This window comes from Leiobunum rupestre, chromosome 4 (assembly GCF_980474605.1).
Source record: "Leiobunum rupestre chromosome 4, qqLeiRupe1.1.hap1, whole genome shotgun sequence".
Classification (NCBI taxonomy): Eukaryota; Metazoa; Arthropoda; class Arachnida; order Opiliones; family Sclerosomatidae; genus Leiobunum; species Leiobunum rupestre.
The window spans coordinates 28494661-28565532 of record NC_143387.1 but is presented as its reverse complement, the minus strand read 5'-3'; the positions used below and the strand labels follow the sequence as shown (position 1 = coordinate 28565532).

General features: G+C 35.9%; 3 protein-coding genes across 9 annotated transcripts in view; 2 read left to right on the top strand and 1 right to left on the bottom strand.

Annotated features, from left to right (window-relative positions):
* Nucleotides 1-4935: 4935 nt before the first annotated feature.
* Nucleotides 4936-7681, top strand: LOC149947387 (venom peptide La1-like). The gene is made up of 3 exons (XM_090172256.1): nucleotides 4936-5349; nucleotides 6507-6618; nucleotides 7398-7681. The coding sequence occupies exons 1-3, from the start codon at nucleotides 5253-5255 to the stop codon at nucleotides 7489-7491; spliced, it is 303 nt and encodes a 100-aa protein (XP_090028382.1). The 5' UTR covers nucleotides 4936-5252; the 3' UTR covers nucleotides 7492-7681.
* Nucleotides 7682-13241: 5560 nt separating this feature from the next.
* Nucleotides 13242-40529, bottom strand: LOC149947386 (uncharacterized). 7 transcript variants are annotated; one of them, XM_090172219.1, is made up of 8 exons: nucleotides 39871-40529; nucleotides 39358-39463; nucleotides 16011-16269; nucleotides 15677-15945; nucleotides 15316-15603; nucleotides 15090-15250; nucleotides 14675-15017; nucleotides 13242-14599 (listed from the first exon to the last, which is right to left on the bottom strand). In XM_090172219.1, the coding sequence occupies exons 3-8, from the start codon at nucleotides 16217-16219 to the stop codon at nucleotides 13893-13895; spliced, it is 1977 nt and encodes a 658-aa protein (XP_090028345.1). In that variant the 5' UTR covers nucleotides 16220-16269; nucleotides 39358-39463; nucleotides 39871-40529; the 3' UTR covers nucleotides 13242-13892. The 7 variants fall into 7 exon arrangements, with proteins under 7 accessions (XP_090028345.1, XP_090028344.1, XP_090028347.1 ...); XM_090172218.1 differs by having other exon boundaries at nucleotides 40101-40529; XM_090172221.1 differs by lacking the exons at nucleotides 39358-39463; nucleotides 39871-40529 and adding an exon at nucleotides 21623-21687.
* Nucleotides 40530-65670: 25141 nt separating this feature from the next.
* LOC149947385 (sonic hedgehog protein-like) overlaps nucleotides 65671-70872 on the top strand; it is an 8790-nt gene continuing 3588 nt past the window's right edge. The window contains exons 1-3 of the mRNA XM_090170892.1: nucleotides 65671-65818; nucleotides 66138-66229; nucleotides 67255-67438. Of these exons, the coding sequence (XP_090027018.1) occupies nucleotides 65671-65818; nucleotides 66138-66229; nucleotides 67255-67438 (424 nt within the window). The remainder of the gene's footprint in view (nucleotides 65819-66137; nucleotides 66230-67254; nucleotides 67439-70872) is intronic.

Below are 70872 nucleotides of genomic sequence, written 5' to 3'. Positions count from 1 at the left end.
GTCCGACATTCGTACAAATCCCCGTACACTCTAGAAAAAAAATGAATTTAGAAACCTGAAAATCAATTTGAAAAACCCCAAATCTGGACGAAAATCAATTCTCGAAATCAGCCCAAGAAACAAGAAGAAGAAAACGCTGAAATCTCAAAATCAGTTTCTGATTTCTGAAATCACTTTGACATTCAAAATCCCCCGTACTCAAAATTCGCAAATGTCGAACCCCTCGGACTATGGGCAGTAGCGGCGCCACGATTTTTGGGGAGGTAGGCCAACCACTTGGAGCCCCCCCCCCCCCACACAAATTATGGAGCCCCCCCCACCACAATTTTTTCAAATCCGTTCAAGGATTTAATTTTTTTTAAGCAAGTGGTGCAATTTTTGGGTTAAATGGGTACGCGACGACAAATTTTGAACTAATAACACTTAACAAATGAGTGGTTATTTACTTATTTCTACAACTGAATTCAAGTCTATCAATATACATTCATTCCTTCGGTACTTCGCGTGTACATCCCTTACATCAGAACTTACAACTTTACGAAGATGAATGTACATAGGTACACTAAGTAAAGTAAGTTTAAGAACCATTTATTTGTAAAGATAAAATTAAAGATACAATTTGGATATAGTAGCGCTCGCCAAAAATTATAACTAAAAAAAAAACTACTGTCAAAGAAAAGTTACTCATGCCTTTGAAAGGAATAAAAACAGCAGTGTCGTTACGCGAATCACTCGCATTGAATATTGAAAAAATAATAAATAAATAAATAATTTCGCAAACAAATTACAGAATTTTCTGATATTAAAGTAATTTGGAGGCCCATATATTAAATTTTGGAGGCCCCTTAAGACGACTTTTGGAGGCTCCTACCTACCCCGGCCTGTTGCTGGAGTCACTTCTGACTATGGGGCCAGTGGGGATATGTTGGAGCCTATACAGATTCTACCATCGCGAAACATGAAGTTCTTTATGGTTGGGCCCGCTGTTTCTTTTAGCGTAAAAACGGGGAAAAACATACTGTCGAATAACATGAGATTTTACGGAAAGTTTACGGGCAATTATTACATAAAATACAATTTCCGCAAAGCGTGAAAATCATCTTTCATCTTGAACGATCACGATTCTTAGGAAATAACTCTTTCACTTGAAATAATATTTACAAATACGGTATTAAAACTATAATGGATGGCTCGAGTCGGTTATGGAAAAGTTTTATTGAAATGTATGAAGTAATAATGATAGTTGTTGACGTACGGAATGGGTAATAGTGGATAAGACGAACCGGAACTTTGAATATAGTGTGTCAGTATAAGAATTAAACGCTTGTCTACTAATAAAAGGGTTGAATTGGAAAATCAATTTTCCATTCGCGTTTAGGACTATTATTTAAAAATAGGTTTTATTATAATTCGCGCTTGTCAGAATGGAACTTTTTTCTTATGAAATACGTGTATCCCTCCGCTAAAAACGGGGTCAGTGAGGAACTTAACCCTCGAAATTTTAATCTCGAAGATAATATGTAGAGACGTGCCCTTAGAGGATGTGAGATTTCAATAATTTCAGTTTCTCAAAAACTAGATTCAGTTGGTAAAATGAAATTTTTAATAACCTTTTTCTTGAGAAAGTAATTATTTTAACATTTCGCTTCCCAAAGTTTGTATTTCTGCAACCGCCCAAGTCGTAGCGAGGGCTTTGAGTTTTCCAGTTTGAATGGGAGAAAATGAAAAAAATCACGGCTCGAATCACCGTATACAAAATAATTGTTCGAACTGTAATGATTAGGAACGATAGTAATAATTAAATCGTTGTATCGTGGTTAACGGTTATAAATAATGAATATTAAGCTATATATTACGGAATATTTGATCTTGATAGCGTGTTAATCATAACATTTCGATGTTTAACCTTGATTCTTAATGTTCTCATTCAAAGGACCAAACTCGCTGTCGGGCACGTTTCGCATATAATGTATTCCGAAATGAAACTTAATTGGGTATGGAATCCACGTTAAGAATCTTAGCCAACAATGACCCACGCGACGAAGCTCAATGTCATTTTACACCCAATAAAGTCTTAAATGTGCTGGAACCATTCCTTGAGAGCCATTTTTTCCGTATCATTGTAATAGATCATCGACTACTTTTCTAATATTAAATTAAATAAATAAAGACATACTAAACTAGCGTAGTTACAAGCTTTTTTCTATAGAAATCAGTGAATCAAGTAGTTTCAAAAAGGTAGTGTACACTTCGTGATCACACTTATTAATTGTAGTATTTGAATAAACCAGGACTCCTCGAGGTCCTATAATTCCTATAAAAGTTTTTTTTCCTTCAAAAATGTCCTATAACCCCCAAAAAGTTCTATAAAATCCTATAATTTTGATATTTGGCCCACTTCAAATTCTGCCACTCAGTTAAATTGCTAGATTTAGCTATAGTATAAATTCTTCTACAAAGTCGTTCTAGTATATACTTTAGTTATTGTTAGCTAATAGTATATTTTTGTGATAAAATGGTTAAAGAGTTTTAATTTTTAAGGGAAAATTAAAGATTTATTTCACTAAATGAATAAAGAACTTAGTAAATGAAATTACGTATATAGTCGTATAAAATCATATAAATTTGAAAAAATATTCCAATAAAATCGTTTAATTTTGAAAAAATAGTCTTATAAAATCCTATAATTTTGAATAAATAGTCCTATAAAATCCTATAATTTTGAAAAATTCTATAAAATCCTATAACTTTAAAAAAATAGTCCTATAAAATCCTGCAATTTCAAAAAAAATATCCTATAAAATCCGGTAATTTTGAAATAATAGTCCTTTAGAATCCTGTAATTTTTAAATAATAGTCCTATAAAATCCTGCAATTTCAAAAAAATGTCCTATAAAATCCTGTAATTTTGAAATAATAGTCCTTTAGAATCCTGTAATTTTGAAATAATAGTCCTTTACAATCCTGTAATTTTGAAAAAAATAGTCCTACAAAGTCCTACAGTTTTAGAAATATAATCCTATTTTTCCTATAAAAAACTGAAGATTTGATTGGGGGCTCTGATAAACATTAACAATTGTTCCATTAAAAATCCATATAACGAGAATAACATTTTTTTTTAAATTTTACTAAAAAAAGACCACTCTTGAATAGTAAAATTTAAAAATGTTTTATTAAAAGACACGACTAGTTTCACTGCCGTTCGGTCGCATCATCAGGTGCGATGTGCAAGAGTTGTCGTTTTTTTTTTATCTTTCTACATGTATTTATTAATGTTTTTATTAATTAATATTTGATATTTACTTTATTTTTATAAAATTGGTTTTCAAAAATATCTTTCGTACCGTTCGCTTTGAAACTGCATGTGCTGTGGTCGTAACGACCTAGAATGCCCCCTGGTGGTTGAATGTCAAGTCGGGCAGTCTTGAAACCATTTTTTTCGAACAAAGCGCAACATTTTGACTTAGAATTCACCTCAGAAAATTTTTCATTCGAAATTGGCGTTAAAACAAGGACTTTTTTAATTAGAAAACGAAGGGTGGGGTATCAGTTATTATTTAATATTAAAATAAATACTTAATCAATTTAATCCAATTAAACTTTGACCTTCTCCAGAGCAACAGGGCTACTTTGAAATATTATTAGAAGTTTTAATTAATAAGCAATATGTAAGAAATATACCGTTTTTCGTTATAATTTAAAGATATTTTAATTTTTTAGCTCATAACCTTTGACCTTTTGATAAAATCGACCTTTTAAGAGCTTATTAAGAAGAATAAGACAATTTGAAGAAGAATGACACCTCATATGTTGAGTTTGGGTAAATAATTTTTGAATTATAAGCGAATATAAAATGGCGGCCATTTTCCAAGATGGCGGTGAAAGTTGGCACTGCAGACTTTAGGACTTTGCGGAGGTTCTATAAGACCATAACCTCTTTCGATTGTGAAATTTTTAGGTATGGCATATTTTTTCCACAAAAAAAAACATGGAAGTCGTACTAAAAACATTGGCACTGCGATTGCGCAGAAACGACTGCTCAGACGCTAAATTCAAATAAGACCATTCTTGTCAAAAACGTGCTCAGCATTAATTTTATAATTGACAGTATAGCTGTAAAAGTAATAATAACGAAGATATTGGTGAAAAACCATTTTTGCCGGGCATTTTCCCGCCAAAACAAAAGTTCCATACACCCCAATGATGGGGACTTTTGACACCACGTTTATTGACACTAAATAAAGGTGTATGCAAAAATTCAGCCCGGGGGCATTTTTTCCGAAATGAAATCCTAAAGTTACTGGACTATCAGTGTGATATGACACAGCAATAGTCCGACGAAGCACACCAAGCAGCAGTGGCGTAGACAAGGAGATGGTCTCCTTGTCCAATCCCCCCCTCCCCCTTGGGTTTCACTTTGGCTGTATTAAAATGTCACTACCTTCTCCACCTGTCTCAGGTATTTAACATAGTTTGAACCCCTATTTTGAAGGATTTTGGTTGTGGGGATGCACACAATCGCAAAAAATTACCCCCCGGCTACGCCAAGTCTTCTTTTTCAGATTTAGCTGATACGTAAAATAAATACAAATTATGCAACATTTCAAAATTAGGCCCACGTCCGGTTCTTCGAAATTAAAAAAAAATAAAACATTGGTTGATGTAATAATTAAAATTCTGGAAAAAACGTTGAATTTCATCGTAACGTTAAACAAAAAAATCTGGGCGTCTGCCGTATGAGGCATATACCGAAGTAGCAATCTCCGCCGAAAAGAAAAAAAACCCGATTCTTATCAGACATTCCGAATTATATTTAAAGAAAAAGGGTTGCGCGTTAAGCGGTATTACGATGACGTAACGATACGCGACTACCAATTAAAAACCCGCTTTGCAACTCGGCTATGACGTATAGTTAACAAATGGGCCTTCAACTTCGACAGTAGAAAAAAGGGAAATTTTTGAAATTTTGGGGGTCGTTATCTTGTGCAAATGTTACAATCGTTCCCCAGACCAAACAAGCTGCTGATATTCATCACTGCCCCACTCCCCCCCGGATTACAAAATTTGTTGCCTTCCCTCTCCGTGTCACCGGCGAGCGTCGCTGCGATCGACTTATCAAATACGCGTATAAATACAAATTCCGACTAGCCGCAGATCTAGTTACGCCGATTACCTTCATCGTCGGAAGATCAGTGTACTCGCTATTGCAGATTCGATACTTCAAACCAATAAACCAGTAACCTAATTTCAAGATGAGGGCTGTACTGGTCGTAATTGTTACCGTACTTAGCTTGGCTGTTGTCGTCCATAGTTCGACTTTCAGGGGACGTATACGAGTTAACAGCAAAAGTAAGTTGTATTAATCACTTATTATATTACTTAATCGCGTAAATAGTTTTTTTTTATCCTTCGGATTTTGGAAATGGATTAAAATAATCGTTATAATTATTTTAATTTTAATTGACCAATTTCATTATTATGGAAGGAAATAATTTTTTAAATATTTAATACAAGGGGGCAAACGGGGTGAAAAATACACTAATAAAGGTCCTTAGACCATGTATTAATAATGCCTCCTCTTAAATGTCCGTTTAATTAATTATGGTCGATAATTATTCATAATTTCTTTTGATAATATTGTAAATAAGGCTCGTAACCAGCCGCCGAAACTCGGGGGCGCTCAAATAATTTTTGGGGGGTGCCAATGCCTTGTTCAGGGTGACAACAGTTCCAACATTTCCTATTTTTTCCAATAATTTAACGTCCTTCCTTTTTTCTCCTATAATTTCATTAAATTTCCTATAATACCCTATATTTTAACTCAAATTTCTGAAGAAATTAAAATATAGTTGATATTTTACCCTTAGAAGTCTTCATATTGTCCTGGTTTTTAAAGATGTTTATTTCCAACACTGTTTGCCGATAGTTTTTGACTATTTCTATCGGTTATCAACTTTATTTTGAATGTTTTTCCCTCTTTAAATAATTTTGACAACCGTTTTCTCTTATTGTATAAATAATTTTCTCCTATTTCTTCCTTTTTTCCCCAATTTTCTTCCTATATTTTCCTTTTGCCCCCCAATTTTCTTCATATATATTTTCCTATATTTAATTGATAAATTTCCTATAATTCCTTTAAAGGAATTAAAAATATTCTGTGGTCACCCTGCTTGAGACTAAAAATCGTCAATTTTAACTCGCTCTCCTGAAATTAGTAAATATACCAAAATTTAATTTATTTTTTAAATTATGAATTTCAACGTCGTTGAAAACCGAATATTTTATTAAAAATAGTACAGGTAACAGATGTTATATGATATTAGTTGGTAGTTGAGCAATCGTTTTTTTGGGTCGGTCGGGTTGGGGATGCTCAAGTATTAATTTGGGGGCGCTCAGCATCACCTGGCTCCCTCCCCCATATACGGTCCTGTTGTAAATACGTTTAATAAAAAATTAATACTAGTTAAAAGGAGAAAAAAAGTAATTGTTATCTTTATTCGAAATAGAGCAATGCATGACCGACAATGGACCCGTGAATAATGGCCAATCTTGGACGGATGAAGAAACCTGCACTCAGTACACCTGCGACTCGAAGAACAAAATGTTTTACGGAGCAACGTAAGTTTTGTTAATGTCTCAATCGGGCTATAATTGCCCAAATTAAAATGTCTGCGGGCTAAAGTATATTCACGATCTAACTTAGTAACGTATAATTAAGATTTTTATCTTAATTAGCTAATATCATTTTAAAACAAATTTAATATAAAGGCTAAGTATTATTTTAAAGACGTTGGGTTTAATTTGATGGTAGAGTTCCGGTTTATTTCCATTCATAAATTAGCAACCAACGCGGCTCGACTACTTCATACAAAGAAAATCATTCTTCAAGGTCATAATTTAATGTCATTTTCGTGTAATGGATTTTATTTGAGTTTGAACACTTTCGCGGCTAATTATTGAATTTCGCAGTTAAAAACTAACCGGATTTGAATTGTACGCATACATGCTGGTAGCCCTCGTCACTTAAAAAATATATTTAATCACGCTTTGAGTTCCGGAGATAATAATTGTCGCATTTGGTTTTGGCTATCAAGAAGAACATACATCCGATTTTTAGTAGTTACCGAAAGAGGTTTAATCCTTTAATTATCAGTAATGTCTGCCTATATTTGGGCATGATTTTATGCTTTTTCACAAATAACATACTGCAGAAACCTGTTTATTCAGGCTAGCCTTGCTTGAGTATTGAAAATAAAAATACCCTAAACTATCGTTGCATTTTTAAGATAATAATTTGTTTTAAATTTTGATTGTGTATATTTAAGAAAACTTCTTATACTATTATAAAAATAAACTTATACCCCGATTAAGAAATAACACTTCCTAATTCCACACAGATGCGGAATAATCTCTGGCCCACCAGGATGCAAGACGGTTGCGGGCCCTCGAGGTCGTCCTTACCCAGAATGCTGTCCTCAACTTGAGTGCTGAGATTTTGTCAATTTTACCGACGTGTCATACCGCGGACGCTTAAGACTAGTCACTTAAATAACTTTTATACCCGTTGATAAGATGTATGTATCTCACCGTAGTGGAGTTCCTATGGTTTTTATAAGCACTCTATGTAAATCTTCCTTTACATGTACGATGTAAAATTGTACAAATAAATTTTGGAAACTTAGTTTTGTATTATTATTGATAGACTCGCTTTGTCGAATCCGCCTTTCCAAAGTAAAACTTTCGTTAACAGGGTATGTGTTTGTTACGGTATAGTGACTTAAATGTGTTCCACAGATGTTCTGATCTAATCACTGTGATACAGAATTTTGGTAGGGCCTTCGAAAATATTTGTAGATATTAAGAGCCTCTCTATTAAAAGTAGTTCCTTGACTACGAAGGAGAAATTAACCTCTGGATTTTTCTGACCTTTCAGTTCAATAGCTTAGGTTAAGCCAAACCGCAAACGTGTAAGGGATATTTGGAGGCGTGTAGCGATATACGTTTTCAAGTTTTGGCTATATCTGTCTATTGACAATGCGTTAGAAGTACACGTTGAACCTACAGGGTTATGCCTAAATTCTTAAACTCTCGGTAAGTTTGTTCAATGATTGCCATTTTGAAGCACACTAACGTTCACGGAGTTAATTCTCAATTCGTTACAGCATCGAACTAAACAAGGCGTTGAATAGTGCCATGGTTAGAAATAAAACCGTTTCCTCATCCCTAATCGTACATTGCCATGTCCTGGAGCGCTTCTAGATTTAATGGATAAGTAGCCAGTGGAGACACTAGCTTTATGACAATTGTTACTATGGCCCTAAGCAGACTTGTTTATTCTGCTTAAACAACTGCTTCATCGTGTACATAAGTATAAATATCTTGGGCTACACTCCATCAGCAACATTTTTTCTATGCACGAGAGTTATTTTTGTTTGGATAAGTTATTTTATTCTACAAAAATAAAATGATATAAATTAAAATTTTTTGAATAATAATAATAATAGTAATAATAATATTAAAAATAATAATTATCAGCTAAGTCAACCAGTGACTTGTGAAGCCAATTACCGGTGGCCGGGTTATAATAATAATAATCAGCTAGACTAATACCCATCTAGCGACTTTTAATACCTTCCACAGATGGCCGGGTTACAATGCATAGTAGGGTGGTGGCAAGCCCTTCTTGCCACGCGATCCACCAGCTCCCAACACTAACTATTACCGTTAACCTCCACAAGTTTTATGGAAAGGGAAAACTCCTTTAACCAGAGGGGAGAGAACTAATTGTAAAGTCTACGCAGTTGTTCCGAGATTTTTAATTGGTCCATGGCCTCTACCATCTTCGGGTAAAATATCTTTTGTCTTACGAAGGAGGTGCCCTTTGACTTTGAGGAGCGAGTTCAAGTTTGCGCTCATTCTTGGAAGACTTTCTTTTGAGTTTGGTCCTCGGTTTTTATTAACTCCGAGCTTACGAAACAGCCTCGCTGTGGTTATTTTGTTTGCCAAGATTGTTTAGCCACATCGAACTTGGTGCTCTCGGCTCGGTTACTAGTCAGGCTAATTACAATCTTCGGTGCTTTTACCATCACTCTAGTAGCACACAATTCAGTTCTTGGTTCGCATTTTTGGTCCCAATGGCTACCACTGAAAACATCTCCATGGTTAGAGCGAAAACTATCGTGGTCACCTTCATGGTTTAGGACGTACTTCTTAAGAGCTGGAACTGACTTGTCAGTCGTGGCCTGATGAGTGATAACCAATTTAGACGCTTTAGCCAGCTCGTTAATATTTGGGTTCATTACTAGCAAGTTTTAGTTTATCCCTTACAAATTAGTTTCGCCCTATTTAGGGCTCATCAGTACTAACACGCCGAAAAGAGAAGGTAAGCCTACTCATTGAAAATTTAAAAACTGGTCTATCGTTGGAAATTCTGATAATTTTATTTAATTTTAAATTAGTTTTTAAATTGAAGATCTATTTGGTCTGAGTTTCAAGTCTTTTATTTATTCTCGAAGGCCTATTTGTCTGATTAATGCGCGTTTTTCCATTCTTTGCATTGCAGTTCATTATCAGTGCCGGATTTAGTGAAGGGGGGCCCTAGGCAAATTTTGGTGGGGACATATGTAAGGAAAGCATAAAAACGCAAAACTCGCGTGTCCCGAAGCTGAGCTATAGAGTATAATGATTTATCAAATAATAAAGCAACAAGCCTGATATGTTATTCTCTTAAACCGAATAAGTGAAATATCCATTGATTTCATCAGTGGTGGGGGCCTTCTGTTATTGGGGACCCATAGGCCTGTGTCTAGTAGGCCTAGTCCTTAATACGGCGCTGATTCTTATAGACGCATTCACATATTGCCTACAGGGAAATATGCAAAAAGGGGCGAAATCCACCCGAGGTACCTTCCTATTTAATAATGTTTGAGGTAGACGGCGACACTATAAAGTTTATGAAAAATAAACGTTTTTAAAAAGTTATTAATTAATTACTAAATTATAGTACATTAAATTCTTATTAAAAATATATAATTTTTGTAATTTAAATTAACAATTAATTTTAACAGTAGTTAACACTCTCCGCCATAGACGGCACTATAATACGATTTTAAACTATCCAATCAGGGAAGATAATTTTGTATTTTAAATCTCGACAAAACCTTTCTCCACTAAAAACTGAAAACTTTCAACCAATCGTTGAAATTCAAACATATGACGTCATGCTGCTATCAGAGCGCCATTTACTAACAAATAACGCCATCACCACTTTACCCCTTTAAAGTCGCCTTTGTCCGTTAAAAATTGTAAATCGATCTATTAACTTTTTTTAACTGAGTGTGGGATCCCCAATCATTATCATTGTGGATTCCAAGCTAGCACCACTCCCGTCGGCAATTAGCTTCTCTAACTTAAATAGGGAATGCTATTTGCTGTCTTAAATGAATTAGCCTCGTTGGAAAGCTTTCCATTACCAAACTTATTCTTGACTTAATTATAAGCATTCAATTTTTTGATGAAGTACCTTTCTTAGTCACTCCCTTTACGTATCAATCTAAAAATATATAAATGAAGGAATAGTGGGAAGTAATGCACGGAAAAAACAAAAAGTCATAAATATAGTAACTTTAAAAAATATCAAAAGTAGTAAACAACAAAATTGAGTCCGAAAGTCAAACGAAAAAACAATACAGTGGTGAAATTGGAGATCTAGTGTAATCAGAACAGCTCGTCAGGAAAACGACAAAAGAGAGCAGGGGTCAAATAAATATCAGTAAGACGTGGGAAATATGGAGAACAGGATAATGAAAGCTTAATCGCTAGGATTGGCTTGAAACAATTGTTATTTTTAATAAAATTAAAAAGCACTGATGAAAATGACTTTTAGTTATTGGCCTTGGCAGCTCTAGGAGGATGGAAATTATGGAGAGGAAATAAAGGGAAATTGATTAGGTAGGCTTGGCAACGTTAAACCATTGTACTTAATACAATAAAGACATCTAGCGGAAATAGTTTGAACTTAAGAAAATATTTTCGGCTGCTGGTTTTTGGCACGCCATGTGTTGTTGTAGTTTTCACGATGAAACAACGAAAAGCGTTCAATTTAATTTTCCAAGAACACAACAATACTGTTTTTTCCAAAGGTAAAAAATGTGACGAAATATCGAGTACACTCAATTATAGTTAGCATTTTTCAAAATCATATGGGACTAGACCAACTTGTTTGCGTTGGGTATCAATTGATGGGCGCCAGCTTGGTGGGGTCCGTCAACCTCCCCCCTTTTGTTTATATACCTAGAAATTAGTAGAAGGATCTCTAAAGATAGTTCTCTATTGTTGTAGTATATTTTTCTGTATTTTTTCAATAACTTTCCAAACTCTTGTTTACTGTATTAAAAGAGGCAAGTAATGGTAAATATATATTGTTGTAATTAGATGATCAGCTTCCTCCACTAATTAAAATCAGTGTCCACTACTTAACCAAAGAAAACCCGTTAATACTTCATATTTCGAACGTCTAGCAGACGAAATTATATATACACGCATATATGTTAATCTAGTAACACTGCCTGCCGTAAGATGGCACTACATGCTTAGGTTAAAGTTTTAGCTCGACCTATGTTACCACAGGTGCGACGGGGGGAATACAGTTTTCCATTCCAGGATACGGGTCATTATTATTATTATTTTTCCGCGGCTGCGGTACCGCCGTCTATCGCGGCAAATAGGAACTAAAAACATCAGCTTTTAAGTAATTTATATATCAATCGTTAAGCAAATGAACGAAATTAGTTGTTACATGTTTGAAAACTTTAAAGAGAGTAGGGAAAATCGTCTGGTAACACACGCTACGATTTGTTTTCAACGTAATTAGCGACAATTACCCTTAGCTTACGTTAAACCTGGTGCCTTAAATGTGAAATTCCCATATCCACCATAATTATGAAAGTTCATACTCTGCGAGTGTTAGAATCGAATTTATTTTACGATACAAACATAGGGGAATAATGGTTCCTGTTATTTTAAACCCCGAGATAAAATAGTTTTTACAAGTAATTAATGGTCTAAATAGGAAATTTACTTTAAGCAGCTTTTACTTTAAATATCTATTTCATTAAATAATAAAATCCGTATCCATTTATCGTACGCCATTCTCACAAAAATTGGGATTTTTTTGCGTTGGTTTGTCAAGTTGAAGATTTTAAAGGTTTAATCAGCCAAAAGCTCTAAGCAGTTTTGAGAATATACATATTAGAGTTTAAATTTAAATGTCATTCATAGGGTTTCCCCTTAAAGCCCTCACCCGCCGGTTAAATAACAACGTCCAAACGATCCACCGCGCTATATAAAACTAATAATAATAAGTTAATACCCGAGGCAGCACCTTAGGCCTAAGTCAGCTAGCGACGTTTAAGGTGATGAATTAAATTATCTTTGACCAGAGGCGAACAAGAACATGTACGCGTATAAAATTTTAACTATGAAATAATTCCTATCACCATCGTAAAGAAAGTAAATTAAAATATAATTAAGGGAACGTGTTTAGCAATGTCGAAAGGTTTATGGCTAATATATAAACATAACTTCTAAGGCTAACTTGCCCCTGTCTAAGTTAACAAAACCCCAATCTTCTAACTTAGACTAGTCTCTCGCAAAAATGTCCTTAAAATTAGCAAACATTGAGTTTTTTAGTATTTCAACCAAACTTATAGAATTAACCAAAAATTTACATTATCTGAAAAATTCGAGTGCACATTTTGTTTCACTTTACCCAAATCAAAACTATTCTATCCTTATTTAATTAATTTCATTGTTGCAGTGTTTCATCTTAAAGACTGAGAACATAGTGGATTTCCACCCCTCTCATATTGTACTAAATGTTTTGACGAGTGACAACTGATTGACGTCTCTGACAACTTACTTGATAGCTCTGACAACTTACTTAATAGCACTGACAACTTGATTGAAATCTCTGACAGTTTGAATGACCACTCGGACAATTCTGGATATAGTAGTTATTGATGTTCACTATGTATATTCTATTCAAAAACAGTCTGAGCCGTCGGTCAAGCTGTCCAGTGTCCACGCTGTCACTTCTCAAGAAATCGACAAGTTCAGTTTAAGCGGGGGCCAAAAATCGTGCATGAGAAAATATAATCTCTTATCTGTTCTGCGCCTTTAAATTGCTTTCTGTATCATTTGGAAATGAAAAATCTTTAAATCAAATTATTTAATATTTTTCCTTTGGTTACGCGATTGCTATCAAAGCCCATATGATTTTAATACAAGTTTAATACTTAATGGGGTATAAAAATTAATAAATTTTCAGCATTTTTTGATGGGTCTGTTGTTGAAGGGCAGCGAGGTACGAAGGCAGCTTCCACAAAATACAATGCAACAGACAAACATATCAAGAATATATGTCAAAAAATTTCTTCATATTAAACATTATTCGGTTTGAATAAATTTAAACGTAAAAACTAAAGAGTAATAGCTATTTGGTAGCTACGAAACATGAATTGAAAAATACGATATGAAACTCGAAATATTGGAAGCCAAAGCTGACCATAAAAATGCTACCACGTCAAGAAATATTTGATTAAAATTACAACGTACTTCAGTACCTCGCTTCGCTTCGGAAAAAAACTGTTTTTTAAACTGACAACGAATCCAATTTTTATCGTGTTTGGCGACTCGCAAAACATTGTTGCGTCGGTAAAAAACACGAACCACTTATTGGCTTTGATAGACACCTGACTGTCGCAAACATTGCATTCTTTTTAAATTGATACAACGCGAGATACATTCACCAAGTTGGAATGCTTAACATTAAATTAAAGGTTAATTATATTAAAATCTCTATAAACTGTCACTGTACAAATAGGTCGCGAACACTACGTTACCACTTGCTTTTTGCAGTAGCAAAATTTCCGTAGATGAGAATCGTCTAAGCAATCACCCTGCTTTCCGTAAACGTTAATGCGGCTGACATCACCGAGTACTTGCCGAAAGCCGCGGGCGTTGTCCACTCGAATAGTCCCCTCGAAAAGCCCCCCGCTGGGTTTGACCTTGATGATGATCAAGTAGTCGGCGGGCGCGTTCACTCTGGGCCCGTACTCAACGTGATTGTCTACTACGTCGTGGACATTACGTTGGTACATAAGGACTTCATCGTTAGGCTGACCCATGTGAGCGCTGCGGACTTGCTCGTAAGTCAATTTGGCACATTTGTCGCTAAAATTCGAGAGAAACTCGTTTAACGTGTCTACAAGCGCCGTTGCCGCCACTTGTACTTCCGGAGAATTAGCCAGAACCGGGGTTAGCCTCTGACAAGTACACCAGTGGGGCAAAATGGCGGCATCTTTGCACGTCCTCTCCGCGGGAATCTCGTCGAACAAACTCAGGCCCCTGTTGGCCATAGAAACGTTCACCTTAGTCGATCCCGTAAAGTTTATCAGATCCTTCAAAGTCGCGTGAATATCGAAAGGCGTAGTCAAACGCTTTTGATTGATTTGAAGATTTCGCGCCACGTGAGGATACTTCCGGTAAAACCAATCCGGAAAGACTAAGAACATAATAGGCCAGCGTTCCTCGAATTTGCCTGGACAAAGATAATTACGCTCGAATGAAAAACCACGCACGTATTTGCTAAATGTAATATTTAAGTCAACCTTACCAATGTAGGATTCTCGAATAGGGCCGAAACGTATACCGTGGTCGCTCATGAAAATGACGAGGCTATTGTTGGTGACGTTTCGGGAGTGCAAATAACTGAGGATCTTGAAGGAGGGAAAGTCAGCTCTTCCGGCTTTGTTAAGCACGTCGTGGGTCAAACGAGCGGCGAACGAGAAACTGAAGAACGGTCGCTTGTCCATGGTGTCCACGAAGCTCTTGACGTAATCGAAAATGACTTTCAACTCCATCCGATCGTCGAAACAGTCCTCTTTGCTGCGAGATCTCATCTGCGAGCCCTCAGTCGCCAACGCGAAGGGACGAATATAGTAGTCCGTCGGTGGTTTCTGCGTTCGATCGAAGTTTAAAAGTTAGCACCGACGCGGAACTGAACATTTCAACCGACAAAAGAAACTAGCCTTAAAACCCTTCCTCAAGTAGTTGAAAGTAGCGATTTTGGGGGCATCTTCGGCCAGGAGGGTTCTATATCCTTTCTCAGCGTACTCTTTCCATACAAAATCGAGATCGTCGAAGAACATGTCCTTTTTGGTTTCATTCCAATAGTACGATATGAATTCACCTATGATTGAAAAAACAACTTTAATAAATGGATCGAGATAGGCGTACGCGCATTCAAGTACCTACCGGTCAACATAGGAACTAAATTAGGAAAAGTATTGTCGGCCACTTTATTATAGCCGTGGAGCTCTACCGCTTTCAATTTTTTGAGAAGTTTTCTCGTTCGAGGGAAGTGCCTGATAAAATTAAGTTTCGAAATCGAATCAATACCCAATATTATCACATTCAGTTTCTCGGTAGGAATGTTGAGAGACGAATTGGAAATGGCGTTCCGCTCTTCGACCTCCGAACATCGTTTCTCCACCGCAGCTTTCAGAGGCGTCATGGCCAAATATTCTTCGTGGAAATCTTTGCCTATAAAGGTTAAATCAAAATAAATTGAAGAAAAGCGTTCGAGATCGAACGTTTGGAAGAATAAATAAATTACCCCCTTGGGAGCAGTGTACTAGCGCGAAGTCGACACCTAAAGGACGATCGAAGGTCACGTTTCTAACTGGTCCGTAAATGAACTCGTTGTCCGTTGGCCGGTCGATTTTACCAGGATCTCTGATAATTTCTTTGTAGCGACATTGAATGGAATCGGGCGTGTTCTGGTACAGCCTTTCCAAGATGTTACTGTCGATTCGCAACGTGGCGTTGCGATCCACGACGAGGAAGGACGCTTTAAGCGAACAGATATAGGCTCCTTGGTTTTGACTACGATAAATATTCGGATAAAACTTCGTGTTTTCTACGAAATTTAGTCGGATCAAAAAATATACCTGATAAGGGCGGCGATGCTAGGGTCCATAGGGTTCCAATTGGGCATTTGGCATCCTGGTGTGTCGACGAGGTAGCCTCTTCTGGGAAGAATCGGTTCGGGGCGGAACCAATTGAAACCGAAGCGGTGTTCGGAGTACGAGACAAAGAAAAGAAGGAAGCAAGAGGCGAAGCACACCACCAAGATAAAGGTCCGTCTCGTGAGCTCCATGGACCCGGGACGAGCATAACCTCAACCGTCTCCAAAGCCTCGTTCACAGTCTAAGTTGAAAAGAAACCGAAGAACAATTTATTACACAGACCGCTATCGTTACGTAAAACTACGTTAGCTTAGAAACAGATGTACAAATAAAACCTTTAAAGAAACTTTAAAGCTATTAAAATTAGAGATTTACGAATATTGCAATTTACATTAATTTATTGATAGCTTTGTAGTTATAACTTAAGCGATATCTTCATTAATTTTAAATGTATTACAAAAAAAGGCGATATCTATATGTACTGACAATAATTGTGAGTTTAAATCCTGCGACTGAACCGATTGCTTACGTCGACGGTAGAACAATGTTCAAAATATCCCGGGGAAAATAATTTATAATTACGAAAAGAATAAAACGCAGCAACGGAGCGTATTGTGGAAATATCAGTTCTACGTTATTAATTAGCGTTGGCAATTCGGAGGCGATAAGGGTTTATTATTTCTTCTAGGTGGATGTTTAAAAACGATAATGGAATTAATTTTTAAATTATCTGTTTAGTTACCCGAAGAATTTATGCTACGTTCACTTATAAATAATAAGTCTCATAATATATATAGTTCATACTCAAGGCAAATTTTCCTTAGAAACATTCGCGAGGATTTGTAAAACTACAATTCATTTAAGTCGTGCTCGAACCTTCGACTGAGGGATACTCTTTCGTTGAATAGTTTCACGCATTCGAAAACAAACAAAGGAGAACAAAATTAAAAAGCAGAATAGTCTTTGCTCGCGTATGGGTTGATAAATCTGTAAAGCTTAGTTTCCACTATAGTTCCTCATAATGGATTTTTCTTGACGCACGTAAAAGCTCTTGTACGTGCCCGAAGTTGAGAGTAGAAACTATTCGCGTAACGGTACAGAGTGGATTGGTATAACGTGATTCTTTGCATCACCATTTATCCTACGTATTACATGTAGCAACCAACAAACGACTAATATTCCATAGCATACACCAAAAGTAAATAGTGAAGAAAGTGTTGAGCTGACCGTATTTGTAATGTATTTAAATGAGCTTCGAAACACTTGACCCAAGGATTCAATAGAGTCGCTTCACATGATATTTCTTTTCGATTAAGCTATCTCTGGCCCTGCTAAGCCTAAAGCCCCGTTTTCAATCACGAATTTTTCTTAAAAAAATTACACTTTCGCGTCAAAACCAACCGCGAGAAGCTTCTCTGTCGGCTTTTTTGTCACGAGAAGCAGATTTCTAAATGGATTTGATATATGCTTATTTTTAAATAAAAGCGCGTCAAAAAAGCAAAAGCGAAAAGCCTGAAATTTATCGTAATTGAAAACGGGGCTTAATTCTTGGATAATTATGTGGAATACAGCGGTATCGGCTACACTGTATGTGAATCCAGTACACACATATCCCTTAGGACTGAGTGTAAAAACTAAAGAATTAATTATAAAACGTGCAATGTATTCTAAGTATTGGCGCCACTCCAACCCCATTCTCGTTATCACGATAGGCCGTCTATAACGCAACCTAGAGGACAGTACCTAGCCATTAATCCCATATTAATCCAACCTAACCTAACCCAACCTACCAAATCAGATATTACTTAATTCGATTGAATGGGACCCCGCAAACTTTCGTGCTATTTGTATAAATATATTGGCTATATATTGATTCGGTCGAATGGGAATTCGGTTGTATGGGAAATAACCGTTTAGTTTTTATAAAAATTAATAACAGCGCAAAAAGCTGTAACACTCACTTTAGAAGCCTCAAAAAGAAGCAGGCTACGTTTTACAGCGAAAGGGTACATGTTTTATAAAATTTCCGAATATGCGCTTTTGGGGTGACGGATCCAAAATGTTAACAAGTGTTTCAACAATAGTTCGTTGCTCTTCTATAAAATACGCTACGCTCGCTGAATTAGTTTTTACACACAATCCTAAGGATTTGTGTGTATTAGTCTCACGTACAGTTGCCGCCGATGCCGATGGCTCCATGTCGCGCATACCTCTTCAACGGTTATAACTAGAAGAGTCAATGATATCTCGTTCAAATGTACATACATTGCCATTGATAGCCTTTCATAAAGTTTTCAAATCGGAGCCCAAGAAGTTGGGCATTTGCCCAATTTACTATTTTCGGTGATTTCGCTGTGTGGTAGATATTTTCATTAAAATTAAGTCTGATAACGTTAAAAAAAAACATTTATTGGATAGGTTAGGATTCAGCGGACCTACAACTTCGGTTATATCAGTAAATATTAAATTTAAGTATATTTTTCAGGGTAATTTACGGGACCCCAACTTTCGTGTTTTTATATTTTCGCCTAAAAATCTACATACAGTTCCTTAATTTAAGTCCGATTTTCATGAAAGTTATATTTTTGAATAGCTGGGGTTTACATATAACCTAGAATTGCAAAAACGTTCCTTAAATTAATTTAAGTAAGTTTTTTTGGGCAGCGTATACGGACCCCCGCAATTTCCAACATTGTAAATCCGCGTGTTTATAGAGGTCTACGCGCCCGTTTCCCTCTCGCGTTTTTCAAGGCCGTTCAGAGTGGGCCGCGCTTTCAACGTATGACCAGAAGTAACAATTAAGTATGACACTGATCTACCTAGTCTTCGGCGTATGACCAGAAGTAATAAGTGTGACACTCAACGTAACAAATAAGTGTGATCAGAAGTAACAAATAAGTGTGATCCGAAGTAACAAATAAGTGTGATCCGAAGTAACAAATAAGTGTGAAACTGATCGAACTAGTCTTTGTCGTATAACCAGAAGAAATAAGTGTGACACTCAACGGCTGACTAGTAGTAACAAATAAGTGTTATCAGAATGACCGGCGTTGCAGGTTGCTGTGAATAGCTCAAACAAACTTAACACATTAGAAGGATTGTGTGTATTCTGACCGTCGTACGTCTTGTTATGTAGCTCATTCGTCATGAAATACGCAGAATTTCAGTTTATGCTTATGACCAGGGCTGTTCGTAGTAAAACGTCATCAAAATAAGAAAGTCAATGTTACTTGATACAAAAATTTGGTCGAGCTCATCAGGGTTGCCACAAAATTTTCAGATTTAAATTCCCTGCCTATTCCCAGTTTTATGTTATACATTACTTTTATCAGAAGTTAATAAATTTAAATGGACTTATATTTCAGTAAGAAGGTTATTGCAATGTCAGAAAAAATTAGGCAAATTTTTAAGGAAATAAATGATAATCATAGAATAAAGGCACATGCACACATAGCCTTCGCGCGAAATTTCGCTGGCAAATCGCGTCGCGTAACATAAATAGAATGGAAGTCGTGGCGCATGGGCGCGTGCGCGTAAATCGCTGGCGAAATCGCTTGCAAACCGAATGTGTGTTTGGGCCTTTAGTCATAGATCTAGAGTAATATTACCTTCAAAAAGTGTCAAGAGAAAATTGAATTCCCTCACTTTTCCCTGAATTTTTACAAATACTTAAAATTCCCTGACCTCTTAGGCCCATTTTTGAATTCTCTGACTTTTCCCTGAATTTTTACAAATATTTAAAATTCCCTGACCTCTTAGGCCCATTTTTAATTCTCTGACTTTTCCCTGACGTGTGGCAACCCTGTTCATATATATCTCCAGCGGTTTGGAGGGGCCCCATGCCCCCCCTCCTGAGCCACGCCTTATAGAAAGGCCTATTCTAAGACTTTCTCTCTCCAATTTATTTTTGGTCTTTCGTAATATGATTTTTCTATAGAATGCAATTCTTATTAAATTTCGAATCAAGACTTAAGAACTTATTTAGGTTACTGAGAACATACGGCTCGACTCGTTTATAGAAGGAAGACATACTACTTAGATTGAAAATCAGAACTCAAATTAAAACAGTAACGCCATCTGACGGGAACTTGGTTTAAGATATGTTTGGCGCTACTGCGTACTGTGCCTATTAGATAAAACCTGTGCCTTCTTTTATTTCTCGCGGATTTTTAACATCTGTTATTAAGCTTCAATTTTCATTTACATGTACTTTGCTGTTGATGGTGTGAAGGCCACGCTGCCATATACACCGAATAAAATTTTATTATATTTTGGAAAAAAAAGTGGTTTGGCATTATAATTATCTACCAACTATATTTCTATTTATGATTAATGAAGTTAATAAGTTTATAAATTCAGCTTTTATTAAAGTTCCACTTTCTAAAATGAGGGAAATGACAACGATTGTATCAAATTCCGCCCCCCCCCCCCCCTGTCCATGTTAGAGAAAATTCCACTTAAAATTTTTAATTTATCGGTGAACTCCGGTTCATTATCTTCTGATAAAAAGGTAATAGCCCTGCATTGTTTATTTCCGGACGCTGTTACAAAATCCATTTTCTATCTATAGTCACGAAGGGTCGGACATTTACCAAAATGCCGTACACTTTGTCGAAAATCGCCAAATCTTTTAACTCTCTCTATGGTAAATTAACATTGAAATCCCAAAATAACTTCAAAAAGTACTGATACAATCGCCAAAATCTCTACGAAATCCCGTACAAAATAATGGCAAGTGTCCGACCCCTCGTATAGTCAAGCTAATTATATAAAGATATAACTCATAATTAGCCCATTTTAGCATTCCGAACATTGGGTACGTACAGTAACGCTCATCAAAAACATCTATGAGTAATCGATGCCAACATTTACTTACTTTTCGCATTTTAGCTGGCGGAGGATAATTCCGTAGAAATGGCTGAGAATCCAGAATATTATACAACTGTAGTTTTAATCAATAATTATACTGGTTTGCTTTACGACATAATTTTAATAGGTATGCTTGTTCTATTTAAAAAATTTATATACAACGATATTTCAGGTGCACAAGGAATTTTATTTAAAAGAAATAAAAATATTTACATTACAATATTTTTATTTCTTTTAAATAAAATTCCTTGTGCACCTGAAATATCGTTGTATATAAATTTTTTAAATAGTATATTTGCGCAAGCTAAAGCTAAAAACCATTTTAATAGGTATGCTTGTTTTTAAAAAGTTTTGTAACCAGTTAATTGAACTTTTCAGTAAAAAAATATTAAGCCTTGGTTTACCGTGCTTTGCTTTAAGTAACCAACTCATTATTTATTGAATATAATTTTTCTCGCTTCCTTTGATTTTCGGGCCCAGTAACATTTATCGTCGCCATCTTTAAAAACAAAAATAACACCGTTCTGTAACTTCTTACGTGACTAAGACGACAAGCGCTCAATGACGACAAGCGCTCATTAAGTAAAAACCGATTTTTACCAGATTTGCGTTACTGAACGTACTCAAAAGGATTATTTAACCAACGGCCGCCCTTACATTCAGTAACACCAAAAGCGACATCAGGGTCTTATGTCCCTTTTGGTAACAGTCAACGGATTTCTTACCGCACGTTTATTTTTCGCATTTCCGGTTTCGACGTCACATTGCCCATCGACTGTCCAACGAAGTCCCCGGCTGTAAATTGTTTCGTTGAACATTCAAAGGTCTAGTGAGGTCACCGCAACCGAAGAATGGCGTTAACATTAATTTAATAGTCTTCAAACACAATGAACTGATTTATAAGTCTATTGTTTTATACATAAAAATGCAAAGTAATTTGCCAAAAATATAATTAAGAAAATTTTTATATTTAATCTTAATACGTGAGAATATTAGATAACCCTTTGTACACACGAGGAAGGCGCTCTTTCGAAAAATTGGCATTGGCCCCAAAAAGATTCTACGTCACGTTGTGCCACATTTTCGCTGTAGTTGTCGAGTTTCTCAGTTCGTTTCCTGGTTTGATTGAATTTCATAAATGATCGCATCCAAGAACCAAACAAGCTAATTATCCGACGCGTTGATGGAGATGGTCCAGACATTGACGTAGATTTTTTACATAAATTATCCATGCCCTAAGAAAATAGTATATGTTTACTCGCCGAAAAAAAAATGCGGTTGTTCGTTTCTGACGGATACGGCTCTGGTTCCTCTCTCTACATTATTTTCAAAGAGATATATACATGTAGCGTCACTTTCTCCCATTACAAAAATGGAGCAGCATCGGATATATAAGTAAAAGGCTGAGAAACGGGTAAAACCTATATTGGACATTCTCGAGATGGGACTAGGTCGCGTATGCAATATATGAAACGTTTTCTAGAATATCAAATGGGAGAGAGCCTTGAAAAACCTCTCTTCAATGAGTGTTACAAGCTCCTCTGAATTGATCAAAAAAATTAAGTGGCTAAGTTCGCATAAAGAAAAGTACTGTTGAATTCGTAAAAAAGACAATTTCGAATATAATGTGAACTAAAATATTACTAAGCCTAAATAAAATCATTAAAACTCTCGTGAAGGACGTGTAGATATTTTCTCGAGGCTTACACGCGTGTTTAATTTGGAAATTCCGAAGTTTTTTTATAATATGAACGGGAAAGTCAAACTTTTGACTGTCTCTACAAGCTATCGTAGCAGCGCGTTCAAAGCTATTCTGAGCTTCTCGCGAACACTAGTTGGGGCCTTTGCTTAACTCGAATAAGAGTTACGTAACAGAATTACGCGTCCTATATTCGTAGTATTTGAGTGGAATATTAAGAGCTACTTCTACAGCGCGCTTTGGAAAGCTATGGCAATGGAAAGAGAACATTTACATAATTTCCCAAATAATTATACAACTAAACATGGATTAAACACTAAAGGATGTTCCACGGGCGAAAAAACACACAAATGCCCTGTCACGTCGCCACCTAGCGGCGCGAGTCCGAAAAACCGGAAATTTATTTTTATCTCCGCTCTATCCAGGACCAGGGACAAACAAACCCACGTGCTTTTGAATGGTATCGAAAAAATAGCAGACTAATTCTAAAAATCACGGTATAAAAGTTCCAAAAAATAACAGATGGCGCTACAAATTCATATCCGGTGCCCCTGGATAGAAGAAAAACAAAAAATAACACCTAGCTAACGAGGACTTTGCCTTAGGAAGCTAGCCCGTGGAACTAAATATATCGGAATTCCGTATTTATGACCTTCATTATAAACCCAGAATCTATTTAAAATCTCCGTTTTTTGTTAATTTCCGTTTCTGGAGAATAGTAAGATCTCATTGGGTCACTCTCAACTAGTAAACATCAAGTTTTGATTTCACGCGGCCCGAATAAATAGCTCTCAACTTTGATTTATAAGCGCAGATATCGCGTTTCTTCACGGTGAAACCCGACAGAAGCGTGTAATCTAAAGCTGTTAAAAAATGAAAAATTATCCGAGTCACTTCCCAGAAAAAGAGAGTCATCTCCAATTTAAAACAATCTTCGTGGCATTTCGAATTTTTATATCACAAATCTAAAAAAAGCAAAGGAGCGGAGTATAAACTTTAGTTTCAATTCGCAGCCAAAAGTTTTATTAGCGCCAAGAAGTGCAATCTATAAAAACTAAGATCTGGGAGCAGATTGTAAAAAGAGCAGTTATTGGCGGAATTTAAGACGTACGAAAGAGGGACTTAGGATATTGTCAAACAAAAATGTGCACTCTTTCCTACGCTATGTTAGAAAGGAAGGCATGTCGGATGTACTGAGCACTAATAAATACCTTACAAGCGAAATTAAAGCTTAATACTTAGTTTTCGTTAGGTTTTGTAAAAGTTGCGCTCTGCATTTCCACAATAAATAAAACACGACTAAAGGATTACGAAAAGAAAATTAAAATCTAGGGTCTGATGACTGCCCACAATCGGTCTACAAGCCCGCAGCGTTTAGAGTGATTACCTAACTGATTACAGAACTATCATTACTAAAACCTGTACTCAATTTAGTATTCCTGTAATCGTTGTAGATTTTTAAGCGGTCATCCTCTAGCATTAAAATGATCAGTCTAAAGTCAGTTTCGTAAATAGATGCTTCCGTTCAGTACTCTTAAATAAAACTGAGTTTATGGTTCACGCTACTTGCCCGGGATCAGTAATTGCGGCCTCACAGTACGCATTCATTACTGAAAGTATTTACAAAAGAAACCAAATTGATTAGACCACCGGTTTAAATAAACATTTGTGGTAAAACGTTCATGGCGGCTAAAAAACCGGGAACTCACATTAGTAATAAATATAAAAAATTCGAAAGTTATAAACGAGGGTTTATTTTAGTCATTAATAACAAGTTTGTAAGATTAAATTTTTTTTAGTATTCATCATTTTAGGTTCTGCAATTTCCCCTCAAATTTCACATTAAAATTAAATTATTAAAAATATAAGTTGGTAATGTAAATTGTTTTTAAAGATGTACAATTTCAATATTATTTATTTGAAAGATGTACAATTTCAATATTATTTTTTTAAAGATGTACAATTTCAATATTATTTATTTAAAGATGTACAATTTCAATATTATTTATTTGGAAGATGTACAATTTCAATATTATTTATTTAAAGATGTACAATTTAAATATTATTAATTTGAAAGATGTACAATTTCAATATTATATATTTGAAAGATGTACAATTTCAATATTATTTTTTTAAAGATGCACAATTTCAATATTATTTATTTAAAGATGTACAATTTCAATATTATTTATTTAAAGATGTACAATTTCAATATTATTTATTTAAAGATGTACAATTTCAATATTATTTATTTAAAGATGTACAATTTCAATATTATTTATTTAAAGATGTACAATTTCAATATTATTTATTTGAAAGATACTTGAGTTGTAAGTTATCTGTTTATGTCATGATATAAACAACCGATGTTGTGTCGATATATTAACAACAGCTGCTCCCGCAGTAAATAGGTAGAGTAACAGATTGCAAGTGCTATATTTAAGTTTTAAATTTATTGTCCGGTGACAATACTCGGGTGATTGGCTTCTGTTTCTTCTCATGTAAAACGAAAGCTCATTATATATGGTTTAAATAAAGTATTTTAGTTTATCGTGTTTCCCTATCAGGGTGGGCTGGTTTGAACCACACTGGTTTCAGCCATGGTTTAAATCATGGTTTAAACCAAGTGATTTAAAAAACAATGGTTTTTTGGATAATTTGTTTTTTTAATTAACTAAAAATTATTCCAAAATGTGCGTACATTTTCTTACCGAAATGATTACATTTCTAAAACATTTACAAGGTGACCACATTTCCTATATTTTCAATACCTTCCTATAAAATCCTTAGGTTTTCTCATGACCAAAAAGAATGGTCTAAACCTTTTCTAGTTTTAGACCATTCTTTTTGGTCGACTTCGACTACGGAGTGACGTAGACATGAGCGATTTTCGAATCGCACATCATAATTATTTTTCCACTCTTTAATTTTGTATATAATCTCTTAACGTTTATAGAGTTTATTCTGGATAAACTTTGCGTACATTTTTTAGTTATGATGTTTCGTAAAAACATAAATTCTAAATTTATTTTAATGTCTGTCCTTTCTTAGCCGTAACACTTACAAGAATAAACACTGTTTTTTTCAGTTCGTAGAACTGGTTTTTGTATAATGTATGTCCCTTTTTCCGAAGGAGAAAAAGATTAAATGGATCGTAATAATATTTATTTAGGTGAAACCAAATTGGTTTCATATGAAAACACTGTTTAGAACAGCGAAGACTTAACGAAGTATTTTAGTTTTAAATTTGAAGCGTATTTAGTGTTTTTACTTGGCATAAATTTTATTACCTTGTTTAGTTGAACTGGGGTATCCTTTTAATGAAGTAAAACGAAAGCTAAGCGAATTACCGAATTTAAAACTAATTATTTCATTACAATGAAGCTACAGCTAAGCGTATGTGCAAGGACGGACAAAACTGAAACTAAAAAAACGACGTTACAAGATTTTTATGAATCGTGTACTTTAGTATAAGAGTCATTATAGGCTGGGGTCGTCCATGTGTGTGGGTGTGTGTGATCGGGTATGATTCGGAACGCGAAAAAACGTAGCCAAGCGGGGGAAATTCCTCTTCGTCTGCGTTGTGTAGATCATCAAGAGCGCTATACAACGGCAAATTGACGTGGCAAAACAGGTTGAAGTATATTCGTTTCACCAGTGCGCGCATGCGTTTTTCGGCTTCCCGGCTAGAAATGAAATATAAAAAATATGGCCGAACGACGTCGAGAAAATACGAGCATTCACGCAAAACGGCTTTAATTTCTAGTCAAATTTAAAGAAAATTCATAAATAATACAAAATCTAGTTGCAAATTGAGTTTGTGCAATAAAATAATTAGTGATTTGACCTGTATGTAATTGTTATTTTGTTATTTCTGGCTATTTCGTTCTCAATTAATCGTTAAGACTTACAAGTTTGTTAGATCCTTTTCTATACTTTTTGACTATTGCACACAGCGAAGAGGCCAGAGTAATGGTTAAGAACGGCATTATAACCTAACGGGCATGTGTTCGAATCTCGCTTCCACAATTATCTTTTATTAAATTTTTTCATTTTAATTTTACTTTCAGCTCGAACATTTTCTCTGCTTTATATATCAAATAATTTATATTACTTAAATTCCCCAAATGATATTACTTAAATTCCTCGAATTAATTATCTTGTTATTTTAATTCATTTCGAGCTCCCAACGACATCTCGTTACAAAAAAAAATAACTAAGAATTTTGGAATTGCTGTATTTGTTCTCTCCGCTGTGCCCCGGCGCCTTTCCCGTCTCGTATTCCCTTTCTCCCTTCTCTGAGAATGGACCGTCTCCGTTTCCCCCTTTACTCCGTTGTCGCTCCCCAAGTAGCCGGTACCGCGAAACGGGTATTTGCTAAGAGCGTCACCAAAAAAATCGAATTTCTTTAAACTAATGATTAAGCACTTAAAAAAACCCAATTAAATCGAAACAAATTAATGGCACAGGTTTCCGACGTCAGGAATCCAGTGGTTGGTTTTAGATTTCACCTAGGACAAATAGTTTTAGAGATATAAAATAACAAGCAAAGCATGTTAGAAAAGGATCTCAGTCGAAATTTCGGGGCTTACGATTTCAGCATAGACCAAAGAAAGGCGATTCGGAACAGATTGCGCTGTAGAACGGGGGGCTTGTAGAAGGCAGGAGTCGAGGGTAAGAATAAACAGTAAAACTATCGCTTTACTTTAATAGAACCTTACCCATATGGTTATAATAGGTGAAAACTATTCAAAGCTACCCCACGAGCAACGGTTGTCATTCATTCATTCAGCGCCAGCACCCTAGCTGGAGCGTGGAAGTGGGGCACTTGCCCATGGTAAATATTATGAGGAGCACCAAATCTGCTTGAAAGAATTCTTAGCTCAAATTTCGTGGAACTTCGTACAGTCAAACACTGTTGAAGAGAAAATGGCGCCTCAATTTCAGAAACAAAAATAATCGAACAGTCCTCAAAAGTCCTCATTTTATTAAGCAATAATAATAAAATAACCCTTAAAAAACGCTGCAACTGAAGCGTAGTGAATTATCGATACTGGTGAATTATTTAAAGAAAAAGTCACTTTTGAGCTAAAGCATGACTCATGACTAGCGAAATAAAATTGTAGACTATACTATACCAATGCGTTCAACAACCCAAAAAAAGTCTCAGCGCTGAGCATCGGATTTGAAAAAAGTTGTGGTACGGGGTTTTCCAATTTCCGGTTTTGACGTCACGCTTCCAATCTGATTGCCATCGAATCCATCTGCTCGCCGAGCCCATGGATCCGATGCCCATCGGATAAAGTGCATTCTTTTTCGAGCACGTGCGAGCGCAGGTTGTAATTTATGGCGATTTAGTATGTAAATATTACAATGCAGGACGGTAATGACGATAATTACACCATTCAAGCTAGGAGCAACAAACACAACAACCCACACAAGGAGAACGCAACCCGTCAAAAGTCGTGGATTTTCTTGTGTACATTTTTCATTGGCTAGACGCTTTAGCGCCTGCTGCCGTCGGAAGGAGAAAATTCGGAAATTTTCTTCCCCCCCCCCCCGCCCGTAAAACGTTCAGCGTAAAGGCTCGTGACGCTCGTCCAATGAAATACGTACACAACCCGGCGTTAGCGTGTTTAAAGGCTAGCTGCGTTCTCCTTGTATTTGTTGCTCCTAGATTCAAGTAACGCTAGAAGATTACCAAAGAATTTTAAATGGTAGTTGGATTCTGAATTGTAAATTGCGTATTAACAATTCTTTATTTATATTTAAATAATCAGCATTGTATTACAAACAAAGATAATTTTTGATGTTTCTTTTAATCTTGAGTTTATTATTAATTAGTCATCTTCAATCTCGTCATCATTACATAGTTCATTTATATGCAAAATTGCAATTTTTCTTTTTTTGATTTTCAGCTTCCGCCATCTTAAAATCTATCGCTGAAATAACAATCGCGATAATAAAACCGTACAAAAAATATAGGACGTCCCGATTGCAATCGCTGATTCGCTGGAATCGAAAACAGAAAAAATAAACCGTACAACAACCTCTTACGTCACGATGGGAATCGATAAAAATATTTATTTTAAAATGTCGTACAACAACCTCTGACGTCACGCTGCTCGGCGCTTAAACATCGCTGAAATTGGAATCGCTTTTTCGAAAAAGCGTATTTTGGTTATTGAACGCACCCTATAAAACAGAAATAGCTCAATAAACGACGAACGACATGATGCGAAACCCAAAGCACGCTGCAGACGCAAACTTAACGCCATATTGCTGAGCTATTCATCTCGCGAGATTCTACTCATTCTAGACCAGCTAGAGGATCTTGAGATGACGGTATTGTAATTATACCCTAGAAATGTGCTATAAAAGGGGATAATCGTTTTCTTCATGTTATAGCACCTTGTTTTATTTCCATCACATTCCCAGGGGCGTATTAACCATTAGGCAAAGTAGGCACGTGCCTAGGGCGGCATTTGTCTAGGGGCGCCAAAACTCTGATAAAGCCCCATGGTCCATGTACTTGGCTTGCCCCTACTCAAAACAACGCCGAAAAGGTTTGGGGAAACTAAAATATATTTATTTATTTATTAAAAACCGATACGCCCCTCCTTAGCTGACCAATGCCAAGGGACGCCAAATTTTTCTGTGCCTAAAGGCGCCGAAAGGGTTAATCCGAACCTGCACATTCCACGATTTTGTTGCGACGGCAGCTCCACCTTTCGAAACATTTTGTTGCGGGTATGCGCAAAAATGTATTAAGGTGCTATATGTTAAATATCATAATTAAATGTTTAATATCGCACTTAAACTTATATATTTTTAAACACATTATTTCTGTAATTATTGAGTACAGTAAACGACTTTTGTAGCAGTCTATGAAAGCGTCTAAAAGCGAGTCTCCATCGCTAGAACGAGGACCCCAGACTTTCTGCAGCTAGAGGCCTTGACCGAACTTTCGGTGGTTTTAGAAGCAGACGGCGCGTGTTTTTAAAACGAAAAACACGCGTCGTCAATGAAATAAATACTTGCTGTCCAGACTGTCAATTAATTTTAATCAGAGGACTTCTAGCTCCGTCACATCACTATAGTGAGTTGCAGGCTAAGAAAGACAAAATATATAGTACAGTCGGCGCAAGGATACCTCAGATTGTTTCCGGTTAGTGGACCGCGCGAAATTTAAATTTGGCCTTTTTACGGTCAAATTCGAATTTTGCTATTATCGTCGGCTTTTTGCGCCATCTAGAAACTGAAATTGTAATCTTTATTTTTAAATTTCAAGTTGTGGGGGCGAGCAAATTTAAAAGATAAGACTTTCCTATCATTCTTAAATTTAAAATAGTATGCATAATTATTTGTTTTTTTTTGTAAACAAACGAGCAATAATAAGTAAACAGACTAAGACTTTATTTGATAAGACTAGAGAAAACTTATTAACTGAAACAAATTATTGGATAATGTCAATTTATTATAACAAAATCAATGAATTCTAAACAAATAAAACAATAAGAAATCAATTATCACATTCCTCGGGACCACTATTATCAGTGTCCCTTTCGCTTTCCGAACTGCTTTCTTCGGTGCTACTAAAAGTAATCTGGAATACATATTGCTTTTGCAAACTTTCTCGTAAATTATCAGCCTCCCACATCATTCGTTCAACCACTTGATGATACCATCTTTTCTTGTAGCCATGGTTGGTATAACTTCTAATTTCTTACTGTGGTAAGACGCGTTATCCATTACCACAACGCTTCTTGGTGGAATGTTAGGAAGAAGTTTCTTTTCAATTTAAATTGCAATATGTGGCCAGTTCAGCTAATTTAAATTTATTTGTACGTCTTACCAGTTAAATCGGCAGTTAAAATATTTGGAGCTTCCATTATCGAACTTTCTATAGCAAAATATTTCAGCTGTATTCAGTAATTAAACTAACGACCACATGAAATTTAAAAATAAAGATTCCAATTTCGGTGTCTAGATGGCGCTAAAAGACGACAAAAATAGGCAAATTTGAATTTGACCGTTAAGGGGCTAAATTTAAATTTCGCGCGGTCTACTGACCGGAAAGATCCGAGATATCCTTGCGCCGACTGTACTATATATTTTGTCTTTCTTAGCCTGCAACTCACTATAGTGAAAACGCTTCTTTGCTTTTATCTTACATCCCCAGAATCACGTGATCTATTATCCTGGTGTGACGTAGAAGAAGACAAGAACAAATGTAAGTATTACATTAGGTAAAGGTTAAATAGTTGGCGATATTCGATCTATTAAATTTGAAAGCATAATTTTAGATAAATGTTTCGAAATGTTGCAAATATTCGTATGACTACCTGAAATATAATTATGCAAATATTCGTATGACTAACTGAAATGCAAATATTCGTATGACTAACTAAAATATAATTATTCAAATATTCTTATGACTAATCTAAAATATAATTATGCAAATATTCGTATGACTAACTGAAAAATCACTATGAAAACAATCGTATGACTAACTGAAATATCATTATGCAAATATTCGTATGACTAACTAAAATATAATAGCATTATGCGAATATTCGTATGACTAACTAAAATATAATAGCATTATGCGAATATTCGTATGACTAACTAAAATATAATATCATGTTGCAAATATTCATATACCTAACTAAAATATCATGTTGCAAATATTAGAACGACGAACTAAAATATCACGTCGCAAATATTCGTATGACTAACTAAAATATCATGTTTCAAATATTCTTATGACTTTGTAACTAACTAAGATATCAATATATTAAACGTCACCAAAAGCCACATCTTTAGGATTAGTGGACTACCACAAAAAATACATCGCAAAGGAAATTTTAAAATGCTTTTTAATTTGAGTTAATCTTTATTAAGCTATAATACTATTTCTCTATGAAATTCATAAATTAGGTTTAGACTGTTAAAATTATTTATGTCTGCTCATTCCTTTTTTTATTTATTTATTTATTTTCATGCGATTATAACGTGTGGGACATGATTTACTCCGATCGTCCATATGTTTAATCAGGGCGAGATGTGTGTAACGGCCACGCCAAGTTCCAACGGGGGTTACGTGGGGACAGGGGTAGGGACACCCGTGGCGGAAGTACTCCGACCACCCGTTGGGGGATTGGTGGTCTTCCTCAAACGGCCATCCACAAACTCTGCCTCACAGACGCTTGGGATTACAGGAGTACGCCACTACTCCCGGCCTGCTCAGTCCTTATTACTTTTTCAATAATAATAATATTTTATAGTAATTAGACGATGGGTCAAAGGTTTAAAGTTTGCATTTTGAGTAATGGAGAAAGTATTTGGCATTTTACATTTAGCATTTTGAGTTATGGAGATAGTATTTCGTATTTTGTATTTTGAAAAAAAAAATAATTTTGAACTACCCTGTCAATTTCATTGGATAATTTTAGAACAGTTTGATATCTCAAAAACAATTTACATCCAAAAATCGGTCACCAACCCTAAATAAGTGTACGAACCTTAGCTTTTCACATTCATTATTTTATTCCCAATTAGTAAGATAAACTAATTATTGACCTTTAAAAGTTGTATAAATTTTCTGAACATTTAAAAACAAATTCACAAAATCTTTCAAAGTTGGAAGCGGTATTCCAAGCTACAACACCGAGATTCTCACTCAGCAACCTTTTCAACCAATCTCGTCTCCCCTGGGTAATGCCCGACGGTACACTCTTCCAAGGACGGGCCCGAGTGACGCTCACTCGTTTTCTTTTCTAACTGACCCGTCGTCTCCAAGGCCACCACACTGACCATCAAGCATTAGAATTCATTCAAAGACTATATAAATTCTTACATAGACTGGTTTGTGCTTCGGAGCTTTGGTTGACGATTTTTTTCCGAACATCAGCGCCATCGAGTGTCGGCGGGAGTAACTTTTCATAAAGAACTCGCGTCGTTGGATCTGGCGGTCATTATTTTCTGATAAAAACCGCACCGTGGGAGCCACGTGTTTATATTTTTTTCAATCATGTTTTTTTATCATTTGTTTAAATAATTTTTATTTCCAATGGATAAAAAAATAAAATTAAAAGCCAAAAGCAGCTCATTCTGTTCTTTTGTTAATTGTTATAACGAAAGGAAGATAACGAAAGAAATATATTTTTTTAGATTTCCTAAAGATGAACAAAGGTAGGCCTGTTACCTGTTTAGTATAATATATCTTTGTTGGGGTATGATTCAAACTAATATTTATCTTGCAAATTTTTAGGAGTAAACTTTGGGTTTCCAATTCAGGTCGCAGGGACTTAGAAACAAAATCTTCGGATTTACTCTACAAGTCCTACACTGTTTGTGCGGCACATTTTGAAGCTGAGTGCTTCATGAATAAATGTAAACCAAATAAGTTAGTTTGGAATGCAACTCCAACCTTGAAAACTGAGGAATTGTCTTTAAACAGTAAATTATAAAATTAATTTTTATCTGTATATATATATGTATTATTTAAATGCTTTATTTACCTATTTAAAGGGCCAATAATTCAAGATGACATTCCAATCTTAGATCACGTTTCATCTATTGTCAATTTAACTGGTATTTTTAAAAGCTACATAAAGAATAATAATAAAGAAACTTAAATATTATTTTTCATTTCAACCTGACTCTTATTTAGATAAAACTCTGGAACCTATAGAAACTATAAATTCTTCAATGGAATTTAGTGGAATAGTAATTTCTTCACCAGTTCTGAAAAATTCAATTGACTTAACAGGTGAATTTGCAAAATATGAAAATTAAACTAATTTAATAGTAACAAAATCTATTTCTGTCTAATATTTGTAGGTTTAGTAAATGACATATTTAATGTCAGCAGTGTTATACCCTATGAGTCGTGTAATCCTCATAGTAACAATGGTAAAGGCATTTAAATTTAAACATGATGGCTTATTGAAGTTATTGGTAAAATTAATTTCAATTTGTCTGTTATTTAGATAAAACTCTGGAAACTAAAGGACTTATAAATTCCTCTCTAGAATCTAGAGGATCTATGTGTTTTTCAGTGGAATCTAAAGAATCTGTACTCTCTTCAACACCTTTAAAAAGTTCAATTGACTTAACAGGTGACTTAGATAAATATGAAAAACAAACTAAATAGTAACAAAAACTATTTTTGTAGGTTCAATAAATAACAGTTTTATACCCTATAAGTCACGTGATACTCCTAGTAGCGATGGTAAAAGGCGTTTAAAACCTGATTGCTTGACAGTGTTTTCGCCATCTTGTACAACTAAACTTGGTAATATAAAAAGTGTAGTGTTTTAAATACCACTATTAATATTTTATAAATTCTATTTTTAAATAGACAAAAGAAGCCCCACGTACCTACTTAACTTATCCAAAAGTCTGATTAAAGATTATTTGCTAATGAATGGTCTTGCTACAACAGCAAACGTGTTAATGGATGAAGATCCAGTAAAAACAAAAGAAAACATATTTCGGAATATATTATTTATCTACTTTTTTATATTTCATCGAATAAGGATTATCAGTCTTGGATAGAAGTTGATGAAGTGGAGCCTCGACCACCAACACTTTTGGAAATAATTGGATACTATTTTGAAAATAGTAATACAGACACGGAGAATTGTAATCTCATTAAACTCATTAATATTGAAATAAAAGTGATTAAATTTAATTTGTTTAACAGTTTTGAGAAAGCCGAGAATATCACAATGGAAATGTAGTAATATTCTATCAAGAATTGAAAATTCAGTTTCTCCTGTTAAGAAAATTAATCATTTTTCTGCTGGTAAGAAAAACCTAATATTTAAAGTTGCTTAACTTTTTAAATTAATTTAGTTAACATTTAATTATTAGATTCGAATACTCCAAGCAGTTTAAACAAAAAGCAGCTATTAATGTCACTGGTAGGTACTTAAATACATATAGGTATATTTTAATTTTATAAGTTTTATTTTAATTTTTAAAATATTTTAGATGAAATGTTTATTGATGAACCCATCGTAACAAAACCTCTGAAATTTAAGTCTCCATCTCTAACTTTCATTGCTTCTGGTGAGTTTATAATACAGGGTAATTTGTTGAAATTTATAGTCAATAAAAAAACCTTACATGTAAATTAGATAAAATTGGAACTCCAAGTAGAAAAAAAGGGAAAATTCCAAATGACACTCCTCGCAAAATAAAATTGAAAAAGAAGCTGAAAGTAAAATCCACATTGCTCAGCCGAAGTAGAAAGCGAATTGCCAATTTGAAATCCAAAATTCCCCAGAGAAGAGGTGACAAAATTCGTTGCTTAAGTTTGGCTGCTGAGGAGTTTCTCACAGAAGACCAGATAATCTTCTTTCGGTCTCAGCTTCTTAACAACAGTCGTTGGACTGATATGGATAAGCAAATTGCATTATCCATATTTTATCAGAGTCCAAAAACATACCGTCTTTTGACGAAAGTTTTTGCATTGCCAAATCCAAGGACCTTGCGAAAATGGCTTGAAGATGTCGTAATTGAGCCTGGGTTCAATGAAAATATTTTTGAGTCTTTGAGCAAGAAAGTGAAGAAAATGAGGCCAAGAAACAGAAACTGTGTGCTCCTTCTCGATGAAGTAGTTTTGATGGCAAGCCTCTCTTACAACCCATCCCAAGATCAGGTTGAAGGATTTATAGACAATGGTGATGGGGATAGGGAGAAAGTTTTGGCGAATGAAGCTTTTGTGGCTATGCTTCATGGAATTTTTCAGCCATGGAAACAAGTAATCAGTTTTTCATTTGCCCGAGGCACTACGAATTCTGGAAAGATGGAAATATATCTTAGGGAATGTCTCTCAAGATTGCAAGTTATTGGCATCAATGTACGAGCAATAATAGCAGATCAAGGTCCAGCAAATAGGTCCCTTTACAACCGATTGCAGTTGTCTGAAGGACATCCATTTTTTTACCATAATGATCAAAAGATATACGGAATGTTTGATCCTCCCCATCTTCTAAAAAGCCTCAGGAACAACTTTAGGACTTACTTAATGGAAGTATTTGGTAAACCTGTGAGGTTTCACTATGTTGAACAGTTCTTCCAATATGATCGGACAAGACCACTTCGTCTTGCTCCTAAACTAAAAAAACGGCATATCCATCTCCAAGATGAGGGTTAAAGATGCGGCACAGATATGTTCCCACACCGTATCAGCTGGAATGTCGACTTGTGTCACATTTGGTATGTCAAATTGGAAATGTTTTTTTCAGTTATAACATTTGTTTTTGTTAAAACTTTAGGAGTACTTGATGCAGAAGCTGTTTATACAGCAGACTTCATTGCAAGAGTTGACAGAATGTTTGATTCTGTAAATTGCTCTAAATATGACTCCACAAAAGAACTTCGGAGAATGATGACCAAAAATTCAGCGCATCATCAAACTCTTGAAGATTCGATTCAGATGTTGAAATCCATAAAGCTCGAATTGCCGAATAAAAATACCCGTATTTTTTGTGTTAATGGATGGCTGCTCACAATAGAGTCTATTAAAGGGTTGTGGAAGGATTTGCATGCCGAAGGAGCCAATTACATTTTCACAAGGCGATTCACGCAGGACCCACTGGAAAATTTTTTCTGTACCATTAGACAAAAAGGAGGGAATAGACAGAATCCGAACGCAGCCCAGTTTCGTGATTCTTTCAAGCAACTGCTTACTCAAGCGTTCCTTATAAACAGTGAAGGTCAAAATTGCGAATCTGACTTGGGAGAAATATTGCTCACCTTAAAATCCCTTAAAAATAAACCACCCGCAGAAAATTCAAATGCTGTTATTGAGGAAGCATCCCTAAATTCTACTAAAAAACAAAGAGTTTCTGGTCTAAAAGAAATCGACGAAAAAGCAGTTGCCGAGGCCTTTGGAACTACCTTAGATATGAACGCTTTGACCTATGTCATTGGTAGTGTCATAAAAAAGGTCAGGGATTCGCATAAATGTGAAAGCGATAAAACAATTTGTAGTTTTTTTACGGAATCGGAGTATTTAGAAGACCAAAATCAAACCTTCACACATTTGAAGGCATTTAGTTACAAAAAAGGTGACTTTGGGGGCTTAACATCCCCTTCTGATGTAATAACAGCTTTCATGCTTCAAATTGAAAAAGTTTTCATAAAAATCTTTAATGAAAAGATGCACGAACCAAAAATTTTATGTAAACTCATAAAAGAAGCAGAAACTATTGACGGGGCTGATATGTGCCCAGGTTTTAAAACCAAAATAGTCCGTACATATTTAAAAATGCGCGTATACTATTCAGTTATTTTTATTAATTGGGATATAGTGGAAGAACGGGAAAAAAATAAAAAGAAGAAAAAAGGAAAGAAACCCGATAAGAAAATGTTGAAAGTTACTCATCTAGGGTGTTAGGCACTATGTGTAGGAAGACAGTTTTGAACCAAAAATCCACTTTCACTAAATACTCCTCGGCTTGAACACATACAAATGTTTTCCAGGATATAGTGATCTTCAATCGAAAATTTTGGCCAGAGGGAACTTTCACTAAACATTCCTTTTCACGCTGATTTCTATCAATCATTTCAAGGATATACTGATCCTTCAGATGTCTTCGGTCTTACATTGTTCGGATATAATCCTATCTTGATTATTAATAATTTGCCTTGAAGCTGTGATAAATCCCTATCAAGTGGAACAAATAGGTGACCCTACTATGAAAACACCCAAAAATCTTGAGACATTCATACAACTCGTATGAACTTTTAATAGTATTGAATTAATTTTAATAGTGTTAACGATGTTCCGACTGATATAATTTCATTCTCTATAATATACACTATGTGCAAGGCAAATAGTTTCAAACATATTTTAAACCCAGGCTAGTAGTAATCGTGTTTGTCTCAGTAACTCTTATATGAATTTGAATGTCTTACAATAATAACAAAATAAATGACCAGTGTATTGCTATTATCCAATTATTTTGGAAATACATCATCTGGTTCAACTTAAAAAGTTTGTCTGCTATTTTATTACATTATATTGCCCTAAAATAAAACTAGAATTTAAAGAGTTGATATTAGATATATTGTAGTGAATATTTGAAAAAAGGCAGAAATTTCATGGATTTAAAAGACTGATATTGTACTGAAACTAAAAATCGAATGATTTTTAACACTTAAACTTATTTGATTCATAACCATAAAAATTGCTATAATGCTTGAGACATAAATAAAAATCAGTAGAAACATCCAATAAATTCAAATTTCGTCGCCCTTTTTTTTCAAAATAACATATGCTTTATTTTTGGTGCTTTTTCAATTCCCAAAACGAAGATAGATGGCAGGGATGTGCACCTTTTTTAGTTCATTCCGCCAATACTACGTGGCGCTAGGTGTTAAATTGCCAACCTTTCTATAATACAGAGACGCCAGTCTATGTAGCGATAGCTTATATAGTCTTTGAATTCATTCAAGGATTTAGAAATTGCTATTTCCCTGGAAAATTTATTGATATTTCCCCCCTCGTCAAAGCATTAAGCTTTATTTCATTCAATACGCTCTATTTTCGCCCCCGGCATTACCTCCGACCCACGGCGGGGAGTCTAAGCTACGTCCTTCAGAAGGAGGATATGGGGGATATGGAGAATGGGGCCAGGGGGTTAAGGGTGGTACGCTAAACATGGACGAGCCCGCCAAAATGTCGCGTAAAAGAGCGTTCTTATCATTTCTACTATTTCAAAAAATACGTGGTTTTATATTTATTTTAACACGTTTATAACACTTTATCGAGTTGCGGTTAAAATAGAAACTAAATATACTCATTATATTAATCTTAAATCAAAGAAAACGAGTAAGCCTTTGCATTCTTTCGTGGCTTTGTAAAAACTTTCATCAACCACTTTTTGCAGAAATCAGCTCAACTTAAGTTGATTAACACTTTTGCTATTTAGAAACACGTGCATTCCCCCTTTTCGTCTGGAGTCCACCTGACATCACCGCGTTATATTTCTGGAAGTATGTAGGGAATCTTACGAAAACAAAAGTAAACCGGTTAGCCTAGACACAATCTCGTTTCTTTTCAGGTTACTAATCGAAGAAATTGTTTTTTTATTATAAATTTAAAAATTTATTTTCCCGACCAGATCTTGATATTTACCAAGGCCTTTCTACCACAAACAGTGAATAAAATACTTGATATTATTATTACTATTTGAGTATAGAGCGCGTAGAAATCGTATTTTATCAGGAGTAGTCGAGCGTGTCTGCGATGAGATTGAATTATTTCTTGGCTACGAGAGATATCTCGTAAATTTGGGAATATCTCTCATCGATTTCCCAATCCATTCGTAATAAATACAAATTTACATGTTCAAATATTAAGCTCTTCGCCCTAAACCCCCCCATAGATTAATCGAAAAAACGTTCATTATATAAATTATTCTTTACCCTTACTTAACCAAGGACTTAACCGTAATATTTAACCTTGGCTTTATTAAAATTTAAAAACCATATACGCGGGATCAAGCTAAATTTAGACAGAAACATAGCCGCGGTAATTCGTAGCGGTCTTTCGGGGGAATAAGAAGAAAAATCCCTATAAAAACAAATTCTATGACGTCACTATGACGTAGCCGAAACAGGGACTTTCTTTAACGAGCATAACGTTCAGTTGGGCACGTTCGCATTAGCGATGTAAAAGTAGAGCGACCCTTACGTGAACGTTTAGAAAGAAATAAAAAATACGAGATTATATCGACTTACCTTAATTTAGAGCCGGGGATCATCCGCGCTGTTAACGGGACTCGTATGCCAAGTCTCCAGCCATTCCTGGCGCCTCTCGTTCGCGCAGAGCTGCGTTTCGAGACGACTAAGAAAAAATAAAAGTGGAAAAAAATAGGAGCCGTATTTCATGAATTATAAATAGGGTACAAAACGTTTCGTTTGGCTGAATGATTAAGGAAAGAGGTTCGCCGATAACCAAATACATATATACATATATATATATATATATATACATATATATATATATATATATATATATAGATATATATATATAAAATTCGATTACCAAGATCATCCAAATAATATATGTGGAAATGTAAATAATTGTAATCGATTGTATGACAATATACTGCCAAAATTTGGTATAGTAGTCGTTATATAACTATAAATCCGAAATTATTATTACAAATAAAAACTAACAGACTAAGTTTCGGAATTACTGTTCATTTCAATATAAACTAACCCTTTTGGAACGTTCTAAATGGCACTTACGTTTTGATACGATCGCTCAGAAACCCCCGTCAAGAGTCATAAGCGTCGTTTGACGCAAATACGAGCGTAGCGAAATAACCAATCGAACCCTTACGTATCCTAGGTTACGTCGACGACCAGCCTTTACCATTAAGCGAACGGGGTACCGCGGGATTCTTCAAGATGGCCAGGCGAACTTCGCAATTGTCATATGGTGGCCAAGTTAAAAATATGAATATCGTAACACTCACCTAAAACATAACCGGAAACCGAATGATACGGCGGTGGTAGGGGAGCCACCAACGATACTGGCTGCTTCGAAAGTTCGAAGAGAAAAAGCTTGCCAAGGGAAATTTGCTACAGTCTGGTAGCGGCAAGTCAGCTAGCGTTAGCGGAGGAACCCATTACGACATCTCGCGAAAGGAGAGGAAGAGCTCGGGGGGGGGGGACCCGGGGGGGGGGACGCGTCATCCTGGCACAGAGAGCGGGATGCCTCGTTGCCATGGCCACCCCCGAATTATAGAGCTTGCGCACAAATGAGATGAGCCGAAGCGTTCGGCGACGACGGTTCCCCGAGATTTCGGGGCTGAACCGGGACCCGCGCCTCAACTGACCCAGTCGTTGCGATCGCGAAAGCGCGCGGGGTACTGGCGAAAAAGTCGATTCCCGACTGACACGGCGCGTGTGGTAGACGAAATGGCCTCCGCAACCGCTCTTCGGATCAGAGAGCAAACTTTACCTCCGACCGACTCGGGCCGCCGTCTCTAGTGGCGCTCCGCGTCTGGTCGCTATTGAGCCCGTTACAACCCTTATCTATCTTCGCTTTTGGGTGTTGTCCGAAAACGAGAAGCGCGCGCTGTGGGCACGCTCGCAATCTCGCTAAGTGTGTCGCCCATTTCGGAAATTCTACTCATAAATTCAGGTTTTAGCCCGTTCTCGAACTTCTCGTATTTAACACGCGCGTTTTTTTTTCAAGCCCCGGCGATCAACCGTCATTTAAATTCCAAATCAATGATATCGACTATTATCATATTATTCAGAACGACTGAATGATTTCATTTTCGTTACATTCGTCTATTGTTTAGTTATGCCAAAAGTAATTAATTGTTTTTGGCTCGGTTTTTGGTTATACATGCATTTGTCTAGTTACACCACTGCGTATATTGAAACGCGAGGGTTTAGTTGAATCTATTCTAGAGGGTTTGGGCTAGAGATGTTCAAAGGGATCCCTCACTCACAACAGGGGAAGGCATAGGGGTCACAAAAAAACTGGTTTTGAAGCACACTGCAAGTCTGGATTTTACGTTACCCCTATGCCTCCCCCTGTTGTGAGTGATGGAACCCTTTAACAGCTAACACCAAAATATACTTCATTTTGCTCTTGGAAATTAAATTGCAAAAGAATTTTTCTACACGAAGTAATCTAGTCGGTTGATGCCAAAAATACTACACTTTGATCTTAGCTAAGCCTATCAAGTGAGAAGCAAATTGTGAATCGAAACAAAATTAATAACGAGAGGTAAAATCCGTTTAAAATTCACGAAATCAATTTATTTCCAAATTCAATGTTTTGGAGAAACAGTTACTTCTTTTTCAAGGATATTTACGGTTTAGTTTTGTAACCTATTATTAAATTACAAATATAATTGTTTTATTTAAAGTCATCGATTTTGGAATTGATGTTTTTAAGTTTTTCGATACGTATTGTGTAACATTCAGAAAAAAGCAAAATAAAATTCTACAATCTACAAAATTCTCGAACAAATCAACAAATCTGGTTTGAAAACCAAAACGTTTTTTTTCTAAAATAACCAAATCCAAATTTTTTTGGTTTAAACCATTTTTTTTTAAATTAACCCATTCGCAATTATAAAAAAAAACCGTAAAAAAATTAAACTAAATTCAACTGTACTTTGGAAAATAAAATTTTTAATTTTTTGGCAGGTTAGGAAAAAACTTTTATCCCATCAAAAGTTTTCAAATCCCATGGTTTTTACAAAACTTGAGGATTAAAAGAAAACCACACGGGTTAAGCCAGCATGAAAATTTAAAGGTCAAATCTTGTTTTTGCGCAGTCAGCAGATAAGATGATTAAAGGGTAGAACCCGTTAGTTTTTTGTAATTTATTTCGTTTTTTCAGTCGTATATTTCTATCAATTGTGTGTTTAGCGTATTAGTTTTCAAGCGTAATAGTTCATTTATGAAGAAAATATCGAGTTGTTTAAATCGTGCCCTTACACTTATGTTGGTCTGGTTTTTAACTGGGTCGTCAATACTTCGTAATTTATTTTAAACGTTTTCTCGACTGATTAAGATGTTTAATGCAGTTCATCAATTGGGTTCGTTCGTTTTTATTTATAAAGAGCCCTAACTATTCCGTCTACGGTCATTTATGGATATACGAGCTGTCGTTTAGTCAAGTGGGTTTCTGTGCTTTGTGAATGGTAAGTTTTTCGCTTCTTGTTAATACATTTTTTATTGGTGTGGATATTTGGACATCTACGATTCCTAATGCAGTCATTGATTTCCTGGGTGTGCGAGTCATTATATAATATTGGAAATTGGACGGTATTGATCTTTTTCATGCGGGATGTGTCACAACGTCAACAGGAAGTCTACGAGTCGTCCACTACCAGATGTCGAATATAGCTATTCTACGGTATCTTCATCAAGGGAGAGTGCTGAAATAAAATGAGCGTTAAAGATGCGGCAAGTATTTCGTAAGCGAGAAAAATACAAATACCCTCTGTAGATATTTCTTTCATTAAAATTGGCTTCGTATTATACTTAACTGATAAACTTGTTCTGTAAATAGGGTTAAATTCAATTGTGCATTGTTTTAGTACCTCTAACTCGCTGTTGTAATTACTTCATTTATATTATTCTGAATAAATTAAACTTGGTTGTTTCGTCTCAATTATTTTAATTAAAATTAAAATTTTATACCGGGCGGGATTGAACCGGGATTACGTTTTTAGTAAATAACTCTGAATTGCGGAGATATCTTTCAGGGTCGTCTCGAGAAATTAATACCACTAGGGACAATTCTTCCGAGGAGAGGTATATTTTGGCTTGCCAACTTGTTTATTACACAAAAATTACCAAAGAGACTCATCTGGCAAGCGCTTGATTTTATAGAGTCAGAAGTGTTCAGCTGTGTGACTTTAAATTGATTTAGCAGTCTTCAAGAAATTGTATACCCACGGCTTTTGTTTCTCATTTAGAGACAACGAAGCACCCAACTTCTCTCCAGGCCCGTACACGGGGGGGGGGGGGCGCCAGGGGATGCTCAGCGCCCCCAAATGAGTACTTGAGCATCCCCAATCCGACTGACCCAAAAAAAATCGATTGCTCAATTACCGAATGATATGATTTAAAATATTTGTATATTAATCAAAAAGGAAAATTACTTTTACTAGAGAGCTAGTATCAATAAATATTTGAAACCATTTTACTAAAGTTTTTGAAAATTGCTTTCGCGCGTCTTACTGCACCAGAAAAACTTTTCAATTGTAGAAATATTGAACCAGCTTATCAAAAATGTTTGACGGATATTTTAGGGCTACAACCGGATTAGTATATTTACTAATTACATAGGTGGGGAGATAAAAATTACTCAAGGTATTGGCACCCCCTAAAAGAATTTGAGCGCCCCCGAGTTTTGGCGGCTGTGTACGGGCCTGCTTCTCTCTAACAAATCTAACAACACACTCCCCTCTTACAACACATTTTTAACTTCCCCTTTTAGGGTCCCAAAAAACTCCGGATATTGGCCGGGCTGCACTTCTTAGGTGTTTCTCGTGACTTAGATAAGTTGGAAATTTTCCACCTTGCCTCTTTATTTTACAGCTGGCCCCTGCTGTATTTTTGGTTATTTCCGTTTTCAATATAATTATTGTTTTTTCAGTAATTTTTAATTTTTTTTATAATAATTCAATACATATTAAATAAAAATTAATACACTGAACCTATAATAGTACCATTAGTAAATTATAACACACTTAACTTAATCATACACTACGAGATTATTATTGAATCAATTCTCGAAGGGGTTATCGTTCGTTTCCGAGAAACCACTTCCTGATCGTTTCCAGTTGCTTCATGACCTTGAAGATTTCTACCGTCGTTTACGCATTACGTCCCATTTTGCTGACCAAGGCTCCTTCTACTATCTTCGAGCAAATACACAACCAAAAACCAAATTTCTTCAACCTCCAAGGAAAGAACAAGACTCTCGACTTGTTCATCACCGCCTGCAAGAGTGAAATTGATAATATGCAGTTCACCGCTAAAAATAGATAAATTTAACTTTTGATGAACGTGCTGCAATACGTTCTCTTCGAGGTAAGTGTGATATCGTCATTAAACCTGCTGATAAGGGGGGTGCTATTGTAGTTTGGAAGAAGAACCTTGACGTCACCGAAGCCTTACGTCAGCTTTCTGACCCTGTCTTCTATGAGGAGCTTCAAATTGATCCGACAACCGAGTATCAAAAGCTGATCATTTCTGAAGTCAGTGAAATGATCGAGGAAACAGATCTTCATCCCATGGCGATTTGTCTTATAGTAGAAAACCACCAGACCCCTCTGTGTTTTATTTTCTGCCTAAAATCCACAAGCCTAATAATCTTGGTCGTCCCATTGTCTCTGCCTGCTCCTGTCCTACAGAGTACATTTCGAGTTTTCTGGACGGTGAAATGCAGCTTTTTGTGACTTCTCTTCCAAGCTACATTAAAGATATTAGTGGTGCTCTCCGCCGTCTCTCTTCTTTCAGGCTAACAGGTGGCTTATTTCAGTGGAAATCAAATCTTCATACACGGTGGTTCCCCACGCGGAGCTGGTGTTGACATTAAACGCTTTCTCTTTTGCTGGCAAGTTCTACAGACAGGTTAGCGGGGTTGCTATGGGAACTAAGATGGGTCCAAATTTTGCGAATTTATTTGTTGTATGGGTCGAGGAGCGCTTCTTTTTATGTAATGTTGGTCCCATTCTGGAGTTTTATGATCGTTTCATCTATAACGTCACCCAGTTTAGCTCTTGTAGTTGTCATGACCTTGACACGTTCCTTACTGCCTATTGTGCCATGAATCCTGCTTTGGAATTCACTGTTGATATCTCTGAAACTACGATTGTCTTTTTGGATTTAACTATTTCGGTTTCTGGTGATGGCGTTTCAACCACGCGGTATCGCGAGCCAACTGATTCACGTTCTTATCTTTTGCCGACTTCTTCCCATCCTCGGCACACCACTAATGCTATTCTTTATTCCCAGTTTCTCCGTTTACGTAGAATTTGCTCTTCAGATGACGACTTTAATAAAATGGCTGCCGAGATGCGGTTCTCTTTCTCGGCAAGGGGTTTCTCTGATACTGTCTTGCAGTCGGCCCTTAACAGGGTGTCCACTGTCTCCCAGAATGAGGCCCTTGTCATGAACCCAAAAATGTCTAGAGGCCATATGTAGTTCTAACGTACCATCCTCAAATGTGTTGGATCGAGACTGTCATTCGGAAGCATTACCGCCTTCTACAACTGGACCCTGTCACGAGCAATATTTTTACTGAACCTCCAAGATTAAGCTAACTACGTGATAATAACTGCGTTATCTCCTCATCTCTAGCTCGATGCCGGGCCAAGATTCTCGAGTGACTGATGAGTGTACTAAAGAATGCAATCGTCCCCAGTGCAACACTTGCGCGTTTGTGTCGTCTGACCTTACCGTCCGTGGTCCGAGGTGTGATTTCACCATCAAGGGGTCTTTCAGCTGCCCGACTGTCAATCTAATCTAAGCTCTCAGCTGCAAGGTTTGCGATATTCTTTTCATTGGTGAGACTCAGAGGCAGCTCGCTGATCGATTCAGAGTACATCTCAACGACATTAGAAAGTCTGCAGCTAAGAACTACATCACTGATCACTTTAACAACACAAACAATATCACGCGCAGTCGCATGCAATATTTCTCACGCCGTTTTTCAATTTCGTTATTGAAATCCATAGATATAAGAAATGTATATAAAGGTCTAGATAAATTTCGGGGCGTCTAAGCCTAACATAAAATACGGAATTGACAGCTAGCAGACACCGAGGAAGGCACGTGACCAAGAGCGCGAGCTCTCTTAGCATTTTAGTACTAAGTGCTTGACTTTTCCGCCGGCAGTAGTCTTTAGACACCATCTGTTGGTGATTTTTAGTATAATTTTTAAGCAGGAGACAATGGCTCTCGCGACGATAGCTCGAGCTTTCTTACCGATAGATAGCGCCTTATAAGGATAGCCTGCAGAAATTACGCGTGTCTGCTAGCTGTCACCTCCGTATTCACTCCCTTTGAAATATTTTATCTAGACCTTTATATATACGTTTCCTATATCTATGTTGAAATCTTTGTTATTAAGAATTAGGCTTAGGGAATTATTTTTATGTGGAAAGTATATATTTTTAGGAGTAGCGAAGTTATTTCAGTGTAGCTTTACTGCTGTTCCTATATTATGCCCATCGATCGCAACATCTGCTGCAAGTGTCATCAATGTGATCCGCAGAAAAGTGTAGCTATCGGGAAAACTACCCTTTGGATTTCCTGTACATTCTGCAAGCCTGAACGTTGGTTTCATGTTGATTGTCTTGGCATCTCACACAGTGATCTTTCTAAGTGTAAAACAAATAGGCGTTGCTCTCTCTGTGCATCTCGAAATACTGGCGAAAATTGTACAACTTATGCTCTTCGTAATACTTTCATCCTGCGTTCTAATTCTACCACTAATGCTTCTAGGAACTTTAAAAGAAAATGCGAACATGATCTTACAAAGCTGATTGCGACCAATAATAAGCATTTCTTTGGCCACGTAAATAAATTGCGCACCACTAAATTCGTTTTTGCAGAAATAATGGGCATGTATGGTATAATAAGCGATAATCCTACTTCAATGGCCACTACCTTAAATGAACACTTTAACGTGGTCTCCTCTCCGATACCTGATTTTCCCTAATGTGGTGATGTTAGTCATATTCCACCTAACCCTGGTTTAACACATTTTACCTGCACCGAATCAGATATTCTGAAACAGCTCCTGGTGCTAAATTCTTCCCAAGCCACTGGTCCTGACGGTTTAAATCCAGTCCCCTTAAAGAGGTTAGCAACTACTCTCGCCGTCCCTCTATTTTTATTATCAACAAGAGTTTTGCCACTGGCAAAGTACCAACACAATTGAAATGTGCTAACATTACACCAATACACAAAACTGGAGCACGAAACGACCCATCACACTATCGACCAATCGCCAGCACCTGTCATGTTGCAAGTATTATTGAATGTTTAGCAGATGAGCAAAACCACTCCCATCTAGTGGAAACGCATTTCTTACACCCATCTCAGCACGGATTTCGATCCTAACATTCCTGTACAACTAATCTCCTTACTGCCACAAACGAGTGGACTACCTGGCTTGATGAAGGCAAACCTGTTGATGTCATTTACCTGGATTTTGCCAAGGCATTCGACACTATTCCACATCCCGAACTGATCGAAGCTCTTAAATCTGCTGGTGTCGGTGGACTAGCTCTCTCCTGGCTTTCTGATTCCATCACTGCCAGACAGCATTCTGTGGTACTGCAAGGAAGTGCGTCTCCTCCACTAACTCCTCTAACTGGTGTTCCACAGGGCTGTGTGCTTGGACCACTGCTCTTCTCGATATTCATTAACGCCTTGCCAAGCGCTGTGAAAAATGCCAGCATATACCTTTTTGCAAACGATTCTAAATTGGCCCACCCTATTCACACTCCCCTGAAAAAACTTCACCTCCGCGGCGATCTGGACGCAGTGTCGCAGTGGGCTTCCAACCATAAGATGAAATTTAATATTTCCAAGTGTGGAGTACATCATCTAGGTCATAAAAACCCTTGTTTAACCTACTCCATGGATGGCGCTGTACTTCCGAAGTGTGATTCTCCTGTTAGAGACTTAGGAGTCTCTGACGTTCAGCCACCATACTACCAAAGTGGTCAATCGCAAAAACTCCATCACGGGCCTTACTCGGCGAGCATTCTTCTTTAGGAATCCCAGGTTAATGCGAACCCTATACACCTCATTGATTTTACCTCAAATTGATTACGCCTCTGAAGTGTGGTGTCCTCGTCTGGCGGGTGACCAAGACCGACTGACTAAAGCCCACAACTGGTTCCCAAAACTGACAAAAGGCCTTGAAAAATTGTCCCCTGAATCTAGAGACAAACCCAATGTGTGCAATTTCTCTGCCCTTTTTAGAGGTCGGAGATGGTTAACTTTTATTAATTAGATAAAGCTCTCAAAATTATTCGTAAAACGTTTTGATCAAGTAATTTATATTTATGTATTATCCGATTAATTGTTTGATAAATTTGTAAACTTAATCGGAAAAACGACGTTTTTTTCGATAAAAAGCTCAAATTTTACGAATAATACATGTTTTTTAATCATTATCCGAAATATTAGACGGTAAATTTCTTTGTTTACATTTTTTTCCGAAAAAATCAATTTAAAAATGGATTCTGATTAACCGTCCCCGACCTCTAGCCCTTTTTAAACTCGACCCCTTGCACAGAACAAGAAACAATGGAGCTAAAATAATAAAACCTCAGGTCCTCACTACCACTCGTCAATGGCATTTCGCTGTTCGAACTGTTAATGATCGGAACTCTCTGCCAAAAGATGCTTTTGCATGCACCACGCGTCGTGGATTCAAATTTTTTGTACGTGAACATCTTTTAACATACGAACATAGTTCCCTGTAATATACCTATTGTTATTTTTTTTAATATTTATTTCTTCCTTTCTAACTTTTTATTAATATTATTTATTATATACCTACTGTATTGTCTAAATGGGCTTACCGCTACATATAAGCTATCCTAGCTTCGTGGTTTTTTTATTACAAATAAATAAATAAATCAATGACGTCTCTATTTGGTCCGAGTTTCGCGTCTTTTTGTTCGCTCGAAGACCTATCGGTACGAGCTATTAGTAAGTTTTTAAATTTCTTCAAATTTGTAGGGTTTAGCTTTATTATCCTTTTTCATAATGGACTTATCTACTTATTCGCTAATTATATATTCCTTTACAATTCAGTCCATAGGTGGTTCCTTTTAACTTAACGTTAACTATGATACCTTGATGAATTTCATATAAATATCCTATTCCACATACAACTTCAAGGCGACATCAGATAGTCAGTTTGCTCCTTAATCGTCGACTGCTGCTTCAATCTTTGTCACTTGTCTTTTCCCGGTTTTTTCTATCCAATTCTTTTTAATTTTATTTGTATGATTTTGTAAGGGCAGTTTCACATTCCTTGGCTTTTTCGAACCGTTTTGAAATTCCCTGATTTTTCCAGGTTTTCCAGGTCGTGTACGAACCAAAGAAATATCAAAGGTAAAGTTCTAGAATGCTGTCGTCTATTGCGGGGCCTGAAGCACGTTGATCTAGAACCTTCTAGCCAATGAGATACCATAGAGTGGTTCCGCTTCACGCAATTAGTGATTTTGCGTCCAGCCATACAGGTACAATGAGCAGTTAAGATTTCACCGCAGCTTCTCACTAAGATCCAATTATGTAAATACTCTTCATTAGCTCTCTGAGAGTGCTTTACCTAAAAATGTAATGCATTTTTTTTAGCAATGTTACTTTTAGAGTTAAATATTTAAGATAATAACAACTTACCATTCCCAATACGAGGACTAAGTTTCCATCTAGTTTTTTTACTACAATTTTTTTAATATGTCCGCTTGTTAAGAAAGTATGTGATTCCATACTTTTATGGTTCTTCATTTCCTTTAACGTAACAGAATTTGTAGTATGCAACAAGTACATTGAGATATCAGGAAATTGCACCTTAGGCCATTGTGAAGCATCAGATGTATAATTGTCTACATTTTCTTCATATGGATCAAATCCAACAAATTTTAAATACTTTTTTTTTTATATAATATTCTATCTTCTTTCCCTAAACACTCAAAATAGCCCTTATAAAATTCTTTTGATTTAATAGAACTCATTTTTAAACTATCTATGAAGCTAAGCCTAGGACTTGTATTGAAATTTCAATGGCGAGTCAGACCGTCGACTGCTAAAGCGCGCTTACAAATTACTGGCAGTACTGTACGGGGAGAAGCACAGGGGATGAATTCGAGGGGGAAAGGACGTTACCCCCTTTAGTGAAAACTATGTATAGGAATTCTACAAATAATCATAAATAAGTGAAAGAATTGACAAGGTAAATAATTATTTTCTTATAAATTGTATTTTAATTAAAACTAAAATTTACTTTTAAATATAATTGTATTGAAAGTAAAATAAAATTAAATACATATACACTTCAAATAATTTCCTAATTATTTTTAATTGGCTTGAACTTCAGAATGACCATAATAATACCTATTTCTGTTCTTGAATCTTTAAAAGTTGCGTTCATAATGACTAAAATTTTCATAGCCTTCAAACACAGCTCAGCTCTGTTATGATTATATCATAAAAGAATATTTTACAGAAAAACAATATTTAAAGCTTTCACAATGTTATTAGCTTACCATTTATGTGTTCAACATTTTTCAAAAAAAATAAAACCCCAACTAATGTTACCTGAGAGGAACGTACGTGACTTTTGGAAAACATTTGAAGAATACTTAAGTGTTTAATTATTGACTTCATGCAATGTATAATATTTGTATTATTTTAATAAATGTTTTTAAACATATATCGACTATTAGATTATTATTGTCACTATTCTGGATACAAAACAGAAACAGGTCTGGTTGTTTCTAAATAAGTCTTTGTCTCGGGTTGTGTAATATTGTTAATTTATTTTCCTTCAGCTGTTAATTTTTCGAAAGAGTCTTCAAGAATAATATTTATTTCCTAGTATTTATCGCATTTTATAATGAAAACCAGTTAAAATTAGTAATATAATACATGCAGCCAAAGCTAAAAAAATACATAATTTATCCTCAAGACTGCAGGTTCAAGTTTCCTTTCTGACAAAGATCCCTGTCATTGTTTCATATTTATTATTTAACTTAATTAGTTAAACAATCTTTAACGTAAACATTACATTAACTTGTAAATTTATTTCATAAGGTCAGGAAAAACAGTAAATCAATTTATAATTGTGTCCTCCAGCTCGGTCTAAAGACGCCATTTTATTTTTAAAGCCCCAAAGCCACCCGGTGACTACCTCCAGTACTACTTTGTTTTTCAAATACGTCATAATACTAAGAACCAATGGAGAGCGCCCGCGGTTTTTGAACTGTCGCAGAATGATCTATCATAAAAATAACATGGGTTCAATGAGAAATGGTATACTTCCTCCGAAGGGTTTTATTATGAACCTCTGGTTATACTAAAATTTCTATTAAAGGGATATAAATATATTAATAAATAACAAACCTAATTTTAAATCGCCGTGTTGAGAATTATCTATAAAAAATAATAATAAAGAATAATTCAAGCCATAATAAGCCCATAAGCAAGGTTTCTTAAATAGACTGGTTGACCGACTCCGTCTGAAAAACCTCATGTAAAAAAAGGGTGAGCTTTCCTGCAATAGCCCGGGTATTGAGATCAGAGCCATCCCGTGATTGACTTCTGAAATAAACTGAAGGTTCAAGGTCGTCAATCAGACAAGTTTTTTTTTAGCACAACGCGTTCGTTTTCAGCGGTTTTTCATGCTATTAAAAATGTTCAATTAAATAGGCCTAAATATAAACGTAAACGATAACGTCGAGTAAAACATTAGTTATTTTTTATCTTATATGTTTAGTTTTAAAATACGAATTGCCTAAATGTTGGGTGTTAAATTGTACAACTTCAACCTATCCGAGAGTTAATAGAGCATATGGCGACCAAAAAAAACTGTAAATATCAGGTTCCACATTTTTTGAAGCTCCAAAAGATTTGGAAAGGCTTGCTAATTGGCAAAATATATTTAAAGAGAAAAGTGGTTTAAAGCCTAGATATATAATATGTGAAAAACATTTCAATGAAGAGGATATGTAGCACACAAAATAAAAAGTTCACGAAATGTAGCCAATGCTTGGACTCTCTAAAAGACATCTCTGGAAATTTTATGCCCGAAGCTGCTTTGGTGAAACTAAAATCGAATGGCGGTTTAGTCTGTCCATCTCTTTCTCTTTATGAACTTATTTATTTAATTGAACAGTCAGTTAAGAAAATTAGTTAAATCTTGTACCCGCCTTGAAGGCATATATTGCCGAATTACCGCGGTTTTCTCTTATTAAAAAACGGTTATTTCTACCAAGTTTATGTGTATTTTGTAAATGTTCGACCGTTGGTGGCTTCTCATGTTAAATTGCTACAAGAAAATTAGTGTCGACATAGAGGATACTTTTCAAACAATTATAAATAAAGTATTTGAATCGCCTGAACTCCCAAAAAATTTAGTTGGATGTAAAAATCATTATTAAGGTGTAACCGCAAGGGCCCTCAACTTATATGTAGTGTCCAGATTTCATTTCATACCTAGAAACATGAATCGAAACCTACCAAATCCTTGCTAAACAATTTAAACTCACAGAAAATGACCTTAAACAATGAAATTTATACTAAAGAATTTATTAGTATATATTTGTAAATAAATACAACAGCAGTCTTCTCTAATATAAAATAGAATATATTAATTATTTTATAATTATAAATTATCAGATCTAGCTAAAAATAGCTACTATACCTTTTAAATTTTGTAATTATTTAAAAAGTTGTAATTTTCGGCATAAAATAAACGTGCAAGTAGTTGCGTATATTAAAATGTATTTTCCTTATGTATAATTTGAAGTTTCATTAATAAAATTATTAGAAAATCATTTAAAAATGTCTTAAAACCCAATTTTAGGATAACTACCGTAAAAATTGTAGGTCTAATAAAATCGCCGGCCTAATAAAATCCAATGAGGTAGAATAAATAGAGATCCAAATCCGCTTTCCAGGATCTACCGTTTCGCGGGACAGTATTTGTTGAGTTGGAGAGTTAGACCTAGTAATTGAACTTAACCAAATCGTGTTGGCGCCATCAATCGTGTTATTGGAAAACTAAACCTTAATATATTTTGCAAAAGTGTCTGCTTATAGAAACAGATGGCGTGTCCCGCGAATCCCAGATTTGTTTGGATCTCTATTTATCCTACCGCATTCATAAAATCGCTCGGGCGCGCTTTCCAAAAATCTTCATGGTTACAGACGCGAGCATCATCTACTAGCGTTTGAAAATCGTATCGTAAATGATCAACGCTAAAACGGCCAAGTCGGTCAACCATGCAGTCTATTTAAAGCCGGGTTTTCATGGTCGCTTGTAGCTTGAAAAAATTTGGCTTGAGCTAGAAATAGTTTAAAGTTCGCGCTCACGCTGAAATAGCTTCTGTTTTCAAGAACGCTTGTATTTTGTAGATTGGAACACGTTTCAAGCGCCGATCAAATCCAACTAGATATTTTTACGCCCAAGCGAAAATTTCGCGAGTGACGTCGGTCCATGTGACTTCAGCCAGCCAATGGGTATGTAGTATGTGCTAGTGTTGGTACCGAGGCTTATCACACTATTGTACGCTGCACGCGCTGTTCGAAACAAATAACAATGAGTTCAACCACAACCAAATTAACGAAAAAGCAACAAAAATAAATAGAAAGAAAAGAGAAAGAAGATAAAAAAAAAGGGAAATAGAAGTGAAAAACCATTTTATAAGCCATGTGAAGGATAACCCAACAGTTTGGAACCGAAAATTAAAAGAACACCCCGACAGAGATGCAGTAAATGTTGCATGGATAGAGTTGAGGAAAATTATGCAAATAGGGTGCACCCACCATCGTTTGTTTTTATATCTTCTTTAATGGTTTTTGGCGTTGATAATTACTAAAAGTTTAAGCAATAAACATTTTTTTTAATCAAAAGACGTCTGCGATTCGTAACCGCCATTTTTATTTCGGCAAAAAAATAAACGCGGCACGCTAGAAATATCTTGCATCATGAAAACGCGAAGCGCTTTCCTTGCAGCTTGAGCGCGAAATATAAAATAAAGTATACGCTTCCCGAAAAATGGGAAAATCTCAATCTTTTCTTTTTCAAGCTACAAACGTCCATGAAATCCCGGCTTAAGAAACCTTTTCATAACTATCAAAATTAAAACCTATCCAAATGGTTTAAATCTTCTAACTGCATTTCAGAAAATTCTAAAGTATTATATCCACTTATCTCTATGGTTTGGAGGTGAACAACGGAAGTTTTTCTATTGTTCGAAAGAAAACTATATTATTTTAGGATAGAAAAGACGTGAATTTACCGATAATTTTCAAGAGTAACTACATGCTCATGGATGTTCGTTTTGGTGTTGCGAGCAAAATTTGTCGTCAAACATGCATTAATTTAATGTTCGAAAAATTTCTTCCGTGAGTGACTGGCGCATTAACAAACATTGTATTTGGATGTTGATTTTTCTAACAACCCTAACCGATGGAAGACGAATACCACCTATATCCTTTAAAAGGATTAGAAGTTTAGTTGGGCATTTTGCGTAGCAATAATCTGTTAGTAGGGAATTTATCCAGAGGTGTACCGACTAGGGTTAAGTAGGATAATATTTAACCGGGCGCCAAGCTATCATGTAGGGTGGTTCCAAAACACTCCTATCTTTATTGTCCAATTGAGGCAGTCAAGATGGCTGTCTCACTGCCCGAACGTTGTTTCGCAAAGCGCACTTTTGTCCGGGGCTGGTTGTTTTAGGTGGCCGCTGTAGTGCTTAAGGCGGAGCAGCGGGGTACAAATACATATACTTATGTTCAATTGTTCCTTCAACCAGTGATAATTCTGATTCTTCGTTCAATAGAATTTTAATTACAGATTTATATCTAAAGCAATTTCTAGTTGTTCCAAAATTTATCACGATATCTCATATCTATGACACATACAGAACAAAATCGAACTTACGACGGACGGACTAATGTTGTCGTTGGTAAATTAATCGGTAGGTTATACAAAATTTGAAGTAAGACGGTACCAACGACGATACTAAACTAACTGAAAGCAAGGGGTAGAAATGTACGCGTTGTAGTGTTAACTTAACTTAGATAAATGATTCGATTGATAAAATATTAAACAGAAACTTTATTAAAATATGATCTAGCTACATCTAGTATGCTGTGTTTATCTCTCTGACCCGTTTGTCCCGTTCTTCACAGAATATAACAATAGGGTCAGATATAAGGATGATTTACGTTATTGGTGTCTATGGCTTAGGGGATAGAAAAGAGAAACACAATACAGAACACGACATCTCCCTTATCTTTGAGAAATGACATTGGTTTAGGTTAAAATTACATTTCGTGTATGAGTCGTCTTGGTTTTACACGAGTGTCTTGTAAGGTATAACGACTCTGCGCTGGTTGTGGTTCTTGTGGCGTAGAAGGTGACATGGGAGATGAAGACTGGTGACAATCCTGGAGATTATTCAAGTTTGGTTTAATGGGCGTAGCAGCCGGAAGTTCGGGTTCCATTACTGGTTTATAGAAAGATGGATTTCGAGTAATGGAATGCACATCACGTTCAGCGGTAATTGTTGGGCCTTTTATCGTTGTGATTTTATATGGAAGAGGACTAAAATAGGGCGAAAGTTTATTTGTACGTTGGGTTTTGACTAGAACGGTATCACCAATGTTTAACGAATGAGGCGTGGCATGATTACGTTTATCTTGATAAGCTTTCATTTGTGCCTTTGCACGGGTGTCTTGTGGTGCCACTTCTTCGAAGCCTGGTGGTAGTGTCCGTCCACTAGAAGGAAGTTTCTAGCGAACTGATCGTCCAAACATAAGCGTCGAGGGAGAAAAGTTGGTAGTGCAATGCGGAGTATTGCGATAATTGCGGAGGAAATTCTGCACTTCGAGTTTCCAGTAAGTTCCACTTATTTCCGCGGCACGGATAGCTTTATTAAGCGAGGTCATAAATTTATCGGCGGTGCCATTTTCTCGAGGCCATCGAGGCGCAGGGGCGTACCGAAGAGTGTAAGTTTGGGGGGGGGGGGGTAAGTGAAATTTGCCAAGTAAAAACCAAAGTTTGTCAAGTTGTCTAAGTTTGGATTGCTACGGTAGATTTCAATTTAAAAATTATAATTGGTGGCGCCATCCACTGTTAGCGGCGGGAACTATATACTATACAATTGAATTAATGGTACTAATGTACTTTGGAAGTTATAGATGGCGCCACCCGTATTATGATAGAGTTGACGGCTGAGTGCGCCGACTGGAAATTTCATAATTTGTTTCGCTAAACTACGACTACCGAACGCGCTATGTCATTCTAGCGGTACTATTCCCAAGTCAATGGCGAAAACGGCTCGGCGTCTAGTCATATTGAGTGAAGCATTTGCGTACTCTCTTTATATATAAAGTGAGATACACGAAGAAGAAAACAGAGACTGAACGATGTTACAGCAATTTAAAAATCCCATCAAACCCGCTTACTATTTTCTCGTCGTGTATCCCACTGTAGTTAAAAATAGATATATTTCATCCTGACGAATACTAGTTGTTGTTTTACTGAACTGCTTTGAATAACTGGAATTATTCATACCCAAATATAACATAAGAAATTCAAACACTTATTACTGAAATATTAACGTAAGAACAACCGACACTGTATCACACCATATGATCACACGTTATCTTTACCCAACGCAACTTTAGGAATATTGGCTTGTGAAATTTTGACTTTCCTAAAGAATATCACTATAATATTCACGACTTACCTAATTTACCCGAAGTAAAAAAAACTAACATCTCCTATAGAAATTAAAACTATTTTATAAATTTTATACAGATTTCCAAATTTAACGTAGAAAATGAACACATGGGCGTCCATCTTTGGGAACCAGACTTTAGTGCGTAAAAGTTGCTTCGTTTTCACTAAGCCTAAATTTCCTTCGTGCCCGATTGCAAGTACACGGTCTTGAAGAACCGGTGGTATATAAATGCGATGTTGTCTAAGAATAACTCCGTCATTTACCGAGAGTTCATTCTTAAGCACTGCGAAAGCTTTAATTGTCTCATGGTCGCCATGGAAACATTTTTATTTCGCCGCCGAATTAATTTCCATTATTAGAGTATAATAATTGCGTTTTGAGATCTAAATTCAAACCACATAGATTTTTCTATTGGTAGTGCTACGATTTCTAGGCTGTTGCATTGTTTGTAATTGAAACCTCGCATACATTTGGGACATGAGTGTTATCGAAAGCGATGACATTACCACTTTTTGATATGCTGCAGTGAATTGTTTACAGGTACGGTTATTGTTCCACCTAGCTCTCTGACGAATTGTATTCAAGTACAATTCTAAATTATCTTCAGATAATTTATAGGTTAAACTTTAAACTTAATAAATTGTTTACGAAATCGGATATGGGTCAATATAACTTAAGCCAATTAAACTTTATTATTTAAGGGTGCATCGGGGAATAAATAAATTTCTCAACAACATGTAAAACACTGAATTGCTACGGCAAAACCATTAATAGCAGTCTTCCTCTGAATTTCAAGGATAAACTTGCTTTCTACATCTATCAAATTGAAAATAAGTTATTTTGCCTTCATTAAATCACAGTTTAAATGTATTGTATTTTATTTGTTAATAAATTATAGCATTGTTGTACTTTAGAAAGTTAACTTAATTTTCGAAAATATAACCTATTACCAGTTGCTTTGAACCTATAAAGTTTAGTTTTTAATCCTTCAATTTTATTTCGAGCAGTTCTTGGTTTTCCACTAGCAGATGGTTAGCATCACGTATTTTTGTTCATCTTATTGTGATGATATTTTTGGGATTAACTAGAGTTAATAAATAATAAATCAAATAAGCCTAGGCATATGCATTTAGTTGTGAAGAAAAGTAGGAATGTGGGAAAGGTCACCAATATCCGCTCCTGGCCAGCTGGGTTTTTACTCGAGAATTCCCCCTCCCCGCTTCAACAATAGAACGCAGCAGATAGTTCTTTGGGATATATTTTTAGAAATGGCTCGGTAGGTCAGGGAAATATCGCGAAGGTAGTGACGTAGGTGGTGACGTACTTAAATGAAAGTGTCGGTTAAGAGTGGTGAAACCTTGAGGCCCTCCTATAAAAGGGACCAAAAGAGCGCGAAACAATATTACTCGTACTTTGGACAAGCTACAGGAAACTATGTCCGTCGTCAGAGGTCAGCCACGTTTAGCAGCCAGAAACTCTGCTCGTCACAGTCGTGAAACTTTAGTTTAGCATAGCTAAAACCAGTCGACCGTACACAGAAAAAAGTGTGTTTAGGTTTTGAACACATTTAAATGTTCTATACATAAACACGATTAGAATTTGAACGCTTGAAAATGTTACGAAGACTAAAATGTGTTCTATTGTGAACACATTGTGATTCTCCTAGTGTTATTCTCTTCGAAATAGATGAAAATTGATATCCTAAACACAAAACCTGAACACTTGTTCTGTGAACATGTTAATTCAAGGACATGATCTATGAATTCGTGTTCAATAGCAATAGAATCTACATTCGGCTTTACCACGATTTCTGGCCTCTTATCTAGAAAGTTTTAGAATTCGTGGCAAAAATTCGCAGAGGAAAGTTTGGTAAGTTTTTGTTTATTTACTGACTTTTTTAAACTTAAAAATAGTTTTAGAAACTTTTGTAATAGTAATTTACAAATGCAGAATAAATGCTAAAATTATTACTATTTCCCGCCAAGTGTTAGTGACTACTTTTTTAAAGTGTAGAAAACCCCTGATCTAATAATTTAAGCTATATTAACTGGAAAGTAAAATAGTTTTTAACAGTTAACTAGGTTTAAGACCATCCAAGAGCTTCGTTTTGTAACTATTCTTTTAATATTAATAAATATTCAATTTAAAGGGTTTTTACAACATAAGAGTCCGGAGATTTTCAATATGTTCACAAGCTGAACATTTCCGGTAAATCATATACAAAACCTGAACACATTAAATTTAGAACACTTTGTAACCCTGAAAACATGGCATAATAAACACGTTCAAAACCCGAACATTTCCACTTGAACACGTTCAAAACCTAACCATATTTTTAATTGAACACGTTATCGTTTTTGAACATGAGCAGAAAAGTGATGCATGATGGTGTTCATGTATTGTGTTCAATATCTGAACACATTTTTCAGTGTACAATGTAGCTACGCTCTCCGTGGAAGTCTGCCAATCAAGTCGTCCGTACACTCCGCTGGACCAACCGGACCTCGCCGTCATTGGATGCCGGAGCCGATGCTCAATGAGCCAACGTAGATAAGCACAATCGTTTCGGGGACCCCAAATTGCAAGCGGTCATTAAGCCATTCGTTGGCACCGAACTTCGTCGTTCGTCATACTTAATTGAGGAGTTCGTCTCCGTACCAACCGCGCATAGTGCTAAATAGTGGGGTACCCCCGTGTTGTAATTTAACCACCAGAAATCGTGCGTTTAGTTAATCGTCACTACCGAGCCATTTATTAAGTTACTTTTGTTTGAGAAATTGTATTAGTGTTTACTAGTTTTAATTAATATTGTAATCTAAAGTGTTTAATTAGTATTTAAGTTAGCTGCATAATAATGATAGGGAAATTGGCCACCTAGCTTAGTAGGGTTTAATCTTAATTGTGTGTAAATAACTAACGTGTGTTAAATATTAAATATCTTATCTTAGTTCTGAATCTCTTGCGTTCTAATTTCCCTTAATAACTATTCATTTCACTAGAACTAACTAATAGCGTTATTGACTACGCTGGTCAGAGGGTAGTATTAGCCTTCTTACCTGGAAAACGTTACATTATGCATACGACCGTATGATGAATATTCCGAATCAAGCACGAGCGCGCACCGACTCTCAAAAGTGTCTCTACTTATTCCTGGGTGAGTCTAAGGCTCCCTTATCTTGGAGAAATGAAGTTTACCTCTAATAATAGCATCACCTTCAATAGAGCCTTTGCAAAGTGCGTAATTGTGTTCTCCATTTCTTAGTGCGATTGCGATCGTCTCTATAAATTCCTCATACTTGATGAACCAGACTCCTATGCGCAAATTGAATTACTTTTAATGATCAAAGACTGCTTCTACTTCACCGATCAATAACATGGCAGTATTGTCTGATTAACTCCAGTATTGTATTGGCATAAACGAGGTGAATAAAGATAAAAAATATGGCTCTCGAAGTAGAGTTGTTAATTTTCCGGAAAAAATTAATTTGGAAAGGTTTACACGAAATTTTTCAGAAATTCTTTTGGATTCGAAACAATGAGGTGAAAATGCCGCAAAATCTCAATTTGCGAACAATATTAGGCTAATCATGGAATTAAAACCTTTTTATTCGGAAAAATACGGAAAATTTACAAAAAAAGGTTCTTAGAATGATCCCTTTGGTAAAGTGTGTTACGCTTATTGTCATTAGAGGAACTGACATCATTGTTACCGATCTAGTTCGACTTTTGCTGAAGTGTACCATGTTAAGAAATTAAACCGAAATTTATAGAAATGCATTTGAACTCTAAAAACATTTGACTTTTAATATACATATTTCAAATGCGCATGACAGACCATAGCAATTTGATTTCGATGAGGGTACTCTATCATGCGTGGTAAAATGCGATGGAAGATCGTAAAATGAATTAAATAGAAGAAAAATACCAGAGTCGAAATAAACTATGAACGTGTAAACACATTATAATTGTATTATTAAGCTTAAAATAATCAGCTCTGTTTGTTTGATACGATGTAGTTTTGCTTACCAGTTAAAACGAACAGATTTCCTACGATTGGCGTTAATTTAAATTTTAATAGAACGTCATTAATTGGAAAAATAATATACTAATCCCCTTTCATAGTTTTCTGTACTTAACGTGGCGGGCGTCTTCACCAGAGGCGATGGCTCCTGCTCGATGGGCTGTAATGTCTGCAAATTATTAAAAAAACACTTTAGCGCAACATGATCTTGATATCCTTTTTAAGTCTTCCTGGCGTGATCAGCTTCATTTGCTGCACCAGCTTGAGTAGCAAGAGCAAGACGAAAGGTTATCTCCCCTTCAAACTTCGAGATCAGTACTCAGTTGCTTCACTGGGGGGTGCAAACCACACTGGGCGTACCCATCAGAGGGCTGAAATTCCCATAATAATAATTTATTTTTATTTTGTTAATTTTTTTAGTATGGTCAAAGGGAATGAGTTAACGCACCAGGTGACACCACCTTTAGTGACGCCACTGTTCGGAATGGTTTCATATTTGAAACTGCACGCATCATGAACAGCCAACGATTAATGTTTTACATAAAAAATACTTCGGCCAGAAACAACAGCAACAATCTGATGACTTTACCTTGTTATTGATAGAAAAGAAGCACTTTAACTTTTTTAGTGCCTAACTATACCTTTCAGCAAACCTGCTTTGCTGCCATGTTGAATAAAAATCACTTCTGGGTAACTGCATTTAAGTTTATACAAAAACAATCACACGTATGTATATAAAGGATAAAGAACGATAATTGTTTCCTATTGGTAAGATAGTAAAAAATCCAAACTCACAAGAACCGATAATAAATTATGAAGTTGATCTTTTTTCTGTTTAACTCCTGACAACAGATAACGAAAGATTAAAAGTTTTTTTTGGAACAGAAATTGCATAGCTAGATTTTAATTTCTCTACACAGTCGAAATCAGCAGTATCGGTATTTATCCCTAAAACTTCACTTAACACTTAGGCCGAATATGTAGATTTCCATTTTATATTATCTTCAGCGGGTTTTTGTTAAGCTATTTAATTAGCTTAAGAAGTACGGTATACTGTATAAATATTAACACCTAGTCAATTAACTTTCAAACAAGGATTTCGTCAGTGACTAGAAAAAGAAATGCGCTGACGAAACGTTGTAAAGCAACATATTGCGATTGGTTGTTAAAGTTTAGTTTTTAAGCTTTTTTGTGGCAATGCTCTTATCATTAAATTTAATTTAAATTTAAGTTAAATACGTTATTTAAATTTATTGACGAACAAAAAGGAATTTACTTCCGTTTCGAAGAGATGTCGCTTCGTGGTTGCTCCGGTAGGCTCGTTTCAAATCAATACGAACATATTTTATTTTTTATAAAACGTTTCTATTACCTTTTGGCCAAAAAAACGCGAATCATGCTTTTGCACATAATTTAGCTCTTATAATGAAATATCATGGGATAAATATTTTAAACACTTTCGAATAAAATTTTATTTCTACATTAAAACAATGGCTGATGCAAGGAGGGCACTTAAATCGTAAATCGAAATAAAAGCTTTTCCATTAGGGCATATCAAGAACGTATCTACGCTGCTGAGAATATATGAGCTGACCCGTTTACGGAAGAAAACAGTACTACCTAGGCCTGACGGAAAGGGCAATTCAAATTGTAACAGTTCCGCCATCTTTTGGGGTTAGAGGAACTAACTTAAGGGTTTAATCGCGCTTTTACGTTTTATCGAGATAAAACTAAACGAACGGGTGGTTGTCATACCTCCGCCACGGGTGTCCCGTCCTATCCCCAAGTATGACCCCGTTGTCGTGGTCGTAACACATATCTCACACCTGATTAATCAGATGGATGAGCGGACTGAATTATCCTACCCGTCACAATCGCTCATAACGAGCTCCAAAAAAAAACGAAACGTTCTTACAACTAACACTAGATGGTGCGATATAATTAGGGAAATAGAAGATCATTCTTAGGTGTATCTTTAATCCTTCGATGAAAAATACAAGCAACGCAAACCCTTTGTAGTCGGTTAAGTATGCTTTCAGTTCAACGGCTAGATTAAACGAAAACTATATCGTGTTAACACACTTTAAACCACGGTAAGCGACGAGATAAAAAGTGTTGGAACAATAGAATGCCCTTTCGTATTGCTGTGTCTAAACTCCCAATATTTACTTGGTGTACAATGGTTTACGCAAAAGGACTCTTATTGTATATTTGTACAGACTTTCTCTTAATTATACAAAACTTAGGTGAATTTCAATTTCAAAGATTAAGTTCGCTTTTTAACCCTCACGTTGATAGGAAAAGAACAGCATAATATAATTATCTCTCGATATGTTCAGCTTCAAAATTTAAATATTTAGTAATTTAAAAAGTTTAAGCATAATTCTAGGTGTAAAATAAGCTAAATAAGGTGCTGGTTATGCTATGTCACCTTGTATATTGATATACAGAGTGCCTGCTATATTATTCTATGATATCTTCGGTATTGCTATTCAGGGTGTTGGTTGAGATATGTTGGGTACTTTCGGAGTTTATTGTTTATGGTGCCTATTTTCTTATACTGGGTGTTGGTCATTATACCAATGAACATTATGTTATTTGATAAAATTAATTTTTCGCTGGATAAATGACCAGTTGATTGGGATCATTGTTGAGAAAGTGCGGCTTTTGGTATCAATTTAGTTTAGTTGTTTCATTGTGCTTATCAATTTAATGAACGATGTTATTTAAATATTGTTCCATGGATTATTCTTTGAGGCAAAATTACTCTAAGGCTGTTAAAGCCCTGATTATGTTGAAGGACAGGGCGATTGATTTATTTTACAGGGTGGTTGATATAGCGTTCATTTTGGTGAAATTATCAATTAGGCTGTTATAGTGCCCGTATTAATTTAATTTAGGGTGATTGAAATATTGTTCAAAATTAATGGACCGGGTGATTAATGAAGCGTGGTCATTGAATTTTATTTGAGCTAAAATTATTGTTAGGTTGTTAGTGCTTAGTGCGTTAGTTATGTTAAACGACAGGGTGATGGAGATATTGTGGTTTATAAAAATGATCGTTTTCGATCAAATTCCTTTTCGGTTATTAAAGTACCTTATATATTTAATACACTAGGGGCATTAAGTGTACTTAAATATCCTTGACAGCTTGTTGCTATTGAATAACAAGGTAAAACCCTCAGACGTACCATGTTCTGTAAACCAACTTAGCTTTAATGAAAACTAAATCTACTGTGAAGTATACAAACTTAAATTAATTCCATAATAAAGAATAAATAAACTACAAGAAATGAAATTGCCTTAGATATATTAAACCCGAACAACGAAACGCTCAGGGAGTCGATGAATTTCATTACCCGAATGATTTCTTTAGCTCTCATAAAAAGGTTATTAAAGATACATTCCAAATTTAAGACAAACGTCGATAAATCTAGCACTATCGCTACATTTCATTGTCGTCGTTAATATCTTTTATACATCATATAAAGCTAATATATTACCTTTTTAAGTTAGCGCCCTCGCTAGCAACATTTAATTATATTAGATTATTAGAAAGGTTTTCCCAAGTAGCTTACGCGTTAAACCCTATATGAAAAATGACTCGACATAATGAGCGTAATTTTCCTAGCCAAAACGTGCTAAAAGGAACCCCATAAACCCTATTGGGCGAAACTAAATTATTACCTCATATCTAAATACCCTTACACGTTAATAATAAACACTATATTAGATGGGTTAAGCATAGCTGTCTGGACTTTTATATCGGGACCTTGATCATGGAACTGCGACTGCCCTAAAGTGTCACAGATGGCAGACATGATATTAAATAGGAGCTACTTTCTAACAGGGTTGCGAAAATATAGTTTGCGCAATTTTTCATAACTAGAGGCATGTGTGTAAATTTTTAGGGGAGCTGACATGTCCAATCGTTAATTAGTTCAATCTCGAAAATATATTTACATTATACTTTACAAATATTTAAAACTCTTAAGTTAGTTTTAAATCCGTATTATATGGAAAAAACCATCGCCGGAATTTCAATATTAAATTTCTTGAAATTTTTTAAAAGAGTGAATTCTTCATAAGGTAAATAAATTCAATTATACTCATATTTAAATCTCCGGAATAATAAATAAACAAGCATTAGTTGAGTTAGTACAGGTCTCTCCCAATATATTTTCTAATTACGTAGCTGCGCTTTCAGCACTATAAATTGTGGTTCTCATTTTTAACTGTTCTTTCTAAGGTTCTTTTAAAATAATTTTGCTTCGGATATACCACAAGCCTTAAAAGTGAAGTAAAAGCTATATTAGGCCTTACAAGCCTATCATAGCTTACACTTAAGTGACTTAAGTTCACTTAGAAACCGTCACCCAAATTTCAATATAACAGAATTAAGGAGAAAGTTGCATTGGAAAATAAGAACTACATTAAACACGAAGAAGTAAAGACCAACGATTTAGGGATAAAAATAATATCTCTAAAATTAAATTTAATGTGTAGAAATTAAAGAAAAATGTTAACCCACATGTAGTCACATCAGCGGTTCAAACTCTATGAACTGTTCCTATATTGTTAAAGCAATTAAGCTTCAATTTGAAACCGATTTTATCCTTGGTCTATCCCGGACAAGCGTGCTTTTCAATTCGATAAAATATGCGTCTAAATTCAACCTTCTCATTTTATGGGCCGATAAAATTTATGTAAGAAGGCAGAAGCAACCGCGTTAAATTTAAGACACGGAAAAATTTTCCCCACCTACTAAAAGAGATGAAATCTTCCTCCAATAGGAAGAAGAGTTTCTACTTCACGTGACCGCTAAACCTCCAAAGTTGAAGGAAGGAAACGTTCTAGAGGAGAGAGCCCCCTTCATCTTAAGACGCAAGTTCTCGAATCAACAGGTTCGGATGATAAGACGGCCCGCTTCTGAATCCCCAGAAAACTGAAACATTCAGAGAGCGAAAGAGTTCGTAGATCAAAAGTGAACTTGTCACCGGATAAGAGCAATTGCTTACCTGCAAAATATTCAATAACATAGTTATGCATAACTCCTTCGCAATTGTATTTTTCTGCTTGAGTTTCGCTTCGAATTTTGAGCTGAAAGAGAGTCGCTCGCAGAAATCGCTCCCGAAATTGAAATCTTTGTTTTACGAATTCATCAATGAAATTGATGAACTTCAAAACAATGGTAAGTAATTTTCGCACGCTATGATTCTCAGCTTTTCTCACTCGTAAAATTTATTACGATATCCTAGTTTATCATGTTTATTTTATTACTTCGATTAATTAACGAACTGTGATGAAACTCTAGTTTGATTTTATAAACTATACAGCGGAATATATAGTTGACTGAATATAATTTTTCTAAAATGTAAGAAAAACGCCTTCTTTGGGAGCACCAAGTAGCGTTAAACCAAAAATTAATAAACACATTTAAATAATTATATTAATTTTGGCGTAGACCTAATAACCAAATTTTAATTCTTAACAATATTTTTTAATGTAAGCCGAAGCCCAAGACGATATTGAAGTGTCTGACGATTATCAGAGAAATTACTTGGAAGAGAGAGAACTGCCTAATGAACAATTATTTCGCAGGGTAACTATACATTTCCCATACAAAAATTTGGCATTTAATAGAATAGATATGGATTTTAATAAATTTAATTTGTTACACAGATATTTCATAAAATACCAATTTCACTAAAGTTAGTTTAGATGGTTTCCACCAATTTCTGACTAAAAATATTTCAGAGCAAATATACCGAGATTAAAATGAATCAAGTGACTCGTTTACCTTTTATCCATCGATGTAATCAATCAAAAACTGACCTTCATTTCCAATTCTGTTCACTTGATTTAAGATAATGCAGTTAGATAATGTTCGCAAAATAAGCAAATTAAAAAATGGTACATATTTATACGTGTTAAAACTAATAAATAATACAATTTTAAACATAATCTTTTAGGCGATATAATCGAAAGTAATGGATAAATTGTGGGTTAAAATGTCTATTTTAAGTAATATCATAAAAAATTAAACGTCTAATGGAAATGTGCTCTGAAAAAATTTCCTGCTAAGATAATACTCCGTGTAAACCGTGTATAAAATTAGTTTTGGAACCTATACGTCACACGAACGAATTTGGATAGGGTTAATCAGTTTATGGTCTTTACTCAAAAATTGTTTTTGGGTAATGACGATAAACTGCAAGAAATCTGGATATAATACTTATTAAACGTTTAAACAAAATTGAAAAAGTAATACCGTTAGTAATAGTAAGTGTAGGGAGTTGTTGGCTCGCATGGCATGAAGCGCTTGCCACCACCCTTCTACGCATTGTAACCTGTCCATCTGTTAAGAACTACCTTTAAATTGGAATATAAGAATAACGTAAAACACGAAGAAGCTAAGACCAACGATTTAGGGATAAAAAGAATATCTCGAAACCCAAATTTCCTTGTTAACCCACATGTAGTAACATCAGTGGTTATAAAGAGGACTTGGGCCTAAGGTGGTGCCTTGGGTATTTGCCTAGCTGATAATTATTATTATTATTATTATATAGAATGTTTGCCAGGTAGAATCTGATCTAGAGTAATTAAATTTATCATATCATATAGGAACGAAAAAGTATGAGATGTTCATTTCATAATCTATGCCACTGTCGCAGTCGAATGACTGGCAATAAATTCTGCTGCGACTGCGCCGCGGGACCATGTTTCCCTGGAAGTTCCAAAGTCATGGTAGAAGGTCTGGAGGAACTGCCCTTGTCCGAGCTGCAAATTGGTCAGAAAGTTTTGGCAGGTAGGTAGCCTATTCACACGATACCACATTTTTGTCGAGCTTGTTGTGAATATTTTGAGATCCCAAGACACGTTGCATTTTCGTTCATACGTTCAACCAAAAGTTGGCGAGATTTCACGCGTTTACCGCCGAAGAAAATTACTTGAAATTTTTAAACATTGAACCTCGTCTACTACTAAATATGTCAATTTACATTAATTAAGGTATTTTAAATTAATATTACCATTTACTTTTGTGTAATTAAATATTTATAGCTAGGCCTCGGTGAACAACAATGTTTTGCTGAAATGTTAGCATGTGTGAATAGGCCCATACTTAGTCTAAAAACACCATCTACCAGTGTTTCTTTTTTTAACTTTTAAAAAAAATCAAAATATAGATTTATGTACTTTTTCAATGTTTTATAAATATTTTACGCACTAATTGATTAATAGTACATTAGTAATATAAAATTAAATTTAAGTAAATCATGTTAATTTCATTTAATTAGTACTATTTGTTTAGTTTGCTCTCATTTGACATTGCCACAGAAACCATTTTTGTACGTTTTCATAAAAACGTAGAAGTAAAAATCTAATTTAATTAGATAACCACGAAGTAGTGGAACATATGTATTCGATATCAGTAATCATGACGGTCAAAACATAACGCTAAATCTAATCGAAATTTAGCACAAAGGAATCCGTTGTGGTTTTTAAAACGTGATTTTCTTAAAATATACTTACATTGTTAGTGTAGAAGTACTTCGGGGAATAGGAATTTTTCCATCCATGAATATTTAACTGGAATACCCATAGAGATAGAAAAGAAATAGAGGGAAGATTACCGCCTTAAGGCACCCCTGTTTTTGACCGGGAAAAATCATTCCCCCCCCCACGCATGTATGAAAGCGGAGATGGGCAGAATTTGCAACGCCATCTATCCTTCCTTTGTTTACATCAAATGACAGTTGATTTTCAAAAAGGCATAATGTATTTCATGTCACCGCGCGTCGATGACACCACGTAATCTGCCCATCTGATGGCTTCCTACATTGGCGAAAAGGGGGTTGCCACTCGCGGTCAACTTCGCCAGATTCAATAGTGCCTCTATTTCTTTTCTATCTCTATGGGAATACCCGACGAAGCGGAAAGTGGAGCTTATGTAAAACATAAAACACTGTGATTGCCTGTTAATGTATGATGGAAAGCCTAGGAAACCAAATGACATCGATTTCTTTTTTAAAGATTAGAAAGAAAATAATACATTATTTTTATCAATTTAAAATAATTAAAAACTTCATTAAGTTTTGATTTCGAGTTAAAAAATAACAGAGGCGTACAGATAGGGGGGGGGGGGGACAGAGGTTCATATTGAACCGGGCGCCGCTCTAGAGGTCTTCTAGAGGGGCGCCAAAAGGCCCACAATTATTCCAACTGTATGCGTTGCTTGGCTTTTAACGGGTTAGAGTGTACTGATGGCTTTACCGGGGAGTCGGGGTCCGGCTCTTGTAACCGATAAGAGCGGTGGTGCACTGGGAGATGTTAGCTCTGATCAAATGGTCCTATCTCCACCTCCGACTTCGGTCAGGTTTGGGGCTGGAAACTGAGCTTCGGCTCAGGCTAACGGAGAGGGTCCAGGCAAACTGGCCGTCTCGGCGGATTGGGTAGCCTGCTGTGGGGCGGCGGGCTTCCGTATGAGGGCACGGTGGTCCTGTTTCCCGGCCTTTTGGGGCACCCCGGGACATCCAGTGCCAGCTGTGCCGGGTTACGTGGACCACTGTGTGCCCGTCGTACCCCCTTAGGAGCTCTCTCCAAAGGGTTTGACTCTTTACCTACGTAGGTAGGTTGTCGGCTGGAGTTGCTATAGCATCCACTCTCTATCTCACAGCTGTGCGAAGTGGGGGCTGGTCATCCCATTACTGCGCCTTTTGTCGTGATGAGTGGCTTGCGTCGAGGGTGAGACCATCAGTAATGGGTTCTACTATACCCATGCTGGATTTGTCACCTGTCCGGGCTTGTGGACGCTGGCGTAGGGCATTCTGATGAGACCACCGGTGTAGTAGGCTGTTTGATCGCTTGGAGCACCGGTTTATAAATTTCTGACCACATGTTTATGTTGCTTATATTCAAAAGTTCCTATAGGAAGTTAGATGCGTTTGACGTTTAAAATTAATGTGCGCTTAGAAAATAGTTTTTAACGTTCTTAATGACAGAATACTGTCGAAGGACGAAGTAATCTGGTTGAAGTTGGGAATTTTATGAGTTTATTGTTATCAGTAGCCCAGAATCAATAATAAGTAAGGGATAATATAATATTTATTCATAACTTATTTTATCAATGACATACAATGGGGGCACCATATAAAAATTTTGAACTGGGTGCCACCTGGGAACAACAAAAACCACGAGAACGAAGTTAGCCTATAAACACGCTAACGCAGTGTTGTGTACAAATTTCATTGGGTGAACCTTTACGCTGAACGTTTTACGGAAAGGGGGAAGACAATTTCCGAATTTTCCTCTTCTGACGGCAGCAGGCGATAAAGCGTCTAACCAATGAAAAATGTACACAAGAAAATGAACGACTTTTGACGGGTTGTGTTCTCCTTGTGTGGGCTGCTGTGTTTGTTGCTCCTAGGTGCCACAACCCGTCGGTACGCCACTGAAAAAAATGCAGGTGCCAAACAATAAGAATGATGGTTTGGAAGAATAAGTATTACCACGCGAAAATTAAAAACTAAATTAAATTTACCACGAAAATGCCCCCTTCGGATATAACAGGTTTTATTTTCCGCCACATAACAAATAAAAAAAGAAGAAAGGCATTCTTTTGAGTTTAATTTAAATAGTGACCATTGAACCCGAGTTGCAGCTGCCACTATCTATTGTTTTATATTTTACGATGCATTATGAAAGATAGCATTATAAAAGCCGACAAAATTCCAGATGCTACATAAATATAGCTACCGTTCGATTGAATAACAAAGCGGTAGTTTCGAATACGCGCGATAGCCGTATTTTGAAAAGACAGCCAGATCCGGCCTCATTTCTGGATCGATTCTGAGAGGTAAGAAAAGGCTCTATATGGAGAGGAAAATAAGAAAAACTCGAACACCTAAATTACCGAAGGCGTCAAAGGCCCGTGCAGTGAGTGAAGGCTGGATTTGAGCGTCAAAGTAACGCGCCAGGCATTTTGATGAAACGCCTCCCAATTCTTGAAGAGGAAATAAGGATTTCAATAAAACGTCACTTTCGATGGCCATCGCTTCATCACGGCCAGAGAGAAGGAGGAGCGAGCTCCGTAAAATGCAATAAGGTGAATTGAATGAACAGCGAGAGGGGGCGTACTTTCACGCAATCTATGGAAAATGTGTCAGTTTCGTTCGAGAAAATTGATATTTTTCGCCCTTCGCTTCCGAAGAATGTGGAAAGTAGAAGAGCAAACGAATATTG

Coding starts and splice junctions, on each gene's coding strand:
- LOC149947386 (XM_090172219.1), bottom strand. CDS start 16,219: ATGGAGCTCACGAGACGGACCTTTATCTTGGTGGTGTGCTTCGCCTCT. Junction 15,946..16,010: donor AGCATCGCCGCCCTTATCAG/GTATATTTTTTG, acceptor TATTTATCGTAG/TCAAAACCAAGGAGCCTATA. Junction 15,604..15,676: donor AGTACACTGCTCCCAAGGGG/GTAATTTATTTA, acceptor TAACCTTTATAG/GCAAAGATTTCCACGAAGAA.
- LOC149947387 (XM_090172256.1), top strand. CDS start 5,253: ATGAGGGCTGTACTGGTCGTAATTGTTACCGTACTTAGCTTGGCTGTT. Junction 5,350..6,506: donor TATACGAGTTAACAGCAAAA/GTAAGTTGTATT, acceptor TATTCGAAATAG/AGCAATGCATGACCGACAAT. Junction 6,619..7,397: donor AAAATGTTTTACGGAGCAAC/GTAAGTTTTGTT, acceptor AATTCCACACAG/ATGCGGAATAATCTCTGGCC.